Source organism: Tamandua tetradactyla, chromosome 14 (assembly GCF_023851605.1).
Source record: "Tamandua tetradactyla isolate mTamTet1 chromosome 14, mTamTet1.pri, whole genome shotgun sequence".
Taxonomy (NCBI): domain Eukaryota; kingdom Metazoa; phylum Chordata; class Mammalia; order Pilosa; family Myrmecophagidae; genus Tamandua; species Tamandua tetradactyla.
The window spans coordinates 24,411,516-24,483,604 of NC_135340.1; the positions used below are offsets into that span (position 1 = coordinate 24,411,516).

Sequence of the window (72,089 nt, forward strand, 5' to 3'; positions counted from 1 at the left end):
GAAATTAAAGTCTCACAAAACAGTACTTAAACTTACTCTGAGAAAGGTGCTATGATGTCTTCTTATTCTTATCTAGTCTACTCTAGTTTGTGTGGTTGTGATCTACTAAAATGAAGTCATGGTCCACTCCCTGCTGTAGGCAGTTGTGAGTGTGCTCCTGGAGCTCAGAGTAGAGATGGAGGCTGACACACAGACTTATGAATGATCGGCTACAGATGGAGGCAAAAGTCACAAGAGTGGCCAATTATGAGCACCCAGACGCTAGAAGCTGGTGACAACATGTCTTTGTCTTTCCCATATGATTCATTTTCAGGCCATGCCAAGTCAGTTTTAAGTGTCAGAGTTCTTTTTCTTTCTGGGCTCTTACTTTCTTTTCTCCTCTTCCCATATTTTCCTTGTTCTTTTTTTTTTTTTTTTTTTTTTTTTTTTTAAAGGAAAGACAGAGAGAAGGAAGGAAGGATAGAAGGAAGGAAGGAAGGAAGAAAGGGAAACATCTTTAAACATTTTCTTGTTTTATTGTATTCTGTTTCTCCGTTTTTGTTACATGGGCTGGGGCCGGGAATCGAACCGAGGTCCTCCGGCATAGCAGGCAAGCACTTTGCCCGCTGAGCCACCGCGGCCCGCCCTTTCCTTGTTCTTTTATTCTCTTCTACCTTCCTTCTCAGTGTCCTGGCTCCATTCTGGTAGAGCTCCAAGCCATCCAGGAAGGGCAGCCACAGATTCCTGAGGTGTGTCTTCCAGTCCTCTTAGAAATAGGCTTACGTTTTTTTCAAATCCTTAAAAATAGAGAAACTACAAAACAAACACATACATTTCTTGCTAATATTGACTACAACTCATGGTGACAGTGCATTCTCTTTACTCTAATCCTTCAGGGAATATCTGTTCCCTATTATTGATATTTTCTTCATGTGGAGAAGGTAGCATAACAATCTTACTCTTTTTCTGCTCCCTCACGCATTTCTGACTAGTGGGGAAAGAGGAACTTTGGATTGGTGAGTTTGGTCAGTTCCTTTCTCTTGCTCTTTTCTTGGATAACCCAGTCTTATCCCATACTACCTGCTGTAAATGAGGGGCCTGAATGTCTGGGAGGTAAATTTGATTCAGTGAAATATTAAGACCTGCTGTACTGGCTGCTAACATTGAGAGATTGACAAGGACTGGCATTTGGGGAGCACAATAATGCTCTGAGATGAAAACTTCTGTTAGGGATTAAAATCAGGAGACTAGGATTTTGTGATAGTTTAACAAGGAGGGGTTAAATTTGGCTGACAGGCTATGGTAGGCATGAGAAAAATGTTGCTATGGAGAGAAGGGAGCGTCTAAGTATGCCTTTTAGACATTTGGAGGCATTACAATCCTTAACTTCTTTTACTGTGTTTTTTTCTTGTTTGTTTGTTTGTTTTTTATTTTTGTTTTGCAAATGCTGGGGTCAGGACTTTCAACTACATCTACGTTCCTTCTTTCAGAGGAAAAGGCCTCATAGGCAGTATAGAGAGACTTTCCAGAACTCCATTCATTTTTTAAGGATGGTTGGGAGCAAAGGAAGGAAACTGGGAATAACTTTAAATTTATGTGGTTGTCCAAAGGTTCAGGAGATGCTCCCTGACACAGGGTCTCAGGTTGGCTTTGAGTTGTAAAATAAAAGTTCTCACCATAGTTTTAGAATTCAGGGGCTAAAATTATGGACTGGCCCTCAAAAACGTAAAAGAGTTGAATAAATATGAACCACAAAAAGAATTCGAGTCCTCATTAGGAAAAAAAGCCATCTTCTTAGGATGAAGCAAAGAAAGAATTCATTGAAATTATTGTGAACCTGAAGACTAAGAAGGTAATTTAAAAAGCTGGATTTGAAACACTGTCTCCAGGGATCATAACAGAGAGACTGCAGTGGTTTCCAAAATGTGCTTCAGTCTTATTTGTCAGAACAGGAACAGTAGAAGTAGATTAAACTAGAAGGAGAAAGAATTTTTCTGGGCAGAGATGAAGAAGAAAATGAGATATTGAGAACCACTATTGACTGGAGTTTAAGAGCTATGTCTAACTATCTTTTTTTTTTATGTCTATCTTCAAGGTGAGCACTGGCAAAAGGGGATATATTTAGGTACTTCCCAGTTGTTACTAAATCAGAAAAGGCCCCTGAGATACCCAACAGAAGAAGAGAGGGAAGATCTCAGAGAACAGACTGTAAAAGACTCTACCAAAGGGAGTCAGGCTAAAGGAAACTATGAGAATTCACTCAGCACCACAGATGCAGAGTTGTAGAAGAGCAGTTGGGTACTACCCCTTAAGGAATCAATAGGCCAGCTATACCAAAGGTTACAAAAGCCTGGAAGAAATGGAGGGGAAACCAGAAAAATCAACACTATTGTTGGAGATACAAAGTAAGAGTTGATGGTTTGGACAGTGGATAATTTTGACAGACCCCAGAACTTAATAATTTTACGTTTCTCATTATGGAAAACCCCTCAAGACAAGAATTTGAGGAAAATGTTAGACTAAAATATATCTGGACCAGAAGGTAAACAAAACAATAGAAGGAAGGAAACTTGGCTCTCAATTCCAGAAGACAGTTCGAGTCTGCATACATTCAAGAAGAAAGGGATCAAAGTAACTATACTAAACTATTGGAAATTCAAACGAGTCTTCCTGAAGGAAACTGGGAAAAACAGAGCAAGAAAAGACATAAGAGGCATATCCTACCAGCGCAGATAAAGGAGAAAGAAAAGGTGCTCTAACAGGGAACATTTCAAAAGCAAATGAAAGAGCATGCTGAGGAGCCAGTGATGTGGGTACTGGTCTGCCCTAGAACTTTAGAGATCCAAGCTTTCCAAGCCTCAATACTAGCTGCTGTTCAAGAATCTTCTGAGGTGTTTCTCCAATTGGAACTGGTGTGAGGATGTGGGTGGGAGATGGGGACCTTCCCCATGAAAAAGATTTCATTACTTAATTCAAAATTCTTCAACCTTGGCACCCTTAGCATTTTGGGCTGGATAATTCTTTGTTGATATGGAGCTGTTTTGTGCATTGAGAAAATTTAGCGGCATCCCTGACCTTTGCACACCAGATGCCAGTAGCAACTCCCCAGTTGTGACAACCAAAATATGTCTCCAGATATTATCAAATATCCCCTTGGGGCAATATTGCTTCCACTTGAGGACCACTAGCTGAATGAATTCTGTAACAGGCAGTGGAAGAAGCCAGTTTGACATGGAATGTAACTTTCTGTTCAAAACACGTTGTAGGTGTTTAATTTGCCCTCAATTTATCACTGGAGGACTGGAAACACAGTGTCTGAAGGAGAGAGGGAAATGAAGAGACTGTGAATATGCTGATTCAGAAAGAAAGGCATCTCAAATTAGATCTGAGGTCTAAGGTCTGCCACTCTTGCAAATTTCTAAAATTTGTAAGAAGGCAAGATTTTCATACAAATTTCTGTGAGAGGTGAAAACATGCTTAGGTGTCACCTTCATTCTTCTTATACCTCCCCTTCCCCTTACTAGATATGGTAAGTACTTAATTCCAAAAGTAATCTCTCTGGGGCAAATGTCCTCCCAAATTGGTTGAATTCGAAAAGTTGCAGACTGTATAATCTGCCATAGACAATGGCATACAAGCTAAGTGGAAACCAAGATTTTCATCTACCTGATTTCTTTCGGATACAATGGGGTCTTTGCCAGGTCCTTTGTCTGACATGTTTTGCATGGAACAATTGCTCGTGAGTGGGATTATTTCATATTCAAATGTCAATGAAGCTTGGGTGTAATGATCTTGAATGTCTCAGTACCCTTTGGACTCCTGAAAAGTGAGGCTTTTCAGAGATTTTGAAATCGATCGATTCACACACAGATCCATTAGAAGATAGAGGCTGCTGCAGCTGCAGAAAGAACCCCAGCTCCGCCCAGGCTTATAATAAAGGATCTCTCTAGTTGACTGAATAGAATAAAAATTTTGACCTTAATTTAACTTGAAAATATTTGTAATTTAGCTTACAATGGCAGAATGATTTTCATTTTGTGCTTCGACTTCATTGGATCTAATTTGGTGATATTTTAAAAATGAGACAAATTAGGGTTTTCAGTTTCTTAATTCCTTGGGAAGTTGATAATGGAGGAGAGTTTATATATAAATCTGAGGTCTCTAAATGCTGTCATTATTGGAGAATCTTTGATCTCATTGCAAAACCTCTGATAGCTATGTTAATTAACATGGTTGGAGAGACTTTGGAATTAGAAGCAGAATAGGGAGTGAAGGTTAGGCTTTGGATAACGGAGTGGTCTTGGAGGTTTCAACAATTGTATGGCTTTGACTTATTTCAGAGCATTCTGGAGGCAGAATGTATGGTCAGCAGACCTAAAAGAATCCAAATCGAAGTAGCAGATGCTCTTGAGGAGTGGCCTCTTGACTGGGAATTGGTCTGTCTTGATGGTGGGCTTTATGACTCCACCTCTAGTTGAGCCCAGGCTTAGCAATTAACCTGACAAATTAAGAGAATGAAAAACTGAGCAAGGCAGCTTGGGGAACGTTCCTTCCTCTTTCCTCACATTTTCCTTCAAATGTAAGGGACAGTCATTAGCGCAACACGCTCGGCTTCTCTTACCTCACTTCCTCCATGAGGAGGACTGGATTCTGATTGGTGGTTAGTGGCCGAAGGGGCAGGCCCAGCCCCACCCCTTCCTCCCACCCTCAGGGATCCGGGAGGCCACTGGAAGCGTGTGCTGGAGTTGGCTGGTCCAGCTGTGATTTTGGCAGAGGCTCGAGGGTGTGCGGTACCTGCTGTCTGACCAGAGGTTTGGTTCGATAGTGCTGATAGTTGATAATTTGGTGTTAGATAATGCTTTGTCCGACTCTTCTCTCTCTCTTAAGTTGTTCGGAATTCAGGAGGAGAGGAAGAAGGTACAATTTATCAGCCGCTTCTAACACCAGAAGACTCCCTAATCTGTAGGGAAGAAAGAAAGTATTGGGAATATAGAAAATTCCATCCTACTATTCAAATCTCAGCTTTCCGTGAACCTTTATTACTTGTTCACAGACCACAGGTGTTCTGCCGAGCTTCTGAGCCCGGGTGGTCTGTGCTGACCCACTACCATAGCTGGGGATATTACCTTCCCCTCACTGGAGGTGGAGATATTTCCTTTTCCCTTTGAGTCAACTGAGGAAAAGTTAGACTTTTTCCGAAAGTAACTTTTACTAAGGTGGGGGAAGGTGAGGAGGAAATCCTCAAAAAAAAAAAAAAAAAAACATATAAGTAGATTTATGATGTTAAAGAAAAAAATAATGTTTACCGAAACTTATTTGGCTGACTAGGGCCTTTTCTCATTTCATTCCTTTTATTGTAAGGAAAGATTCTGTAGAATATAATTCAAACTTCTAGTCCTTCTTGGTCTAGTGAGATATAAAATCCTTATAAAACTTGCTCATCTGTCTTTTATAAGTGACGTAAGTGCAGTTATGGAGATGTGTACAATGTTTTATTCAAGGGGTTGATTTTCGCAGTGCTGTCAGTGGAGGCATGATTCCCACCAGTGATAAAAATCTTTCCTTCATTCCAGGCTGCTCTTCCTCTTTAAGTAGGCAGTGTTCATTTTCCTGATTTTAGGCCTCTGAGTTCTGTGTCCTGGAATAGCAGGTCACTTCAGTTTCTAGCTCTCTTTCCTCTTAGACCAAAAACCAGGCCAAATCATACCCTTAGAATAATGAGAAAATACCAAGTTAAGTCCTCCCTGTCAGAGATTTTTTTCTGTTTAGAAGATAAAAGATGGAAGAAGTGCTTTGGTCCTTCTGTTCCCTCTGGAAACTGTTCTAATTTTCTAGAGAATTGGAAAAGCACCTTGCTGTAGAAGTTATTTCAGAGGTTTTCTGACTCACTATGCAGTGCCTCTTTCATCATACCATATTTCTCAGTGAAATGTGAGAACCCCCGACTTGTATATTTATACTGCTGAGTAGCCTGCAGAAAGGTATTCCGTGCAATTAGATCACATTAATATACTGGTGTCAGAATATCAGCCAACATTTACTTTAGACATGTTCCATGATAGTTGAATGGGTAAATTCTGTGAGTAGCATAGGTATGCAATGCATTGTTTTAGAAGGAGGCTCTACCTGGTGACATTGGGTGGTTACTAAACTTCTTTGAGCTTCAGTTTTCCTATATAGATAAAGATAGTAATATCTACTCTAATATGTAGTGTTAAAGTAACACTGTAGCAAAATGAAAAAACAGTAAAAAGTTTAAAGGAGGGCGGGCCGCGGTGGCTCAGCGGGCAAAGTGCTTGCCTGCTATGCCGGAGGACCTCGGTTCGATTCCCGGCCCCAGCCCATGTAACAAACAAACAAAATACAATAAAACAAGAAAATGTTTAAAGATGTTTCCCTTTCTTCCTCCCTTCCTTCCTTCCTTCTCTCTGTCTTTCCTTCCCTTCCTCCCTCTTTAAAAAAAAAAAAAAAAAAAAAAAAAAAAAAAAAAAAAGTTTAAAGGATTTGGGGAATATTAGGCATCTGAACTATAGTGTAACCACAGCTGTGGAGTGTAAAGCCTCTTGATAATGGGTATTTGGTGAATGTGGTTTCTGAATCCTTCACTTTGGTGAAAACAGTACTGGCACAAAGCAGACACTCTAAAAATACCTCTTGATATGATCATTACATTGCAAACAGCTATAGGATTAATTTTAGAATTAGCTTTTTAAAGGACTTAGTATACCTTCTAAATATGAAGGAGTCATCTTTGGATAAAACTTTTGCTGTTGATAGTGAGTTGATACCATCAAAACCATGTTTATTTTGGTTAATATTTAATTTGGTACAACTGGATACTGCTTTGACTCCCCTTTCTTGTAGGGAAAAGACCCACAGAGGCTCATAACAGGCCTTTTCCTAGACCAGTGTTTCCCAAAGATTGTTAAAATGCACATTCTGATGAAGTAGTTCTAGGGTGGGCCTAAGATTCCACATTTCTAACAAGCTGATGCTGATACTGACCTTGCTTGAGTAGCAAGACAAAACTTAACAGAGGAGATAGGGAATTAAGCTGTCTTTCTGAGAAAGACCTTAAAGGATGAGAGAGAAAGGGAGGGAAACACCTACACTTATAATTAAAACATGCACTGGAACTGATGAAAGTGCCATTGGGGGGAAATGATGCTTAGTTTTCTAAGGTCTAGAAGTCTAGCGTATATAGCTTGAGGAATGTTATGGCTGTCTTGAAAACTTCATGAAATGCATGAAAAAGCAGATATTCACTGATCAGATTTGAAGAATTCTTTGTAAGCCTTAGCAGCGAGGAAAAGTTAAAAAATATGATACTCATTCTTTTTCACTGAGAGGTCATTTAGTTGGTAAATAAGAAGTGTTGCCTTTCAGTATCACTGTCATTGTCTTCATCGCAAGAAATCTCTCTTTAAAGCACATCGTAAGTGATTCATCCTGTTCTGCATCCTGTCCAAAGACTATATAGTTTGTACCCTATAGGCCACATTGTGATACCAGTCTTGTCAGGTTCATTAAAATATTCGGTCCATTAGCCACAGCCAATACCCTGTATGATGCAATTAGTGCAAGAATCAAGAATCAGTTAAAAGGTGGACTTCAAGGAGGATGGCAGAGGAGGAGAGGCAGAGCTAACTTCACCATGGAATAACTAGAGAAAAGGCAGAAAACAACTGGGACAGTGTTCCAGGGTATGAGCTGCTAGAAAGGGACTTTTACATTAAATAGGGAGGACCTTGGTGAAAAAGTAGAGAAATTACAACTGTAAGAATGGGGTGAGTTTATTTAATCATGACCACCTCTGGGGACAGCTGCCACACACTGGCCAGAGCAGGTGAGAGAGGAGCTGTGCATTCCTACATTCCCATCTCCACAGCCAACTGAGGAGTCATCTCTCAGTCCTGCAGCCAGGAGCTCCCATGTGGGAACTTGGGAACCAACAGACTTATTTTAGCCACACACATCTTGCTGTGTTGTGCAGTGCCTACCCCCCAACTCTTAGGTAAGCTGCTGTGGGCACCTGGTTTGGGGGAAGACTGGGGTGTCCTCCTTTTGGGAGGAGAAGTGATGCAGAGCAGAGCCAATTCCACAATTAGCAGGCAAGAGAGTCACTCTATGTTCTGCTGACTGTATCATTTCTCCCTGGAGGCTTTGTGGTACTTACAGCATGCAGAGGCAGGGACAAGGGAAGGAGACATACAGAAGTTACCAAGAGCTCCTGCCCCACCCCAAAGCCCTCCCGGTTGCATGGTGGGCAGGGATCTTCTAAGCTCGCTGAGGGATGGGGAAGGTGAAACTCTCAGGCCCACAGCCCAAGGTTATTCTACTTGGAAACCTGGGAATCACCAGACCCTTGATACCCTCAAGTGACTTCTCAGTCAAGGTATAGCGCCCACCCCCACATCCCTGGAGCTGGTGGTCTCTACCACCTGTGGAGACCGGCTGCCCTGATTGAATTTGCACCTGGCCTTGACTTCCCCCAGCAGGCTTCCACAGTCAGAGAAAAGCAGGCTTGAGGGGAAGAGATGGCCCAAGAGTACCAAATGCTGGAAAGACAGGGAACGTGCACTCTGGCAAACTGCTGTGCTGCCACATCTTCTACAGATGTCCAAATAGACTTGTGTCTCTCATGGGAGGCCTTGGCCTTGGTCTAACTGGGAATTACTGGTAAACCAACTGCCAAAGGAGACTTTCAATGGAAACCCAGGCAGCTATAGAATCTTAGGCAAGTGAGGGAAATTAACTTGCAAAATAATTGTATCAAGATAATCAAATTCCAAGAAATCAGCAAAAAAATCACAAAGTGTATGAAGATGCAATAACATATGGTCAAGCTAAATGACCAAATTAAAATGCTGGAGGAGGGCGGGCAATGGTGGTGCAGTGGCAGATGCCTGCCATGCCACGGACCCGGGTTCAATTCCTGGTGGCTGCCCATGCAAAAGAAAAAAAAAAGCTAGAGGAGACACAGACTTTGGAACAGCTTATCAAAGAAGTACATACAAATCTCCAAAATAACTTCAGTGGGTTGGCTAAAGACATAAAGGATATCAAGAAGACACTAGAAGGCATAAAGAAGAATTTGAAAGAGTAAATAGAAAAATAGCAGATCTCATGGAAATGAAATCTATTGTAGATCAAATTAAAAATACCCTAGAGACACACAACAGCACATTTGAAGAAGCAGAAGAATGAATAAGTGAACTAGAGGACAGGGCAATTGAATGTGAATGCACCAAAGAACAAATGATGAAAAACATGGAAAATTTTGAATTGGATCTCAGAGAAGTGATGGACAACATGAAGCACACAAATTATAAGAATCAGTGGTGTCCCAGAAGGAGAATAGAGAAGTAAAGGGCTAGGAAGAATATTTAAAGAGATAATTAGGGAGAACTTCCCAGTCCTTATAAAAGACATAAGTATGCAAATCAAAGAAGCCCAACAAATGAACTCCATTAGAATAAGTCTAAATAAACCCACTCCAGGACACACACTAATCAGATTGTCAAATGCTGAAGAGAAGAAGAAAGTCCTGAGAGCAGCAAGAGAAAAGTGATTCACCACATACAAGGTAAGCCACATAAGACTAAGCCCTGACTACTCAACAGGCACCCTGGAGGCAAGAAGGCAGCGGTATGACATATTTAAGATTCTGAGAGAGAAAAAGTGTCAGCCAAGAAGTCTTTATCTAGCAAAGTTGTCCTTAAAATGTGAGAGAGAGTTTAATATTTTCACAGATAAATTTTGAGAAAATTTGTAAATTCTCTCAAAAAGAAATACTAAAGAGAGTTCTGTCAGCTGAAAAAAATGGCAGGAGAGAGAAGTCTGGAGAAGGGCACAGAACTGAAGAGTATTAGTAAGGATAGCTTAAAGCATAAAAATAGAGAGAGGGAGAAAATACACCTAAGAAGTAAACACCAGAGGATAAGATGGATGGTTCAGATACTGCCTTTACAGTAATAACTTTGATTGTGAACAGATTAAACTCCCCAATTAAAAGATACAGATTAGCAGAATGGATTAAAAAGTATGATCTGTCTTATGCTGTTTACAAGAGACTTGTCTTAGACCCAAGGATGCAAACAGCTTGAAAGTGAAAGGATGGAAAAAAGTATTCTGCACAAGCTGTATCCAAAAGAAAGCAACAATAGCTATACTATTATCAGACAAAATAGACTTTAAATGCAAAGGTGTCATAAGAGACAAGGAAGGACACTATATATTAATAACGGGCAGTTCACCAAGAAGAAATAAAAATCAGAAATGGTTCTTCACCCAATCAAGGAGCTCCAAAGTACATGAGGCAACCATTAGCAAAACTGAAGGGATCAACAGATGTTTCTACAATAACAGTGAGAGACTTCAATACACCACTCTCGTCTATAGATAGAACAACTAGACAGAGGATCAATAAGGAAATAGAGAGCCTAAACAATGTGATAAATGAATTAGACCTAACAGACATACATAGATTGTTGCATCCCAAAACTCCAAGATAAACATTCTACTCTAGTGCTCATGGAATGTTCTCCAGGATAGATCATATGCCGAGGTACAAAACAGGTCTCAACAAATTTAAAAATTGCAATTATTCAAAGAACTTTCTCTGACCAAAATGGAAAGAAATTGGAAATCAATAACCACCAAAGAAACAGAACTTTCACACATATATGGAGGTTAAACAACACCCTCTTAAACAACCAGTGGGTCAAAAAAAGAAATGACAAATCGGTAAATATATATCAAAACCTCTGGGATGCAGTGAAGGCAGTGCCGAGAGGGACATTTATAGCTCTAAACACATATATCAAAAAGGAAGAAGGAAAATCAGAAACTTACCTGAACAACTGAAGAAGCGAGAAAAGAACAGCAGACTAATCCTAAAGGAAATAGAAGAAAATAAATAACAGGGACTAAAGCATAAATAAATGAATTGGAGAGCAACAATGAAAAAAGACCTAGAGAGAATCAATAAAACAAAAACTTGGTTCTTTGAGAAGATCAACAAGATTTACAAACCCTTAGCTAAACTGGCAAATAAAATCAGAAATGAGAGGAGGGTCGTTACCATAGATCTGAAGAAATATAAAAAATTGTAAGAGGATATTAAGAACAACTGTATGCCAACAAACTAGACAACTTAGAGGAAATGGACAGTTTCCTAGAAACACATGAATAACTTATACTGACTCAAGAAGGAATAGAGGACTTCAACAAACCAATCACAAGTAAAGAGATTCAATCAGTCATCAAAAACCTTCCTGCAAAGAAAAGCCCAGGGCCAGATGGCTTTACAGGAATATTATACCAAACATTCCAAAAATAATTCCTTCTCAACATGAAGAAGTTAGAAATGGTCATTACCCAAATATATCTGAAGATTGGGAGAAGAATCAAATGAGAGAGAGGAGTTATAACAGAGAAGATAGGATTTAACAAATGATTTTGACTACTGAATCGTATATTGATATTTCCTTTTAATCTGTAGTGTATTAGAACAGCTAGAAGGAAATACCTGAAATTTTGGAACCGTAACCCATAACATATTTTGAAATTTGCTCTAGAAACTGCTTGTTAAACTGTGCTTTGAAATTGATCACTTTTCTGCATATGTTATATTTCACAATAATTTTTTTTAAAAGAATCAGTAAAAGTATTTATTTATCTCCTCTTTGATGATAGGTAGGAGGAAGCCAGTAGAATGGGAACATCCATTAGCTTGCAGCATTTTCTTTATTCCTTTCATGATTTTAGGATCATAATGATGAATCTGATGTAATGACTATCAGGAATAAAATAAATTAGTGTCATCAGTGTTGTGGGTCCCTTTTATTAAAAAAATTAAAATGATCACAATAGGGGGTATGAGGGTAGTTCAGTGGTAGAATTCTCACCCATCATGTGGGGAGACCCAGTTTGATTCCTGGCCCATGCACTTCCCAAACAAGCAAGCAAACAAATGAAAAAATTAAACAAAATTTCAACAAATGTTGCTGCAATAAAGGGATACTCACATGGAAAAAGAATTAAGTGTGACTTCACCATACAGCACACACACACAAAAATGTGGTTAAATTAGGTCAAATGAGATTGGGTGAATTGGAATGAATGTGATGTATTATGGTGTGTTTTAAAATGTACAGCTTTCACATATCCACAATAATTAGAATAAGGCTCAAAGCGGACATTGTAATGAATAAATAAGAATCCAGTTAATCATGTGTCAATACATGCTTCTAAAATGTTTGAGGGTTCTAGAAAGCTGTTCTTTATTATTGCTTTTTTTTTTTTTTTTTACCTTTAACATGTATATAAACATTTGGCCCAAACTGAAAAGAAAATCCTGTTCCTTCAATATATGTCATACAGTGAAGCTGAAAACAATTTTTACTGACCTTACAGTTTACTTTCTGTTTTGGCTAAGACTCTTTCAGGCCCTAGGTCTGTAAGTATATGCTTTGGTTATATTTTGACTAAATTAAGAGACGATTTTTAGGTGGCATATGAATACACATGATTCGCTTTCCTTCCATTTAACAAGGATAAATTTCACTTGCTTTCCTAGTTTTTCAGTGTGGTTTAGAAGCAGGCGGTTGTATCCTCCCAGATGCTTGCATTCTAAGGTTCTTGTCTATAGGTGGAGCCGCCTATCTGGTGTTTCATGAAAACTCTTTCACTGATGATTCTATTTTCACATTTTTTTTTAATAATCTCCCAATTAACTGCTTCAATATGTTTATGAAATTTCTAACCTGATAATACCAACAGGCGTAACATTTGGTGGAGATATTTTGATGTGAGCGGAGCTGGTAGTGGTAATACAGCAATAATTGCCGGCTCATTTACGGACTATTTAGGTCGTGCAGTGAGCCAGATGAGAACAGCTAATGAGCACAGCTTCTTGCTGTAATTAGTTGAACAGTGGTGGCTCACAGATGATTTACAGTTTGCAAAAAAATCTGTGTATTTACTGAAGTGCTTATGTATTCTGTAAAGTTGTGACAAAGTAACAACTTGGGATGTTGTGCTTTCTGCTCCCACATATTCTTCAGAGAGATTAAACAATAATGCTATCAGCACCCACAGCTTTGGTGGCGAGTAGAGTGGCGCAAGTGGTAGGCGGCTTCAGATTTCCTCTTTGCCTGTTTCTCACTCTGTATTGCTTTCATGTTCCCACACTGTTTCTCTCGCAAGCCTTTTTAATGGTATGGTAGGTACAAGGATGCATCTCCACAGCTTTTCTGTCATGTCTGCTGTAAAGTGGTATTGTTGAGAATCTCTTATGGCTCTCTTTTTGGTGGTCAGATTAAAAAACCCCAAGCAGCTGGAATAAGTAGTCTTTAATAGCTGTAGACTATTGAAACCAAGGGTTGAGTCTCCATTTCTGGAGAGGACTGAGGTCAGAAAGCTGTATCAGGGAAAACAGAAAGAGGACCTATCATTGAAGATTTGGAGGGGTCTCAATTTGGAAAATGTTCTGTTAAAAAATACTGGCCTGAGATACTGGTTCTGTAATTGTGTCAGAGGCATGCTTAACCTGAATGCTCTCAAGGAAAGAGTTGGGACACTTCTCTTGAAAATTTTGTGAAATATTTTTTTCTGCAGGTTAAAAATATTGATAGATTTTTTTCTTTACTTTTTTTCTTAGTTTCCCTTGCTGCAGTCAGGCTAATTTCTTTGCATCCTAACCTTAGTGCAGATAACTTGTCTATGTCTTCAGTCCAACTAAACTTAAATCACATTTATCAGAGGAAGTAATTAAAGGAGATAGAAATCTCTTAGGTTATCTTTGAGGTGAGTTCTTTTTTTTTTTTTTTTTTAATGAGGTGGTGTTTTCTGTTACTTGCAACCAAATATCCCGGCTCCTTTTGTTCTTCAGTCCAAAGCAGCTCTATAAAAATGACAGCCAGCACCATCTCATGGCAATGAGCAGAGTTGTATTTTGCCCTGGCTTAGATTAGTATCTAAGTGAAAGTGTGTAAGGTAAGCAGAGGGGTTGTTGACTTGTTTGAAATTGTTAAATGCCATTTAAAAAACAGAACTTGGAACCAGAATACATCTTAGTAATAATAAATGTTTAATGTCAACATTGAGAAAAATAGGAGTAAGAAACTTGGAATGATGACTGCCAGGCCTCTCCTTCCAGTAAATGGGGCTTTCTTACTAATAAACAAGCCAGTAGAGCTAGTTTCCTTCTTATTGCCCTGCTGTTCTTAGTCAGCTCTATTGTCTTTATGTCCTTTCTGCCTGGTTGCTTGCATTTATCTCTGTAAGTGAATCAACAATTAAAAAATCCATCCACACCCATATTCGGCCAGACATCAGAGACTATGGTTTTTAATAAATATTAACTGATAACCATTTCAGGGCAAGTTCAATCTGGAAACTTTATAGGACATAGATTGGTGTAGACATAGTCAGAAAGACAAAAGGATATTAACATTTTCTGTTGAGAAGATTTCAAGAGCTACTTTTATAGATGTATATTTGTTTCTGTGGTTTAATGGTACCTACTTATGTACAAAGGCAGCCTTCTAGCCTCAGTGATTCACTTAGCCAACCAAGAGGCTTATATCCTGCAGGAGGAAAAGGAAAGCATTAATGTATTGAGATAAAGTAGCTCAAGAGAGCTTCTTGGACCAGCTTCTTAGCAGAAAATGGTACTGAAAGTAGTACTCTTAAGTCCACATGTTGAAAATGATAGGCTCTGAACAGGGAAACACTCTTTTTCTTCATCTTTAACATGCAGATAATACTAGCTACTGTGAGAAATTTGGGATGATTGTGAACCTAGTATAGTGTTTGGTGTTTGATAGATATTCAATAAGATAACAGCCAGTATTATCTTTAATAATAATTATTATTATGGATATTACTTGCTAGAAGAACTAATCACTCTTAAAAGTTGCCAATATATGCTTTTATGACAATGATGTTCATTTAAGAGTTAAGTGTTCTTTGGAATAGTTTCCTAAACAAAATGCATATAGGGTACACCACTAAGAAGATGCATTAATTGGTGTACTCTAGGTAAGGAGAAATGTGATTCACACAAATGTGAGAGACTATCTACAGTTCATAACAATAATGGTGAAAATGTCTAAGGAAATTTTCTACTACCTAATCTCTCATCGTTTTTTTCCCTTCATGTTCATTAGTCTTTTCTGACATTTTACTTAGAAATAAGGACTTAAACTTAGCACTGTTCTCTTCTAAGATAAGTATGGAGTAGCTAAATTTCAACAATTTTTCATCTTGCTATGCTTGTCCGTTAGGCTTCTCTTACTACTTGCTGCAAACTGCCCTATTTATTTGCATTATTACCTGGAAAACACAGAATTAAGATTCTGTTGCTCTAAATAATGATTGTTGAACAGATCTGAGAAGAAAGAGAATTTTTTTCCTCTTATCCCATGATAATTACCAAACACAGGCTTGATGATGAGTCTTCAAGGCAGTTATTAACTGAAGTTAAACTTAAAATATGAGTGTCTTTGACCAAATATCGATGGACTTTCTGGACTATGGTATAAGGCAATGTTGTTTTCCTCCACATAGGTCTTCTGAGAGTCTGAGAGGCTACTGTGTAATCAGTCTTCTTAAGCATGGCTTTTTGAAGAAATGGGACAAAAAACATAATTATGGTGTCTGAAAAATAATTGAACTTAAAGGACATGGCCTGTGACAACTTCTTTAAAAATGAAAAAACAAAATCAAAATGATGAACTGGGATGTTTTTTATTATCTCAAGGAGATCATTTAAAAGTTCTTGCCAGTGACCAAAGAACAATTCATTTATATGAGGCAATAAATATTAAAATGGTGGTGGTAAAATGTATGAAAAATGCTTATCTGCAATTATCAAAGGAATTTTACATGAGGTATTTGGTACTCATAAAATTGGAGAAAACTAGAGAAGATGAATCTGAACTGATATGTGTTTAGAGACGGATGCTTTCATACTTAGTTTATATTGTTTTATTGAGTTATAATTTATGTATAATAAATTACACATTAAATTTAAGTATGCAATTTGAAGAGTTTTGACATCTCTATATACCTGTGAAACCATTACCATGTTAAAATAATGAACATATCTGTCACCCCCAGGAGTTTTCTTCTGCCCCTTTGAAATTGATCCCTTTCTCATCCCCTCTTCCCCCCAGGCAACCAGTGATGTGCTTTCTGTCCCTATAAACTAATTAATCTTTTCTGTTATTTTACATAAATGTAATTGTACAGTAAGTTGTCTGACTTCTATCATTATTTTGCATAATTATTTTAGGATTCACCTGTGTTGTGTATATAAATAGTTCATTCCTTCTTTATTGACGAATAGTATTCCATTGTATGGATTTAACACAATTTGCTAACCAGTAGAGACATTTTATGGTTTGTTTTTTTTTGCTTGGGGGAGGGGATGCTATATACAGCTGATCTGCACATTGTATACAAGTGTTTGTGTAGACATATGCTTTCAATTCTCTGTGATACATACATAGGAGTAGAATGGATAGATTATATTGTAGATCCATACTTAATTTAGACACTGCTAAATTATTTTCCAAAGTAAAATTGTCTTTAGCGTTATATACAAGTTCTAGTTGCTCCACATCCTTGCGAATGCTTAGTATGGTCACATATGTTTTTTTTTTTTGTTATTTTTCATTTTAGCTGTTATGGATGTAGTATTATCTCATTTTGATTTTTACATTTTATTTTATTTTGACTCATTAACAAGAAATTTTAATAAAGCATATTTATGAACACACACAGAATATACAAAGAAAATAATATATTTAGGTTAAATGATTACTCGCATGAATTTTGAAATCCCTATGGACAGTCAGCAAAATTTTAGACCCTTTTGATTGAATCACCTTTCTAGCTATAGAAGGTTATAGTCCAACATTTTTTTAAAAATTGCCACTTATGTGTGCTTACCATGTGAGATTTTGTGTTATGCTGTCACCATTCCTATAAGTCACCAGCCATTATCTCTGTTTTATAGCTGAAGAGACAGAGACACAAAGGTTCAGGAACTTGCCTAAGGCAGTATTTAATGAGGGGCAGAACTTATATGTGAACAAAGACTATCTGACTCCATTCTCTTAACCTCTACTCTGCATGGTTTCTCACATGGGATATTGAGTTTGGGGCACCACATATGTGTTAGTTAGGATTCTCTAGAGAAACAGGATCAACAGGGAACACTCTCAAATATAAAATTTATAAAAGTGTCTCACTTGACCATGGGAATACAGACTCCAAAATCCGCAGGGTAGGCTGTGGAGCTGACGATTCTAGTGGAGGGTCTGGGCAAACTCCACAGGAGAGGCTAGCCAGCCAAAGCAGGAAGAGAGTCTGTCTCTTCTAAATCCTCCTTAAAAGGCTTCCAGTGAATAGATTAAGCATCACTCATTGCAGAAGATGCACCCCTTGGCTGATTAAAAATGGAATCAGCTGTGGATACAGCTGACATGATCATGATTTAATTCTATGAAATGTCCTCATTGTACCAGACAGGCCAGCGCTTGCCCAACCAGACAAACAGGTACCACCACTTGGTCAAGTAGATGCATGAACCTGACCATGACAGTCCACCCCTTGTCAACTTGGCAGCTATACATATCACCTTAAACCATACCTAATTTCTAAATAAAAAACAATAAAACACAACATTTTTTTCATTTCACCTAACAATACTCAACTATCCTGCATATAACTGGAAACACATTAAATCTCTCCAGAATAGGGTGCAAGTCCTTGGGTAATATTAATTCTTAAACTTGATATCTTACAAGTTAAATGGTATAACAGGAACAAAACAGCATTACAGTCCTCGTTTCTGTAACTGATCACGTGGTCAAAGTTCATATTTATCACTACCTTCTTCCGCTACCCATTCCATGTTCCCTTTACCCTCAGCAAGCACTTCAGCTGGCCGTGGTTCTTTGCCTGGTGGGGTGAGTCAAACCTTCATTCCTGAAGTTTCATAACCATTGGTAGTCCTGCCTGGTTTGGGTTGTTGCAGTTTTCCATTAATTTAATCACAGGGCATGGTGGTACTAAAAGACACCCTAGGGGATCGCCTATATTCCAAGAAAACTATTCTTTACTTCCATGGTGTAGTTGCAGTCATAATTCCCCCAATAGTCAGGGTTAATCATCCCAAGCAATAATGTGATCCTCTTCTTGGCATGTTGATCCAGGGGCATGAGTAGCCCAAAGTGACCAGGTGGCAGTCTTAGATTCCAGTTCAGTGGAATAATTATTGTTTCTCCTGGTGGAAGCACTCCCCATTTTGGAACTAAAACCTGTAGACCAGCAGAGGTCAGGGTCACAAGGACAGGAAGCAGAAATTTTCCTAGTGGATCACTAGGGATAATAGTGAGTGGTACCACTCCCATTTCCACCCCTTGGTTCCTGGCTATGGGAGAAACAGTACCATACAGTGGATGCTGACTCAGAATATATATAGCTTTCTGGAGAACATTACCCCAGCCTGTCAAGGTATTGCCACTTAGTTGGCACCAAAATTGAGTTTTTAAAAGGCCATTCCACCATTCTATCAATCCAGCTACTTCTGGATGATGGGAAACATGGTAAGACCAGAGAATTCCATGAGCATGTGCCCATTCCTGCCCTTTATCTGCTTTGCCATATCCAGAGTATGTGTCTATTCCAGTTAGAACAAATCGCTGCCCCTTCCATGAAGAGCGTGGTCCAATGTAATCAACCTGCCACCATATAGCTGGCTGGTCACCCTGGGGATTGGTGCCATATTGGGGGCTGAATGTGGATCTCTGCTTCTGGCAGATTGGGCACTCAGCAGTGGCTGTAGCCAAGTCAACTTTGGTGAGTGGAAGTCCATGTTGCTGAGCCCATGCATAACCTCCATCCCTACCACCATGACCACTTTGTTCATGAGCCCATTGGGCAATGACAGGGAGTTGCTGGGGAAAGAGGCTGACTGGTATCCACAGAATGGGTCATCTTATCCACTTGATTATTAAAACCTGCCTCTGCTGAAGTCACCCTCTGATGCGCATTCACATGGGACACAAATATCTTCATGGCTTTAGCCCACTTAGAAAGGTCTATCCACATACTTCTTCCCCAGACCTCTTTGTCATCAGTTTTCCAATTATGGTCTTTCCAAGTCCCTGGCCATCCAGCCAAACCATTAGCAACAACTCATGAGTCAGTACACAACTGCACCTCTGGCTAGTTCTCCTTCCAAGCAAAATGAACAACCAGGTACACCACTCGAAGTTCTGCCCATTGGGAGGATTTCCCCTCACCACTGTCCTTCAAGGACACTCCAGAAAGGGGTTATAGTGCTGCAGCTGTCCACTTTCGGGTGGTACCTGCATACCATGCTGAACCACTGTAAACCAGGCCCAAGTTTTCTCTTCCTCAGTCAATCCACTGTAATGAACTCCCCAAGAAGCCATACTCTGGTCTGGGAAAGAGAAGGTAATGTGGCAGGAGTAGAGACCATGGGCATTTGGGCCACTTTTTCATGTAGCTTACTTATGCCTTTAGGACCTGCTCTGGCTCTACCTTGTATATACCATTTCCATTTTATGGCAGACTGCTGCAAACACCCAGCTTTATGGCTTGGTGGGTCAGACAACACCCAGCTCATGATAGGCAACTCAGGTTTCATGGTAACTTGGTGGCCCATGGTTAAGTGTTTAGTCTCTACTAAGGCCCAGTAGCTGGCCAAAAGCTGTTTCTCAAAAGGAGAGTCGTTATCTGCAGCAGATAATAAGGCTTTGCTCCAAGATCCTAAGGGTCTGCATTGTGATTCTCCTATAGGGGCCTGCCAGAGGCTCCAAACAGCATCTCTATTTGCCACTGACATTTCCAGACCATTTTTATCTGCTGGATCATATGGCCCAAGTGGCAGAGCAGCTTGTACAGCAGCCTGGACATGTCTCAGAGCTTCCTCTTGTTCAGTTCCCCACTCAAAATTAGCAGCTTTTCTGGTCACTCAATAAATGGGCCAGAGTAGCACACCCAAATGAGGAATATGTTGTCGCCCAAATCCAAAGAGACCAACTAGGTATTGTGCCTCCTTTTTGGTCATAGGATGGGCCAGATGCAGCAACTTATCCTTCACCTTAGAAGGGCTATCTCAACATGCCGCATGCCACTGGACACCTAGAAATTTCACTGAGGTGGAAGGCCCCTGTATGTTTGTTGGAATTTATCTCCCATCCTCTGACATGCAAATGCCTTACCAATAAGTCTAGAGTAGTTGCTACTTCTTGCTCACTAGGTCCAATTGACATGATATCATCAATATAATGGACCAGTGTAATGTCTTGTGGGAGGGAGAAATGATCAAGGTCCCTGAAGACAAGGTTATGACATAGGGCTGGAGAGTTGATATACCCCTGAGGTAGGACAGTGAAAGTATATTGCTGACCTTGCCAGCTGCAAGCAAACTGTTTCTGGTGGTCCTTACTAATAGCTATTGAAAAAATAGCATTTGCCAAATCAACAGCTGCATACCAGGTACCAGGGGATGTATTGATTTACTCAAGCAATGATACCACATCTGGAACAGCAGCTGCAATTGGAGTTACCACCTGGTTGAGCTTACAATAATCCACTGTCATTCTCCAAGACCCATCTGTTTTCTACACAGGCCAAATAGGAGAGTTGAATGGGAATGTAGTAGGAATCACCAACCCTGCATCCTTCAAGTCCTTAAGAGTGGCAGTAATCTCTGAAATCCCTCCAGGAACCTGATATTGCTTCTGATTTACTATTTTGCTAGGTAGGGGCAATTCTAGTGGATTCCACCTGGCCTTTCCCACCATAATAGCCCTCACTGTACAAGTGAGAGGGCCAATGTGGAGATTCTGCCAGTTGTTCAGTATGTCTATTCCAATTATGCATTCTGAAACTGGGGAGATAACTACAGAATGAGTCCAGGGGCCCACTGGATCTACTTGGGACCTGAGCTAAAACTCCATTAATCACCTGGCCTCTATAAGCCCCCACTCTGACTGGTGGACCAGAGTGACGTTTTGGGTTCCCTGGAATTAATGTCACTTCTGAACCAGTGTCTAATCCCAAAATACCTGATTATTTCCTTTTCCCCAATGCACAGTTACCCTGGTAAAAGGCCATCAGTCTCCTTGGGGAACGCTTGGAGGAAGATTAACAGTATGAATTTGTGGCAGTGTAACAGGGTTCTTCCCCAAAGGGACCTGGCCTCCCCTTCATTCAAGGTGCTCTGGGTCTGTAAACTGTCTCAAGTCTGGAAATTGATTAAGGGGCTGTGATTCTGTGTTTTTGTAATTCAGGTTAGACTTCTGTACACTTGACCTAGAGCTCTTTTGTTTATATAGCTTGAACAAGAATTTAGTAGACTGCCCTTATATTGTATTTCTAGGTACCCCATGATTTACTAGACAATGCCACATATCTCTACGAGTCACATAATTTTGACGCCTGCTTTGAGTTTGCTGTTTATTATAATAGCCATGTCTACCCTGTCTTTGGCGATTAAGTGCTGCCGCTTGGCTTCTGTCAACTCAGGGTCTGGTCATCTCCATTGTGTTTAAGGATTCCAGCTCAGTGACAGCAGTTCCTACAATAATATCTGACCTACAGAGAAATGCAACTACAGAGCTCTTCAGGGATGATGGCACTAGTCTCTCAACTTTATTTTTCACTGTTCTGGTAAAAGGTGCATCCTTCGGACATTCCTGGAATGTAAGAGCAGGCTTTACATAATAAGTCTCTGGATCCCCTCTTCTAAATTATACCAGGGCAGTTCTGGCATTTCAACCTCAGGTAATGTTGGCCACCTTTTGATCCATGTTTCAACCAATCATCCAAACAAACTGTTAATACCTTTTCTAACCCCTCGAGTTATACCATTGAATGCAGAACATCTGCTTAGTGGACCCATATCAATAATTCAGCCTGATCCAGCCTTTTATTTCTCCCATCATTATCCCACATCCTTAAAATCCATTGCCACATGTATTCCCCTGATTTCTGTCTATATAAATTGTAAAACTCATGAAATTCTTTTGGAGTATAAAGTACCTCCTCATGTGTGGTACTTTGTACCTCACTTTTAGGGGCCTGTGGGGACTTTAGTCTAGTTATAGGTCTTGGAGAAATGAGGGGTGGTGGGGGTGGGTCATGAAAATAATTACAGATATCTTCCAAGGCATTTGCTTCAGGGCATTTATTTGCAGTTACATCTGGCGAAACAGGATTAATCACTCTAGGGCTAATGTGTTCAGGAGGAGATTGGGTGGCCAACTCCTTGAGGCAGGCTGGCGATGGGGTGGCTATGTCCTCAGGGCAGAATATTACAGGGTTGTCTAGAAAAGACTCAGCATGACCTGTGGTTTCAACCTCACCCCCAATATCATTATCAATCCATATGTCATTGTCTCATTTTTCAGGATCCCACTCCTTTCCAATCAATTCCTTCACTTTAATAGCAGACACCATGCAACATTGAGATATCAGTTTACATTTTAAAGTTGCTACTCTAACAATAAGATTCTGAGTCTGATTTTCAGAGATCTCAAGTCTACAGACACAGGAAATAAGATTTTCCTTCAGGATACGCATTGATACTTCTGCATCTGTCAGATGGCGCTTAAGCTTCTCGTTTGAAGCCTTAAGCCCATCCCTTTCACTCCGTAATGTATCCAGTGTATCTAACAACAACCAGCCAACATCTCTTTACATCTTATTTCCACAAAACTCTGTAAAGGTGTCAAAAACATTATCCCCAAGAGCCGGGCTTCATACAAGCAAAGCATTAGGAGAATCGAATGGTGATATTTTGACTATGTCTTTTGCCAATTCACTCCATGGAATGGGAGTGTCATTCTGATTATGGGAATCAGAGTCCTTAGTGCCCTTGAGTCCGGTTGGAGTAGAAAACCATTCATAAAAACCCATTTTTTAAGATTCTGTTTCTTAAGAACCACTCCTGGTACCAAGATGTATTAGTTAGGGTTCTCTAGAGAGACAGAATCAACAGGGAACACTCTCAAATATAAAATTTATGAAAGTGTCTCACGTGACAGTGGGAACGCTGAGTCCAAAATCTGCAGGGCAGCCTGGGAAGCTGATGATTCTGATGGAGGGTCTGGGTGAACTCCAGAGGAGAGGCTCGCCAGCTGAAGCAGGAAGTAGAGCCTGTCTCTTTTGAATCCTCCTTAAAAGGCTTCCAGTGATTAGATTAAGCATCACTCATTTCAGAAGACACTCCTCTTGGCTGATTACAAATGGAATCAGCTGTGGATACAGCTGACGTGATCATGGCTTAATTCTATGAAATGTCCTCATTGCACCAGACAGGCCAGTACTTGCCCAACCAGACAAACAGGTACCGCCACTTGGACAAGTTGACACATGAACCTGACCATGACAGCATGTGAACAGTTATATTGACAAACTGCATGGCTTCAGAGGGCTACCTGGATAATGAGGTATCTGGAATTATTTTAAACTTTGTTTTTCTTAGCACAATTCTTTTGGGTATTCTAGGTCCTTTGCTTTTCTACGAGTATTTTAGAATCAGTTTGACAATTTCTATCAAAATGTCTGTAAGGATTTTATTGGTGTTGCCTTTATCTGTAGATCAATTGGGGAATAACTGATATCTTAACAATATTGAGACTTCTGAGCTAAGAACCCAACATATCTTGCCTTATATTTGGTTCTTCTTTAATTTCTGTCATCAGTCTTTTCACTTTTTAGTGTATAGTTCTTGTACATCTTATTTTCTTCATATTTTTGATGGTATTATAAATGGTATCTTTAACATCAATTTAATTTAAATTTGTAACTGTTTGTTGCTAGTATATGAAAATACAGTTAATTTTTGTTTTTTGATCTTGTATCTTGCAATCACTTACTAGTTGGCTCTTTTGTAAATTTCTTAGTATTTTCTACAGAGAGAATAATACCATGTAAAATAAATATGATTTCATATAAATATATACTTTTCTCCCTTCTCTCACTGCACTATCTGTGACCTTCATAACCATGTCAGTTATAAGGCATTCCTGCATCATTCTTGATCTTAGGGAGAAAGCATTTTTTTTACCATAAAATATGACATTTATCATATTTTTGTGTATATATGCTCTTTATCACATGGAGGAAGTTTCTGTCTATTCCTAGTTTACTGATAGTTTTTATGATGAGTGTATATTGCATTTTATTGAATGCCTTTTCTCTTCTTGAGATGATTATTTGACATTCCTTTTTTAGTCTGTTAAAATGATTAATTGCATTGACTGATTTTGAATGTTAAACCTATCTTGAATTTCTGAAATTATTATTTTTATATTGTTGCAATATGTTTTTATGTTGTTGTTAGTATTTTCAGGAGTTTTGCATTTATATTCATGAGGTATATGGTTTGAAATTTTCTTGTGATGTTTGTTTAGTTCTGGAGTCAGAGTAATGCTACCCTCATAGAATACTTCAGAAGTATTCTCTCTTCTTAAACTTTTTCTAGAAAATTTTATGTAGAATTGGTATTAGTTTTTACTTAAATAGTTAAAAGAATTCATCAGTGAAGCCATCTTGCTTTGGATTTTTCTCTGCGTGGAGGTTTTTAATTACAAATTAATTTTATAAATATGGAACTATTTATTTTATTTTTTTTATTGTGCTTTGGTAGTTTGCATCTCTTAAGAAATGTGTGCATTTCATATGAATTGTTGTATATCTTGGGATAAAGTTGTTCACAATATTTCCTCTTTTTCCTTTTAATGATTTTTGATCTGTAGTGATTTCTACCTCTTATTCCTGATATTGGTAATGTGTCATTATTTTTTATAGGTCTAGCTAAAGGATTGTTGATTTTACTGATCTTCTCAAAGAAACCACATTTGGTTTTATTGTTTTTCTTTGTTGTGTTTCTGTTTCCTATTTTTCCATTTTTACCTTTCTTTTTGCCCTTCTGTTTACTTTGGGTTTCATTTACTCATTCTTTTTCTTGTTTTTTAATGTGAAAGCTCAAGACATTTATTTGAGGCCCTTCATTTTATTATAATTTATGTGTTTAACACCATAGTTTCTCTCTAAGCATGACTTTTGTTGGATCACCCAAATTTTGATATGCCATGTTTTCATTTTCATTCTGTTAAAATACTTTTAATTTCCATTATAGCAGCATTTTTGACTTTTAGAAGTTGGTTGTTTAATTTCCAACTATTTGGGGATTTTACAGAAATCTTTTTAAAATTGATTTGTATGTTTATTTATTTGTGGTTATAAAACATTTTGTATATGGTTTGAATCTTTTAAATTTATTGAGACTTGTTTTCAAGCCTATATTAATAAATGCTACAGAAGAAGAATATATGTTCTTCTGTTCTAGCGTGGTGTTTTCTTCAGTGTTGTTGAGGTCAAGTTGTTTGGTAGTATTGTTCAAGTCTTCATTAAGGAGTTTTGTCTACCTTTTCTGTCAGTTTTTAAGAAAGGGAAATTGAAATCTTTGGCCTTAATCATGGATTTCTCTCTTTTTTCTTCAGGTTCTGTCATTTTTTTCATACATGAATGTTGAAGCCCTGCTGGTAAGTGCATAAATATTTAGGATTGTTATGACCTCTTGATGAATTGGCTCTTTTATCATTGCCAAATGACCCTCTTCATCTTGGTAATATGCTTTGCTCTGAAATCTACTTTGTCTTGTATTACTATAGCTATTTTACTTTTTTCTTTTGACGAGTGTTAGCACAGTATCTTTTTCCATATTTTTATTTTTAACCTTTCTGGGTCTTCATATTTATAGTGTAGTTAAATATGAAGCTTGGATATTTAACTGCACTATATCCAAGTGTATATATACTTGGATATATATACACTGCTTTTTTTTTTTATAAAAAATAAAAGCTTGGATCTTGCTTTTGTATCCAATCTGACAGTCTCTGTCTTTTAGTTGGAGCATTGGACCATTTACATGTATTGTTATTATTGATGCTACTAGCTTTAAGGCTTTCATCTTCTATGCTTTCTTTCTATCCTATCTGTTCTTTTTTGGCTTTTTGCTCTTTTTCTACCAACTCTTATGGATTACTTGAGTGCTCTTTTATTACACCATTTTGTTTCCTTTATTAACTTACTTGTTTTCTTCTTTTAGTGATTGTGCTGGTTTGAGATTGTTACATACTCCCAGAAAAGCCACATTCTTGTAATCTTGATCCAGTCCTGTGAGGGCAGCCATGTTCTTTAATCCTGATTCAGTGTTGTAGGGTGGGATCTTTTGATTAGGTTGTTTCCTTGGAGATGTGATACACCCAGTTGTGGGTATGACCATTGATTAGATTGAGGTGTGACTCCACCCGTTCAAAGTGGGTCTTGATTAGTTTACTGGAGTCCTTTAATAGGGGAACATTTTGGAGAAAGCACAGAGATTTGGAGATGTTTGGTGTGCCAACAGACATAGTCCAGTGCTAAGCAAAGACTCACAGAAATAGCCAGAACATGAAAAGAAGAAATCTCTGGCTCCCAGGAGATGCTAAGCTATGAGATGAAACCCAGAGTTTTGTCCCAGAGCAGCTAAGTTGGGGCCCACAGACGCTTAGAGAGGAAGCCACTGGAATCAGAAGGTAGAAGCAACAGAACTGGGAAAGAGGACCAGCAGATGCCAACTACTGCCTTCTCATATGACAGACATCAGCTTTTCTTCATTATCAATGTGTCTTTCTCTTGATGCCTTAAGTTGGACATTTTTTATGGCCTTAGAACTGTCAACTTGGTAACTTAATAAATCCCCTTTATAAAGCCATTACATTTCTGGCCTATTGCATTCTGGCAGCATTATCAAACTAAACAGAGATTCACTTGATATATATATATACATGCGCATACATGCGTACACACACCCATATATATATATGTATAAATTAAACACCTTTAACTTGACACCTGTTAAAAATGAAATATAATTCTGTAGTTATAAGATTGACAACAATTAATAAGGGGGAATTATAAAATTATGTAAGTAGGAAGAAATGAATAATCTCGTGCTTTTGGTAGGAATTTCAGTTGATACCATCCTTATACATACAATTTAGCAGTAATATAAAAACCCTTACATAATGAATCCATTTTACCTAGCAATTCTAATTCTAGGAACTTGGTCTAAGGAAATAATTGAACACATGCACAAAGATGTATGCATAATGATATTTGTCATAGTATGTTTGCAATAGCAAAATCATTGAAATAACTTGAATATCTAGCAACATGGCACTGGTTAAATGTAGTGTGCCACAGGCATTTTATGGAATAGAATAGAACCATTAAGCAAGGTAATATGTAATCTAATTATAAAGACAGTTGTGTGTGTTTATTCTCAAGGGGAAGAACGTGGAAATGTAATAATTATTTTCCCTAGGTGATGGGATTTTATCCATTTTACTTTAACATTTTCTTTCTTCTATATTTTATATAATGATCATTAATTACTTAAGTAAATTATTTTAATTAAATATAAAATTTAATAGTGACAGTATAAACTACTTCAAGCTTAATTATCCATTATTTAGTTATTTCAACAACATAAGCAAGATGATATTGTTGACTGACTGCTTCCTAAAAAATGTTAAAAAGATTTCTTAAAATGCAGGCACTTGATCTAGTTCCATACTGATTTAGGATATTTTGTGTTGTACCATAGTTTAAATCTTTTAATGGGATTGATAAACATTCTAAAATGACAAAGAAGTTTGCAAGGACAGCATAGCATCACATTATTCAAATGACTGTCAAATCCCATTCATCTGAGTCCTGCAAAATGAAATTATCTTCTTACAAAAAGTAGTGGGAGAAATTCAAGCCTTTAGTTTCATTTAGTTCAAACACATAACCTAGTGCTCTGCTGTTGCTTCATTTTGAAAGGGTATAATTTTCTGAGACATTCTCTGATTTTGCTCATGTTAGAAATATCTCCCAGAAGGCTTTTCCAATAAGTTTCACAGTTCTGCTTTGAGCCTTGGATAAAAGTACCATTGCCTGAAGGAGGTAACATTTAGAAAACAAAAATAAACTGAATTGCTTTGGAACTGGAAGTTTTAATTTAGTTTTACACTTTCTCGTTTGGTGTTTGGGGCACACAGTTTGTTCTCAAGAGGATTTAATATCTGATTTGCTTTCTTGCCTTTATTCTCATGAGAAACACCTGCAGCATTTCATGAAAATCATTGCCCTCATATATTCTCAAAGATTTTTTTTCTCCAAATTACTGGATTCATTTGTTAAGGATCAGTTAAAACAACCAACATGAGACTCTTTCTTACGTACTAATAATTTGTGGCTTTTCATTAGTGATTTTCCATTGTAGGTTTGTATTATTGTTAGGATATCTGAACTTTTCAGACAAAAATAAGAATTATTTTCTTTTTTTCTTTTTTTTGGTCAGGAAACAACTTGTCTTTAAGCAGAAATTTATAAAATATTACAGATAATATACTGTAGCTTATCAAATAATTTAAACAAGTATTACTTGGAGTAAATTATAAATGGCACCAAAAGAAGGTAACAAAATATAACAGAAACTTAAAAGATTGTTTGCCTTTAGAGGAATTTACTATGCCATGGTGTATACTGTAAAACATGAAGAATTGGCATTTGCCACTAGTATCCATCAACATTAGGGTTGTAATAACTTTTTTAGTGCATGCGGGGGCTGTGATGATTGATACTTGTAAATTAGGAAAGGATGAAACTATGAAGCTAGCACTTGGGTTCTCAAGTGGAATAATAGATATTCTAATCCTAATTTTAAATTTTATATGCATATGGAAAAACTCAGGAAGGAAATTAAGTAAACTGGCTCATTTTGTCATTTAAAGAATAGTTATCGCTTGCCTCCTGTATGCCAGGCCCTCACCAAGCACATCTTGTGATGAACAAGACAGATATGGCTCTTATTTTCAGGGAACTGAATTTACCAGACTGTAAATAAGCTCAGAGAATTACTATTTTTTTTTGCATTTTCAAAACTTCCTCTGTATTTTCAAAAAATCCCTAAAATGATATTTCAGAGAAAAAGTGAAGACGTAGTATACTTATGGATGTGGCACCAGGATAAATGAAATCTATCCATTGAAGTTCCTCTGTTGACTGAATTCTACAGTCTTGCTCCTAATCTTTTTGTTGGTTGGTTCTGGTCTGTCCTCATGAATTTTGATTTTTTGCTTTCCCAGCAGCTGACCGTGGTTAGGCTCTTCCTGCCTCACGATCTTGTATGTCCTGATGTTTTTGCAGTTTTTCAGCCCTTGGTTCAATGAATTTTTTTTAACTTTTTAAATTGTATAATGTAATATATATATATATATATACACAAAGCAAAGAAAGCAAAAAGCAATAGTCTTCAAAGCACTCTTCAACAGGTAGTTACAGGACAGAGTCCAGAGTTTGTCATGAGCTACCATACCATCATCTCAGATTTTTTCTTCTAGCTGCTCCAGAACATTGGAGGCTAGAAGGAATAAATATTTTTTTATCATCACAAATCAACATTTTTAACTTTTTTGTGAAAAATGACAAATATACAAAGAAAAAAAAAATAATAAATTTCAAAGCACTGCGCACCAATTAGTTGTAGAACAAATTTCAGAATTTGGATGGGTTACAATTCCACAATTTTAGGTTTTTACTTCTAGCTGCTCCAAGATACCAGAGACTAAAAGAAATATCAATGTAATGGTTTAGCCGTCACTCATTTGTTAAACTCTACCTTTTCTGTATAATTCCACCATTACCTTCTATCTTTTTCCCATTCTTTTGGGATATTTGGGCTATGTCCATTCTAACTTTTTTATGTTGGAAGGGTCTGTTGCTCGTATGAGGTAGGCAGATGGAACCGTCTGATGCTCTGGAGAGGCTGGGCCCTCTAGGTTTCAGGACTTATCTGGTCCAGGCACCCATCTGGAGGTTGTAGGTTTCTGGAAAATTTATAGTCCTACTGGGGAGATAAGACATGTAAATTTAAATAATGGCAAAAAAAGTGAAAGCTTCTACTAGAAAAGCCAGAAGGTATCCTACTAATTAGCTTCCTAAACAAAATATCACACAAATTTAACTGCCTTGCATATTCCTTTTCTTTAGAAAATAATGTGAGGAATGAAACCTACAGTAATACAAACAATATTATTTTACTTGTAGTAGTCATTGCTGTTTGCATCCCTCAGTGAAAGTTAGAATCAAAGGTCTCTTTAAAAATCTCTACCTCCTGAAGTTCATCTTTTTTCTGTTTATGTATAATCTGCATTTTAAATTTACCCATGCCAAGCCCAAAACTTCCTTGTATAAGTAATTCCTCCTGTTTCTGGAAACTTTCTCTTATGTTTTGGGGTCCATGAGAACAGTTGGGCACGCTAAAGGCATATATGTTAATACTTCTCGGGGCAACTTTTTGGGAGCCAAAGATAATAGGAATAGACATTAGGTATGCTTCTGGATGTTAGGTTTAATTAAAGAGCAAAACCTTATCTGATTCAGGGGCTTAGGTGAACCCGAACCAGACCAGATCAGGGCTGGAAGGATTGGCGGAGCCATCACTGCTCCCAATACTGGAGTGTAAAGCCAGCGGTACTGGCCACAAAGTTGTCTTGCTGCTGAGCTACACTTCTTGGTGCCCTTAAATTTTCTCAAACATCTGTTTTGTATCAGTCACAAAATTTAGGACAGGATTAAGCTAAACTGCTGTTGCTATATAGAGTAGAGGGGATACACAAAAGGGCACAGGATTAAGTGGCTCAGCTCACATGAAATCAAACTCTTCTCTTAATTACTACCCAGCACATCCTCCCAGGAAAAGTAGTTAGCTGTAAATAATATTTATATAACATTTTAGTAGAAAAGAGAAATAACATTTATTAAGTACCTAAAGTGTGTGAATATTCTGTTAGGTATTTAATCTGTTACCTCCCTTACTTCTCATCACATCTGTCTTTGTTACTGAAAATCTCTGTTACTTAATACCTCCTCCAGGAGATACTATTTTTATCTTTGCACTGCAGAGAGGGAGTATGAGGCTTTGAGATCCTGAGGGCTTGTCCAAAGCCATTTAATTATGACGTACCATGATAAAAAGGAGTGTTTTTGTTTGCTTGCTTTGGTTTTTATTTGCATTTTTGCTTTCCATTGTGGCTAACCCAGCTCTAGCACAGTACATCAGGGGGCACGATGGTATCAGTGCCAGTATGTTTTCATCCTAATTTTAGCTAATTTCCTTTTCTTTGTTTCTTAGAAAATGTGGCAGAGTTAATGGTCATCAATACCCATGCATTCCCTACATTTTCCAACCTCCCTTTCTGTGAAGTTGGGCCCATGTGGCTAGTGGCAGCCAATGAATACTGAGTAGATGGATTTTTTTTTATTAAAAAAAATTTAACAGCAAATGAACAAAAACATTCTTCACATATGATCATTCCATTCTACTTATATAATCAGTAATTCACAATATCATCACGTAGTTGCACATTCATCATCATGATCATTTCTTAGAACATTTGAGATGGCATATTTTTATTGCTGGTGAGGTAAAAGCTGTTGGCCCCCTCCATCTCTCACTGTCTTTCCTGTGGTGACCTGGGAGACCAGGCGATCCAGATGGCATAGCTATGAGTTGGAGGCTGCTCAGATGCTAAGTCTCTACGTAGAGTGGCTGCACAGAAGAGCCACACAGCCCACAGATCAAGTGTAAATATAAGCTTTGACTCTGTTACCTCACAGCCTTTGGGGTTGTTTGTTACCACAGCTATTCTAACTAGCATAGACAATATCTTTTGTTGATTTTCTTCAAACCTCTCTTCCTTCTTAGGTGCTTTCCTCCTCCTGTATATATTGATACATAGAAAAAGAATGGTACACTTTTTTTTTTCTTCAAATTTTGTCTCCAATTATGATCAAGAATGTCGGTTAAATCGTGTTCACAGTACAATGATAATTTCATTAGTATTAGGTTTAATGACATTTTGAGGAGCATAGCATTTACTATTGGATATGTTCTACCAATTACTATAAGCACTGTATTTTGGGTATGTTTGATGTAAGTTGATAAAAAGCGTGCTATTTGGGTTAAAAGCATTTTCCCTCTCATAACTGCTACTCAGGCCAGGCTTTAGCAAAAGATCCTCATTATGGGCTCCTGATCTTGGATTTTTAGCATTTAGAAATGTTAATTTGAATGTAATTATTGGATAGACTAAATCTGTCCAAAAAAGGTGCCATTTTGGTTTCTATTGATGCAGAGTTTACATAAAAAATTAAATAATGCACTGCAAACCTACAAGGAAGATTTTCTTTTACATTTTGCCAGCAAAGCAGTACTACAGCCAGCAGCTCTGAGGCAAAAAGTAAGATATTCATTGAGGCTGCCTTCAGTCGCTTGGGCACACAGACCATCTGGCAATGAGAGGAGATGGGGGCTCAACGTGCCCTTTGTTAATAAAGTGATTGCCACAGAGAGGAATAATTCCTCCTTTAATTGTGTACCTATTTGAGAAGAGAGAGCAAATAAAGGGTCTCCCTTCTCACATGAAAATGATGAATGACCTTGAAGACTCAGCACTAGTCATCCTTGGGAAGCTGGATTCTCATCAACTCTGCTCATTATGAGTCCAGTCTGAGCGTACACAAAGCACCTATTGACTTCAGTGGGAGTTCTAAGCAAGCAGTGGTGGCACAATCAGTCCTGAGGGAGGTGATGTTTTTAGATCATGCTTCCTATCTCACTGTAAGGCTAGAAAATGAAGGCAGAAAATATTGACACCTCAATTATGAGTCTTAAAATAAGACAAATCATTCAATGTTAGTTTCACATCAGTATCCATAATTAAATGTAACCGCTATTTTCAAATGGAAGCTTGTGGTGCCTGGTGTCACTCATTCACTGATACTGTGGAGGGGGGAGAGAAATGTAAAAGGATCTTCCCAGAAATAAACATTTAGTTTACAGTTCATCTGAGAGTTGTGTAAATAAAAGAGAAAGGCTGTAGTTCACAGAGCCTAGGGTTTGGCAATATTATTCATAGTTATGATTTGGTCAATTACTGATCCAAGCTCTTAATTGTGCTCAGTTCAAAATCTCTTACAGCAATTGTTTGATAAATCCTTTTTATTATTTTGAGCATTATGGTGATATTGACAATGACAGAAACATGGAAGGGAGTAAGACAGAAAGGAGCACCCTAGACTGGGCACCCTCTCACAAATTTCATGGAATGTGGCTATCGTAACCTGATGGATTTACTCGTATTTTACTAGGATTATTTCTTTAAGTCATGATTGTAATCTCACTACCGTCTATCTGTATTATCAAGTAGAGTTACTATTTGTACCAAAACCTAATCATTTCAAAGCCATTTTATCCATTCCACCCAGGAGGCAAGTGGGAGACAACTGGAGTGGCATTTGTCAATAAGCAATATCTAAAAATTACTAGGTTAATGATCAATTTTAGAACCAAAATATGCTTTAAGTCCTTTACTGTGGTGTCAGAAAGCAAGTTATCTAAAATCATCTTGGGCAGAATCCAAAACCCCAAATTTAAAACAATATATTGATCATTAGTAACTATATATTATAGCACCTAGCGCAGTGCATAAGTGATTTTTTTATTAAGAGAATCTTAGTAACACGAATTTCAGTAATCTTATTACCATTCAAGGTGCATTGTGCATGATCAACAACTATGTTTTAAGTAATTTCTTTTCATGTATCAGTTAAGTACTGTAAAGATCTGTTCTCTAGCAGGTTTCTCTTTTCTTCTTTCTAACTCAAATCATCTTCCCTTGCCTATCCCCAGTGACAGAATTGTAACATGAGTTGTGTGTACCTTCTAGCACACCACAGGTTTTTCATAACAGTTAAACAACTCTAATTACTATGCATAATTGAAGAGTAATTTTCCACAGTACAGGTGCAGTTACCTGAAATCTGTTCTCCTACAAAGTACTTAAACAATTCTTTTCCCCATGTTAATTTTCTAAGGAAACTATATCTTTTAACAACCTCTTTTTTCCTACTTAGAAGAAGAATCAGGCTTTGCTTTATTTGAAACAAGAAATATCCTCATATTGGTTCAATACCATAAGCACAGTTTGTGCTGTGAAAATGGCTTCTATTGAGAATGGTATGGTCTTTTTCCACTTATTAGAATTGGCTAATATTTAATTCAGCAGTAATTATTTACTTTTATTACGCTGGACAGAGACCATTAATGCTCCTTCCTAAGGATCTAAGTACTTCAAATTTATATCATGATGAAATTTGCCCTGTAAAAACAAGGGCCTTTCAGTTTTTATTCTCTTTTTATACATCAGAGGGAATAAAAAGATATGGAAGGTGCACTCCAAAAGAAAGGTTTTCTTGACTTTTTTGAGCCTGATGTATACAAAATAGTATTTTCTTTGACATGAGTAAAAAGTAACTTGGTTTCTCTAACTTTTAACAACTAGTAATATAGCTTTTGTTTCATTAATCTGTTAATGGGATATTAATGAATAGAAAGATGAATAAAATGGAACTATTGTCTATGCAGCCTTGAGATAGCCAGAAGTAGCTGCCTTGTTAACTTTGAAATGACTCCCAAAGCTCTAAGCAAGTGATGCCTTCATTATAATGTAGCTCTTCTCTTAATGGCTAGGAATGAGAAAATTAAATCCTATTGTGATTGATAACTTCAACCTAATTTAGTATCCTAAAGTTGTTATTGTTTTTTGTTTGTTTGTTTTGTTTTGTTTTTTTGGTTCATGGTCCTGAAATTGAACCTGGGTCTTCCGCATGGAAAGCAAACATTTTAGCACTGAACCACCTGTGCACCCTGCTATTGTTCTTTAAAGAGGTTTCTATGATAGTCTGAAAGTCTTGTGATTCTTGAAAGCAAAATGGCCGTAACCAGAGAGAAGCTGACATTTTATGCAGCAACGTGCCGCATAGCACTTCCTCAACAGCAAGAAATTCAGTGCCATTAGTGAGGGTTCTTGAATACACACACACATACTTATGCACACTCACACAGTAATAACAATCTTGCAGGACTTCTCAGGACAAATTCTGTGCCTCGGTTTGTTGATTAATTTGTATAATTTTTTTGCAAGTGTTACACAGTAGGCTTCTTGGGTATACACTAATACTGTAGACTTAAAGTCACATATGCACAACAAAACAAATCATAAATAATGAGATACTAAAAACCAACTGTCACTGAGGTAGCAATTATTGGTGTCTCTTTTTCGCTTCAGTGACTTTTTCCTTTTACCCTGAGACATGCAAACAGAACAAACAATTAGCGAAATAATTGATGATCAGTACCTTCAAAGCTTGTGGTGACCTGGTTTATGCTTTATAAGCTTAATAATGAGAACACCTTTTATTACTGATTAGTGTGCTGCCTGGTGCTCTCTGATGGTGCTCGGGAGGTACATCTGTATCAGACAAAAGGTTTTTATCTGCCCTTTACAGTTAGTTGGTCCCTAATGAACTGAGCTTTTGTCCCTTGCTGTTTTTAGATTCCAATTAAGCTTGTTTATAGAATAGACAAATAATTAAAGATGTACTGTTTTCCACGACTTAATATTGTCTTCCATAAGGGTTGTGTTGCAGTTGGTGGCAATTAACTTACATAGTAATGTTTTTAATCATTTATGTATTAAAACACATGCAAAATGTGCCCATGTTTTCTTAGTCTTCTTTGTGCTTGTCAACCCATTCTCTTAACTTGCCTTGGGTATGCTAATTATCCTCTGTTAAGCTAGGGTAATTCATCTTTTCCAAGAAAAAAAATCAGTTTTCATCTTTGTGCTTTGAGAAAGTCAAAGAATGGCATTTTATTCTAGAGTTTTTAGAACCAGTTATGACAAACTGATTTTATGTTGTGCACAGCAAGAAGCATTAAACAGATAAATAACATGTCGGTTAGAAATTTTATGTCAAAGTGTACTTTATTATTTCTTTTATTTTTTTTTATCAACTAGCATTCTACATTAGACCCTTATGCAAAATATCTATTTAAATATTTCTCTGCCACAAAAACATGGAAACGAATTAGGGAAACCACTTGGTATCCCTGTCATGCGCCAAAATTAAAATTTTCCATAATCCTCAGATACTGTAGAACTGTTATTTCCCTTGTAATCACTGTACAGAAATACTCAAAATGTTAACCTCTGGGTCTCATTTTCTCAGTTTTTAAACTTAAGGTTTTAAATTTGAGCTTGCTTTGCAATGAGATGAACAAAATTTGAACTAGAGTGGTGACTTGTTAAGTTTTTTGGAAATGTGTGACATTAGCTAGCATTCCTTTATCCCAAACACTGTTCCTTGCACATGGTAAACCCTCAGTAAATATCTTTTAATGGATTCATTTTTCCATTTCTAGCCATTGGATTCATTGCATTTGGAGTTAAAAGTTAGTGAAAAAGCCATGCCATGGAATTTCAAAGGGAGATATCCTGGGAGGCATTAAAAGAGTTGATGAACTTTTCATTTACTTGAAACATCAAGAGTGTGTCTTGCACAGACACTGCAATGGGATGAAGGGCTAGTACAGTTAGACACCTTCTGCAACTTATGATGTATTACAAACTATTAGAATAAGAAATAAAAACAGGAAATGTTCTGTATTTTGTAGGCATGGTGGAAGAATAGAAATATAATTCTAGTCATATTACAATTACTTTTTTCCTCATAGTTCTGTAACAATGTAACGATCTCTTTCCTTTTAGTTCTGTAACAGTTTAACAGTTTCGAGCATTTATATAGGTTCATTTTGGATGGCTAGCAGTTCTTTAGATGTTAAACTTGCTGCCCAACTATATATAAATGGATTGGACAAGCCATAATTTTTGCAGATGTGTATTTCCAGCTGTGTTTTATAATCTTTGAGGTTAATGCCAAGAAGGTATTTTTTCCCCTTAGGTAACTGTGGTCAGAAAAAGTGTTGATTAATCAAATTCTTCACAGTTGAGAACTTCATAGTAGTAGTATGCCATATATATATATATGTATTTGTAGTTCGTGTCACTGTGGTAGAAATATGTAATCAAACTGTTGAATTAATGAAATCTCTCTGTTTCTTTAGTAGAACATGCTGCTGGATGTCCATTGCACCTGGAGCGCCAAAGACTAGTAGGCTCCTCATTAAGATCCCACACACTTCTGATACCACAATGTGGGTCACATTCTTATCAAGGGTTATTTGTGTTTGTTCCCATGCATGAAGTTACTTTAATTAATTACATTTTACATTCATGAAATATAAGTACAAAACAGAAAGTTATGTTACTGTGACAACTAAATTGGATGCTTTGGGAAGATGTGATAAAGTTATTTAAAAAGAAAGTGTTGTGAAATAAGTTTGGGTGAGACAATAAAATACATAAAAATCTATAGGATACCACATTCAGATTGCTGTACAAGTCTTTAAGAGTTAAACCCAAACTAGCTCTCATAGATAATGCATTATGGATATGGTTTATCCAAGATTAGATAAAGAGGAATGCCAGTTAGCAGACCCACATTCAGGGAAAAGGTCTTGGTTCCTCTTCAAAATCCTGGTGAATTAATGCATAATCACATATTTTAAGTTAAGAGGAAATGCTTAAGACATATATTCTTTTAACTAGATCCAACTTTAACTACCTTTTGGGATTAATTAGACTACTATTCTCATTTACCTCTGATAAAAAAGCATCCACTGTACCAGATAAGTGGAATTTCCTTATAATCAAGTACTTTGGGTAATTCATTAACTAAACACCTTTGGATGAGAGCCCAGACTCACATTTATTATCCTGCATTTTGTTCCATGGTAATGTTAGAGTGAAATATATTCTAGAGCATGGAAAAATACTGATTTAGAGCACAGTAAGTAACTAAATTATGGGTTGACCGAATGACTTACTCTAGATAAGGTCCTTTTTATATTGGGATATGTAGGTTTATACTGGCTTATCTCAGAAAATGAATCCTGTGTATTTATTTCTGGAAATATAATTTCTTTAAACACTCGCTGTTCTGAGTTGCTAAAGAGTAGGCTATCTGGATTTTGGCAGCAAGTTTCAGTATTTCTCCCATTTATATGCATATCTAGTACAATGTGAGAAGTGGGCCCTGAGTATCCAACACATTAGCATGTGTGAAAATAACTCAATTAGCACAGGTGGAATGTGAGAATGTCCATTAATTCCATGGGAAACAATGCTTTTAGTGCTAGGACCAATGCAGGGTCTTTCAGATGGTGTCAAGCCAACTGCGTTTGCAAAGACACAATGCAGCATCTGGAGGGCTGGCAAAATCCAACAACTTTGGAGACAGCAAGTCAGATTTGATCAGAGAGACCAACACTTGACCACATGAGTGTCTCAGCTTCCTGGGATGTGTTCCAAAATCCATCCATCTCATCCAGTGTGACAGTCAAAAAAGTCACACTTCACATCTCTGCATCAAGCCACGTCTCTGACTGTCACACAACTTGGCCTGCCTGACAGACTAAATTGATGGCATCCTCCAATGGCTTCCTCACCTTTTTTTAAATACATAACCTTTTCTTCTCCTTAAGTAAAATAACATGCATAATAGGCACACTGAGCTACAAAAGCAATTTTCCGTGGGCAGAGGAAGAGTTCAGCGATTTTCATCATTTCACTGATTTTAGAAAATGCTTCCCTTCTGTTGTCCCTCAGGAGAAATCAGGGGACTGTGCAATATAACCAACTGAGCCTTGGTTGTGATGTGTTATAAGCAAGGGCTCTTAATCAGACTTTCTGAGTGTGAATGGCATCATCCAGTACCTTAGGCAAAGCACCCAAATTCCCTAGACTTAGTTTTATATCCTTTTTTTTTTTTTTTAGTTTGAGGTAATAATGATGGCTAGCTCATAAAGGTATAATGATGCTTTGATGAATGTAGAGTTGTAAACATATTGCCTGGCATATAATGCAAGCTTAATATATGTTAAGCATATATTATTTTTATGCCTTAGCTGTAAGTTAAGGCCATGTCACAGTCATGAAGATGGAGAAATCCAAAGACAGAGTGTGGGGCCTATGGGAAAGGAGGTGGTTTTCCTGCTCTAATATGGCCTTATGGGAGAGGATTAAAAAAAGAAGCTCTCAGAATGGTATTACCAAATTTGCCAGATTAGGAGAGTGTTTTAAAGTGTGCACTTGCCTGGAGATCCCCCTGTACTGTGGTGTACCCATCAAGAATTGGTGCAGGTGATAATTAGGTGAGGATTTGGGAATTCAGCCATCATTTTATCTGTTGTGACTAATAGTAATGATGATAAAACTGACAATACAGGTATAGTAGTCACATGCCTAGTATTTATTATAGCTCCAGGCACTATGTTAAGCACTTTTCATATATTAATTCATTTATTCCTCTCAACTACCCTCTGAAGTCTTATTATAATTTTACAGAGGAGGAAACTGAGGCTCACTGGTCAAGTAAGTGGAAGAGCTGGAATTTGCCCAGGCAGTCTAACTCGAGAGACTGGGTCAGGGCTATGATAGTAGGAATAGATATGCATCTTCATTATCATCTGTCTCATTAATTGGTGCTATGACTTTCAACTCTTCTATCACTTTTATTCCTCAAACAGATGAGAATTCCGTGGACTATTAAAAATCATAAATAGTAAATTCATTAGCAGTAAGTATACTAGCATAATTCACTAATCTTAGAAGTACACTTACAGCTTACTTTATTGCCATTCTATGAATTCTCCTGGGAAAAAATAGTTACTAATGCAGAATGATTTTGTGTTTAGTGAGTGGTTCTGTTAAATCACCAAATCATTGCCTTTGTGTAGTCTGAGTTCAATCAGGAAAACAGAAGCTACCTAGATATTTTGATTAGAAATTCCTCTGTGTGGAATTAGAGGCTTATATAACTTTGAGAAATTCTGAGAAGTTGAAGTCAGGAGGCCTTTCAGAAAATACTTCAGGAAACCCACACAGGACTGCATGGAAGTTGTAGGCAATTCTCTCAGCTATGTGTAGCATATAGTGAATAATTCTTAGTAGAAATCCTCAAAATTCAACTGCAAGCCATGCCTCATAATGATCTACGCTTCCTGCCTACAGTTGCCAATGGGAATGATCTTTCAGTCTGTTGAAGTGCTTCTCGTAGGCCGTACCTAAGCGCCAGTGGATTATGGGAAGTGTAGTTCCAAACGTCTTTCCTGTGCTACAGAAAAGAATGGAGAAGGGGTGACAATGCTGCTGAACCCAGAACAGACCCTGAACTTAGAACAGACCCTGCACCAGACCAAGATATGGCCTCAAAAAGTCAGTTCAGTCATCCCCATTCTTCTCAACAAGATTTTGTCAACCATACTAAAACAGTTATTTTCAAAATGGATCCAAGAGAGTCCATTACTGTCCTGTGCTCGTGAAATGGTGTAATACAGACTGTTCATTTATTAATCCAACAGATATTTACTGCCACTTTCTTTATTCAAAACACTTTCTTAGGATATCCCTCATTACTAAGACACAAGAACTTGCACAGGTGTTTAATTAAGACTTTTTGAATTAGTAATTTAATTGAATATCATAATATGTTAAGGTATTTTCTTGTCTCTAGCAGATATTGTGGTCATTATGTATAACATGAGTAGAACAGATAAATGCTAGAGAAATTCAGAAGAGAAATCAACCATTTTTAACTTTTGTGGCCAGAAAAGAGCTTGTTAAAGACATGAAAGTTAAGCAAGGCCTTAAAGAAAACATGACCAGGTGCCCGCTCCCCCCCACCCTCACCCCCCGTGCCAAGTGGATTTAATTAATCAGAAACTAAACCAAAGCCTCTATAAAGTAGGTATTCTTACTATTCCCATGTCTGTTCATAGTAACCATGGCTCAGAGAGGTTATGTACCTTGCTTAGCATCATATAAGCAGAAATTGTCCGAGTTGGGCTTCAAATCCAGGGTAGTGTGATTCAAAAGCCCATGTTCTTACAACCTCCCCACAATTACTACCATCTTTATTTGAGCTCTAAATATAAACTAAAGTAAACAGAGCTCCCAAATGTAAGCTTTTACAGAACAAGGTCTTATATCTCTCTCAGTAAAGCCTCTAGGTGACCAAAGTTTATGTAAAAAGTTAGGCATAAATACACACATTGAAATAAGTATATCTAAAATAAGCCTGTCTATCAGCTGAAGACCCATCAGTACGATTGTGATTTCAGATCCTATAAATCCTTTTATAATCATCTTTTAACTCTTATTTGAGCTAAAGTCTCTTGGCTATGTCATAGTCACTGGTCCAATTTAGGGAAAGAACATTCACTCATTCATTTATAAGGCAATCTGGATTCATGAATGAGTATGGGATTGAGCTGTACTGCCTTGGTTTGAATCCTGTCTCTGTCACTCACTAAGTGTATAAGCCTCAACTTTCTCATCTGAAAAAGAATAATAATAATATTTACTGTATTTATTATCTATAGAGCACCTTATGGCTTGGTAGCTGGCTTATCTCAGGCTAGTAAACAAGAGAGGATGCATAAGATGGAAGCCATGGTCTCTCTGTAACCTGATCTCAAAAATGACATCCCATCATTAGCCATATTGTGTTTATTAGAAGAAAGTCACTTTTCTAGTTTACGTTCAAAAAGAGGTGATTACACACAAGTGTGATCACTAAGAGGTGGGGATCATTGCAGGCCATCTGAGAGGATGCCTCCCACACCTATCTCATAGGTTTATTTTCTAGACATGAGTTAATATACGTAAAAGACCTTAGAAAAATGTCTGGGACATGAGAAACGAAATATAAGTGTCAGCTGTAACTACTTATATTCAAATCACTGGGATGCTTAATAGATTAAAGCTTTGTTTCTAACTTCAAGAAAATGACAGCCTAAAAGGAGCTGGTACACAAATAATGATAGTATATGGCAGAAAGTGAAAAATAACATCACGGAGGCAAAAATAAAGATCTGGGTATTGAGAGGAGGGAAAGATTACAGAGAATATTGAGAAATCAGAAAAGGTTTAACTAACAAGTCCCTAGAATATGGTTTACTTTTTGACAGGCTTAGAGGGAGTGAAGTTGTTGAAGGTGGCAAAGCAGTGCCCTCTCTAGGACAGGACATTATCCAGGACGCCAGAAAACTGTGGGAAATCCAGATTAACTGGAGTGTCCACAATGTAGCATCAAATTTAGGATCAGCACCTGCTTGTTAAGAATACTGAAGGAAAGTCTGATGTATTGGGATATAATTCAGTCAATAGAAGAATCACTGAAGCTTAGGAGCAGGGCACCACAGATGAAGCTGAACTACAGACAGTTTATTTTGGCAGCTGGACACATGAATGGGTTGGGGCAAGGAAATTCTGAAGAAGAGCCCTACTAAGTCATTATTATAATGTTAAGGTGATGAAGGAGAAGAATCTATCTGAATTAGAGCTGTGTCCGTAGAATGGGTAAGGAAGGGTTGAATTTGAGAGGAACAGCCTCAGTTAATAGCTTTGATATCACTAATTAAAATTTAGAATTAGTATTAAACTGCTTTTGAAGAGATTCCTAGGGACAAATCTGACTAATATTTTTTAGCTATTTCACCTTGGGCACACTGTTGTAACTTCTCTCAACCTTAGTTTCTTTGTGCCAAGAGAATTAAATGAGCAAATGTATGTAAATATATGTAAAGTACCCAGAATAGTGACTAGCATAGTAAATACTAGTTTCCTCACTTTAGAAGGATTATTATTTACAAACAGAACTGTAAATAGACTTCTAAGCCATTACTTTATAATTTGTCCCATCTGTAATAGGTTTAAACTTGAACTGTATTATATTTATATATAAAATAGCAATGGTAACAGCCCAGCACTATGCTGAGCACTAAACACAGAACAACTAATTTAGTCCTATCATCAACCATACGAAATATTTGTTTTCATCATCTGCAATTTTTAGTTCAGAAAACCGAGGCATAGGGAAATTAATTTTCTTAAAAGCCCAACAGCTGGTAAGTGGCAGAGCCCATGTCTGAACAGGTTTATGCATGTTGCAAAGCCTGTTCTTAATTATTGAGCTGCCTTTCTAAAATATAAATAAGTGCACATAAATATGTCTCTTTCCATATGTATCTCACCTGGTATACCATTTTGTGTAATGAGATTTGTAAATCAACACCTGCTTGTTGATGAAGACTCACGCCCAGTTAAAATGATATGGCTGCCATTTTCCTGGTCTCAGACTCTTTTGGCACTTCACATCCAGAGTCATGAATGTGGTTTTTACTCCTTGCTATTTTGGCACTTTTCAAGTGCTTTAGAAATGTTCCCTTCCTGACTTCGAGAGGGTGATTTACCAAAATGTCAGTCAGAATTAATTTGAATAATATTCATTGCAGTTCCCAAAGGCCTAGAGTTACTGGCATGTTGTTTTTGGATGTCATATTTTGATGGGAGATAACGTTTTAACTGGAGTGGCAAGGGCATGATTTTGGATGAGTCAAGCAGTAAGTCACCGGGGACTATATTCACAACCGAGTTATTGCTCTGCCCCCACGGGAGTTGTCTGATCACAGTGATTCCAAGTCGTTTAGAATTCTAGCACCTTCCCTTTTACTTCATCTTGCAAAAGCCTTTCTCCTTAAGTTACTGTATGCCATGGCTTTCCTCAAAAGATTTTAAATTGAGTTTACTTTGATGACTTTTTCAAAAACTATGCTAAAACCGATGAGATAATTGGGGCCATTCCAGGAGGCTGTAATGTCAGAGTTTGGAATTGCTGACTCGGTAATTCTACATCTCAGCTCTGTCTATTCAAAGAAACTTGGAGAACCTGAGATTGTTGTTGTTGTTGTAATTATTATTATTAGGTAGAAAAGTAGGCTATAATGCATGCTGGTTCAGTGGGAGCAGAATTCCAGACTTATTTAATGTTAGAGTTACAAAGGATTTTGGAAATCATTGAATTTATAACTTATTTTTTAGGGACAAGAAAATTAAGATTCCTGGTAGTGAGGTAATTCATGTAAGGTCACACAAGTGCATAGTGATGTAACTAGAACTGAAACTTAGGGCTCCTGGTACTTAATCCAAGTTCCTACTGAATTAATTTAGCAGTTGCTTAGCTCTTCAGAGGTGCCTTATCTAGGTGTTCGGTAAGAAGATGAGGTAGCTAAGCAATAATCCTTGAGAATACATTAGTATCTGTAATTGAAGATAGTATCTACCCCTTCACTTATCATCTTCTGAATTATTAATTCATCGGCAACTGACTCTAGCCCATATTTGTTTCTATACTGCTTTTTAGAAATATACTAATTAAAGAGATTATTTCATCAAATCAAGTGATTTTCCTAATATATTTTTAAAATGGAAACAAGATTTGCTAATACCAGTACCATATATGTTTTTTAAGTACCTATCTTCACCTGATACAGTTTAGGCATTGTGTAAACTAAAATAAACAGTTATACTCCAATTTTTCTACTTTCTGTTATATGGATGTTTAAGGGAGTGGAGTAAATGTAATGATATCTGTGGTAGTTAGATTCAGGTGTCAACTTGGCTAAGTGAAGGTGCCTAGTTCTATTGCTGTGGACATGAGCCAATGGCATGTGAACCTCATCTGTTCCTGATTACATCTGCAGTCGGCTAGGAGGTATGCCTGCTGCAATGAATGATGTTTGATTTAATTGGCTGGTGCTTAAATGGGAGAACTCAATGTTGCGCAGCCTAAGCAACTCAGCATATCTCATCTTGGCATCCAGGCCTCTGGAGATGCAGAAAGGAATTATCCCGGGGAAAGATGTTGGAACCCAGAGGCCTGGAGAGAAGGCCAGCAGATATCGCCCTGTGCCTTCCCACATAAGAAAGAACCTCAGTTGAAAGCTGCCTTTCCTCTGAAGAACTATATGTTAACTAAATAAATCCCCTTTTATTGAAAGCCAATCCGTCTCTGGTGTGTTGCATTCTGACAGCCAGCAAACTAGAACAACATCCGATAAGTTAACTAAATAAACACCATGCTAAGCACGTGTAACAAAGATTGCATTGAGAAGACGTTAATAAAGGAAGGGCCAGGTCAGTTGTTTAGATCAGTGGTTCCAGACTTTTGGGATTTCAAAGACTAGAAATTTCTCCCTCAAATTTTGAAAACCAAATGAATGAGGCCCTACATTTATCCAAATTTTGAGAATAGCCAAATTTTATTTTGACAAATAATGAAAAAAGAAAGTTTCACCTACCATTACTTTTATTTTGTAAGAAACAAATTATTTTCATATTTTTAAAAAGTAAAACAACATTATTTCAGAATAAGGATAGGCCTTCTCAAGAAAGGTAGTTTCAGCTGGTACCCTTATACCAGTAGGTTGTGTGTGTGTGTGTGTGTGTGTGTGTGTGTGTGTGTACTTCACGTTCCTCACTTTGCTTCAGATGGTATAAACTCTGCAATGACATTGGTGCATGGACTGGAACTTAGGAGCTGTTAGGTAGAATCAGTAGATGTTTGGTTTTTGTCCTGAAGCATGGGAGGAATTCAAGGAAAAGGTGAAATTGTAGGGATATTTAAGAAAATAAGACACCAGAAGTAAAAGATAGGGACATTTTCCAGTATAGCCAGGAAGGAGTCTCAGACATAAAAATGTAATAATTCAATGAAAAAGCATTTGAAACTACATCTGAGAAAAACCTGCACAAAGAATGAGATGGAAAAGGAGAGCCTAAGGAGAATACTAATATAATTTGAATTTGTGGGTGTTTTTACTTTTTTTTCTAACTCTTAATCATGGTCAGAGTAATGATGGAAAATATCGATTTACGAAGAAAAGAGAAAAACACTGATAGAATGACTTCTGAATAGGTATCTAGAATTTTTTCCTTTTCAGAAAGCTCTACTTGAAATAATGCATACTTGTCAAGCTTTTAGGTAAATATGGTAACTCTCTTTTGTGGAAGTTTGCCCTTTAAAAATATATCTTAACTGCTAAAGAAATGTTATTTAAAAATCCATGATACAGAGAAAAAACTAGCCATTACAAACTAACCCTGGAATACCTTGCCTGTGAACAGCAAGGCCATGCTATCCAGGAGCAGGGATCCCTTTAAGACAGCAAAAAAGAAAAACTTCCAAATTACTTTCCTTCCAAGATATGGCTTATAGGTCCTGGAGGAGTTTTTGTTCTCTTCAGGTAGCTGGGAGCTGCTTTAATTTGAATAGGGCCTTGGAGAAAATCTCAATTGGAGATTGAGTTCCTTCTTACTGAGTGGCCATCACGTCTATAGTGTTACCATGAAACACTTGTGTTAATTGTAATTGGAGTCCCAAATCAGAATTTTGGAATGCATTTTCCCTTCAAACAAATATTCTTAATGGTAGTTACAGAAAGAATCATCTAACTCCTTATTTAATCTCAGCATATAAAGCATATAAAGAATCATCTAGCTCCTTATCTAACCTCAGCACTAGCCCTAATTATTTATTATCTATCAAGTGCCAATCATAATATTATCAAAGGTAGACCTTCCTTAATTGTATCTGAACTCTGTGCTTGTGTCTTGAGATTATTTGTTCTAACTGGCTATGGCTTGTTTTTTATATTTTCCATTAAGAGCCCTCTATGTGGCCTCATTTGTACTCTCATCATAAATGAGTATGACAAATTAGTCATATTTTTCTGTTTATAAAATAAGTACTACTAAAAACAAATATTCTGTAGACCTTGACTGGATTGTAGGAGGCTCCATATTTGACAGAACTTCACTTTTTCTTGAGTTGTGTCTTACAATATTACCTATAAACAATTAAAAAACTTTTTCTTTTTTTCAAGTAATGAAACTTGAAATTTACATTAGACCTCAAAACAGTTTAAAGAAAGTGATTACACTTGCACCTTTGCAACCTTGATAACGGAGATGCCCTAATTAATAAATGCAAAAAAAAGTTGCCTGGCCCAGTTATTCCCTTCTTCTAATTGTGAGGGCTTTGGTGGCATGATTGATACATGTCATAAAGAGATCATTGAGTGGGAGAGTTGAGTAGCAATTGGAACAACTCAACTTAAACAAATGTATGTACTCTTCTGCTATAGTAAGTAACTTTTAATAACTTCCCCTTTTCTCATAACTTGTGTTCTATTTTCAACAGTATTTTGTTAATCTTAAAAATAGTTGATATATTGTAAGGTAATAGGTAAGGGAGGCAGTGAGATGAGATGGGTAAAGGACTGAGAATAGGTTACATGGGAGGTATCGAATGTGGCCAAAAAATCACATTTCTTTGTATAACGTGGAGGTTGACTCCCCACCCTATGGGTCATCCCACCTGATATGAATCCGAACCAGGAAATTGTGTGACTTTATTGAATCACTCAGCTCCTCTGAGCTTCAGATCCCTGTTCTGTAAAATGTAGATAATAACAGTACTTTTGTGAGAGGGTTGTTACATGCATTAAGTGAATTAATATATGTAAAATCTTAGAATGGGGTCTGGTACAACAAGTGCTTCTCTAAAGTGAATAGCATACCTCTCAAAGATGAATGCACAGACATCTATTTATATTTACTTTTTATCCTTGCCTTTAAAATTTCCCATTTTTAAATGTTTTCTAATATACATAATATATTTAGAATATTTAGCATATGCGTATTTTCATGAATAATTACATGAACCTGTTTTGGAGGTACACAAAATTTTTTACCGATGGGATATAATATCATAAAGATTAGGAAACTATCGATATGGTGGTCTCCAAATTTTGTTTTAAAATTATGTATAGCAAATTATATTTTGTACTGAGGCTATGGTCAAACTTAGAATAGGAATATTCTGTTTTTAAAACTGAATTAATTAATAACAACATTACAGTTACTCAAAGTTTCTTTCTACTTTTAGATTATTTCTTCAGAATGTCACCAGCAGGGCATAAATTTTTCTGAAAATTCAAATAACTTATATTGATGCATTTCTTGAGGACAAGGAACCATTCTGGGTTTCATGTGTAGATTTAGAAAGACCTCGTTTGGGTATTTTAAACTACTTTTAACTTCTTTATATTTCCCTTTTATTTAGTTTTTCTTCTGTGGATTGTTATACTAATTCCCCTAATTATCTCCTACAATCTAAGGACAGGAATATGAATCGTTACCAGGTGAATATTTCCCTTTTTAAGTTGGATATTTTAAAAATCATCTTTCAAGTGTCCCTTTATTGCCCAAACTATTTTGTTACAACTAAACAAAAAAAGCACCTGTGGCATCAAATTCAGACAGAAAATTAGCAGGAAGCTTTTTGTAAACATTACTACAACTGTAGAACAAATATATGAAATAATTATTACTTTCAAAAAATTCTTGAGAGGTTTGTTTCCTCAAGATGTCATTATATAAATGATCTTTGGAGGGCCTCAGAGCTCCTGATAAAACTACCAAATTGCTTATTAGAAGGCAAGCAACAGCTCTGCTGAGATAAGTGTAATAGGCTTAGAAAAGCACATCGATGGTGTGGTCCACCTACACAAATTCAGCTCCTACAGGAACACAGAAAACACTTTGGAATTCATTAGCATGCAGTATTTACTCAGAAGCTGCAAAAACATTGTGTTTGCATAATTTTGTCAATCGTCAATAGCTGTGCTTGCCAACATTCATATCTTTATTGAGATGCAAAATTAAGAACAGGAAGAAAGTTTGTATCAATATTAATATTGAACTCACTTGGAAAGATGACATTTATTAATAGTGCATCTGGCTCAACATTCATAGTGGAATTTAAAGGCTAAACATAGTCCTGATGCAGGAAATATTTTTTAGTAAATCTTGTTCACCAGCCACCTTATAGTTTTGAAATATGTAAACCTTTTTTTCTCTTCACAAGTGGCTACTTCTGAAAAATTCTATTGAAATTTGAGATGGGCTGGATGTAGTCAGAACAAGAGCAGTAATAAAACAAAGATTACAATGCATTAAGCATTTTGTGGAGAATTGTGTTGGTGCAAAGCATATTAGTTTCAAAAATTCTGTTTTGGGAACAGCTGGTGTGGGCTGAACATGAAAACAACTGTTGTAAAACAAATGTTAAGGAATTGCTGTAAACAAGACTCCATTTATTTACGGTATGTTTCAATTCTCTTTCTCTTGTTCTCTCCTTTTTTCCATCAATCCTCTTATTATTTCCAGCCTGGTTAATACAGCCAAGGTGGTAAGAGATTCCAGGTATATTTGTGTGACGGACTGTGTGCATGTATATGATGGGGATATTATCGCTGTCTATACACACATGTTATAAAAAACACATCAGTAATTTATACAGTTTTTACAAGTCATTATGTCTGATTTCTCCACTTGAACTTCATACTCAAAAACTATAAAAATGGAATAGTGATGCTATTCTTCATGACCAACCATCCTTTATTTTCTGAACTTCAACTTTCAATACATTATGTGTACATAGCCACAAATAACTTTTTATTGTTCAAAACTAACCACATTTCACATATAAGCTAACCAGTTCAGAACTTTAGACTTTTATGCACATAAATATGAGAGGATGCGGAGAACAATTAAAGTGGGTGTGCCAGTTTGAAACTATTGTGTACCCCAGAAAAGCCATGCTCTTTAATCCTCATTCAGTATTGCTGGGTGGGGTCTTTTTATTGTTTCCATGGATATGTGACCTACCCAATTGTGGGTGGTACCTTTTGATTAGATCGTTTCCATGGAGATGTGTTTCCACCCATTCAAAGACTCCAGTCTTAAGAGGGAACCATTTTGGAAAGTGCCTACAGAACCCACACAGCCAGAGATCTTTGGAGATGCAGAAGGGAAAAGTTCCTGGGGAAGCCTTATGAAACTAGGAGAGAAAGCTTGCAGATGTCTCCATGTGCCTTCCCAGCTGAGAGAGAAACCCTGAACTTCATTGGCCCTTTCTTTGGAGTTAAGGTATCTTTTTCTGGATGCCTTAGTTTGGACATTTCCATGTCCTTAGAACTGTAAACATGAAACTTAATAATTCCCTTTTTTTTTTTTTTCATGGACAGGCACCAAGAATCGAACCCAGGTCTCCTGCATGGAATAATTCCCTTTTTAGAAGTTGTTCTGTTTCTGGTATATTGCATTTCACAGCTTTAACAAACTAAAACAGATTTTGGTACCAGATAAGTGGGGTGCTGTGGTTTGCAAATACCAAACATGTTGAAATAACTTTATAAATGGATAAGGGGAAAATTCTGGAAGAATTGTGATATATTTGATAGAGAAGGCTTAGAATGCTTTGAAGAGACATTGGAAATGTGGGCTCTGGAGATACCTCAGATGAGGCTTTAGACAGAGATAAGGCATTGTATCACTGCAAACTGGAAGGAAGGTGATCCTTGTTTTAAAGTGGCAGAAAATTTAGCAAAATTGACTACTGATTTTGGATGGAAACAAATTTTAAAAGCCAAGAATTGGATATTTAACAGAAGAGATTCCCAAATTAAATGTGGAAAGTGCAGCTTATTTCCTCCTGTAGTTTATAGTGAAATGTGACAGGCAGGAGATAAGCTAAGAAGTGAACTCTTGGATACAAAGAACCCAGATATTGATAGTCTGGAAAATTCTGAGCTTCCAGAATGGGAGACCTCAGAGAATACTGTCCCAGATGAGGATTTAACCAAATAAGGAACCTGTCAGCCATTTCAGTAAAAGCCAGGATTGGAGAAGGAGTTATCCAAGAAGGATTTGTGGAAAGTCCTACTGTCTGATGACTATGATCCTTGCCTACTACATAGAAAACCAACTAGAGCATTGTGGGATCTGTGTAAACAAAACCACTGCCAGTCTGAACTAAAAGGGACATACAGAAGAAAAAATAATTTCAGAGACAGAACCATGGAAACTAAGGTCTGAAGCCAGGAAACCTCAGGCCAGGGGAGTGGACCCAACTAAGCACTTGGAGAGGATGAGTTTGCCCCGAAGGCAAAGGGTGGGGCTTCCACTTCAATATTCTGGAAGAGTTGTGCCACCTCAGGCCTTGGAGAGGATGGAGCATATTTTTTGGGGATTGGGGAAAGTCTTGCTCCCACTGCATTGTTCTAGGGGTGTTGAGAGTGTGCCCCAGAAATGGCAGAGAACCCAGATGCTGCCACGATGCTTGGAGAGGGTGGAGCCAAGATAAAGGTGGTCTCCCTAGTGTCCTCCAAGATTGCATTTGGAGAGAGCCACGCCACTGCATTAGGCCTTGGAGAGGGTGAGACTGCTGTTTTTTAAAGCCCCAAGGATAAATGACTCTCAGACTTTGAAATCTAATGGTATTTGCTGTATAGGTTTTTGTAACTGTTTGGGTCCAGTGACCCCCATAGAAACATGTATCCTATGACTGTGTATTGTCAGCAGATAACTTGTTCTGAGTTTTTACAGGTCCAGAGCCCGAGGAGAATTTTGCCTTAGGACAGACCATGCCTGTAGCTTACTTTGAGAAGATTTTGTATTGTTTCTGACTTTGTATTGTATTTGTATTTTTACTGAAATGGTTTAAGGCTTTGTGATATTGTGATGAAATATATTTTGTAGAGGGAAAGAACAAGTCTTTTGGGGGTCTAAAGGGTGGAATGTGCTAGTGTGAAACTATTGCGTTTCCCAGAAAGCCATGCTTTTTAATCTTCATTCAGTATTGTCAGGTGGGATCTTTTTTATTGTTTCCATGGAGATGTGACCAACCCAATTGTGGGTGGTACCTTTGATTAGGTTGTTTCCATGGAGATGCATCTCCATTTATTCAAGGTGGGGTTGCTTACAGGAGTCTTTTCAGAGGGAGCCGTTTTGGAAAGTGCCGACAGAGCCCACATAGCCAGAGATCTTTGGAGATGCAAAAGGAAAACACCCCCAGGGAAGCCTTATGAAATTAGGAGAGAAAGCTAGCAGATGTCTCCATGTGCCTTCCCAGCTGAGAGAGTAACCCTAAACTTCATGGGCCTCTTTCTTTGGAGTTAAGGTATCTTTTTCTGGATGCCTTAATTTGGACATTTCTATGGCCTTAGAACTGTAAACTTGGAACTTTTTCCTTTAGAAAGGAAAAAAATCCCTTTTTAAAAGCTATTCTGTTTGTGGTATATTGCATTCTAGCAGCTTTAACCAACTAAAACTGGAGGATGCACCTCAGGCTCCATTTCTCTCTTTAGAGCTGTTTTACATGAATTTCTAGCAACACCAACATAACACCTTCTTGTCTATTTTCAGAGTCTGCTCCAACCCACTCCTGCTCAGCTGTCCAGTAAAAAGGAGCTTATATATTAGTGTCATATTTTTACATTTTGCTCTTGCATATTTCCCCAGACTATTATAATTATATAGTGAGCATGTACCATTTGAGAAATAGTATACAATTGACTATTTTTCTTTTTGTCAACAGGATCTTATAACTTAATAGGGCAGAAGAAAAGTTCCCCCCAAAATCATGAATAAAGCATCTGGTTTATAAAAGAAGAAGAAAAAGTGAACCAAAATTTATTGGGCTAGACTACTTGTATAATAATCTCATTCAGTCCTCCAACCACCTTCATTTGCTGACAAGGAAACTGAGGTTCTGAGCAAATCAAGAGTTAACCAAAGGTCTGAAGGTCATGTTGTGGGGATATGGAAAGTCTGTGCCATTTCAGAAGCTGCATTCCTTTCACCAGAGTGAACAGTTTTCTGAGAGTGAATGGGAAACATAGAGTATATTTGAAATTCAGAACTGTAGGAGTAGAGAAAGGTGTCAAAGGAATGGAGTTTGGAGATCAGAAAGGATTTTACAAAGGTAGAGAAAAAACTGTTTATAAAATAAGTGCTTGCAAATTATAGCAGTTTTTAATTGCTTACCTTGCCCTCTCAGTTTGCTTTTCAATCAAATGAGTCCAGAAACTTGTAACAAGATTAGAAAGGAATTTTTATTCAAAGTTAAATCTTTGAAAATAACTAGTGCCATTCTTTATTCTGAATATAGGACTATGACTAGAAGCCCTCGGAATTCACAGTTAGTAGCAAGCTACCTATATTATGATGTGATATATTGTAGATTTATTTATTACTGCCTAACTGATCCTTGCTCTGTGGCAAGAGCATGTGGTGGTGAACTGATGCACTTCCTTTCAGAAACTTGACTAGAGTGTTTCGCCACCAGAGCCCCCATGGCTCTATAATCAACTGAAGACCTTAGACAGCCTCTTGGGCACAGCTTTAAAGACTTCCAACAGTCAACATGGAAAATAATACCCAGAAGCATATGGAAACATTTTTTAAAAGGATAGAGGGGTGCATGCAGAAGACTTTTCAGTAGCATTCATAGCCTTTTTGACCAATCTGTACGCACTTGTAAATTTAACAGGAATCCATATAAATAAATCTGAATTGAAATTAAAGAAAAAAACAAAAACTAAGCAAAAAAGAAAAAACACAACAGTGCAGAACTACAGTTCTCCAAAATAATGACACCTTTCCAATACTCCACTGGATGTAAGTTTGGGGAAGTAAGCTTTATTTTAAAGTCTGTACAAAAAGAAAGAAGTCTAGGAACTCAAGTAAATGGTTTTAATGATCTCCAATGTATCAAAATTTTACATAGAATGCATATGTTTGTGTTTGTTTTCAATTATAAATATTAAAATATGTATTTTTAAAAACAAAATTTTGAACATTTCCTGAAGCACTACCATAGAATTATAGGGGTCTAAGAGGCAAAATTTGAGGAGGACTGATTTAAAGCATTATTTTCCTTCTTGGAAAAGTCTTTAAAACCATTAAATGTAGAATAATGGTAAATACTTCATTTTACTCTAAGCAAACAGGTCATTTGTGCCTCTTCAACTGCTCTTTCCAAATCTTCAAAGGCTCTCCTGCTGCTTTTGTTGACATATGTAATAGCCCATTGGGAAAGAAACTTTGTGATGAGAAATATCAAATATTTCCTTCTAAAATCTGGAAGTGGGGAAATATACAAAAGGGGACTAAATGTGAGTAAAGAAGGTGCTCTTGAATGACTTAAAATACAAAGTTGCATTAATTTTTTGTTTTTAATTTTTCATTTCTGAACTCTACCTCTCCAAAACTCTTTTGGTTATTGTTTTGGTTTACTAATGTGGCCAGAATGCAATATACCAGAAAAGGTTTGGCTTTTATAAAAAGGATTTATTAAGTTATATGCTTACAGTTCTAAGGCCATATAAATGTCCAAAATTAAGGCATCTACAAAGGGGTAAATTCACTCAAGAAAGGCCGATCACACCCAGGGTTTCTCTGTCACATGGAAAGGCACATGGTGACGTCTGCTGGCTCTTTGCTCCTGGGTTTTGTTGCTTTCAGCTCGATTCCATTGGCCCCCTCTCTGAACTTCTGTCTCCACTTATCTCCAAATGTCTGTCCTTGGTTTCATCTCTCTGCTCTCTGTGACGTCTCTGAGTTCTCTCATAAAGGGCTCTAGGAAACGATTAAGACCTATCTTAAATGGGTAGGGTCACATCTCCACGAAAAGAATGTAATCAGAAGGTCCCACCCAACCATAGGCCTGCCCCCACAAGATTGGATTAAAAGAACATGGCTTTTCTGGGGTATATAACAACTACAAACCAGCACACTTATAATGGAAAGGAATGTATTAGAATAAATTATAGTAGCTCCCATTGTATCAATGATAATCAAAAGTTACTGCATTCAATGAGGTCATAATTCATTCCCACATCTACAGTTTCTGTGAATTTCATTTTAAGATTTTGCTGCATTATAAAACAAATAATCATTTTAATAGAATAGTTTGAACAGAAAATTAACTAGAAGAATATGTCCGTTTTCAGATTAGATATTCTATTGTACATTCTGTCATACATATTTAACAATATGTCCTTAATACAAGGATACAAAAATATTTAGTTTTCTTCACTTAAAATTTTTTTTTCCCCCCTGCAAGGACAGGCACCTGGAATTGAACCTGGGTCTCTGGCATGGCAGGCAAGAACTCTGCCTGCTGAGCCACCATGGCCTGCCTGCCTTTAACTTTTAAAAGTAAGAAGCAAACCACAGAAAACCTGACCATAAAGGAAATGCAATAAAATGTTGCTCATTTATTAATTGAGTTTAGGCTCAGCTCCATTTACATCTCTGCACTGGAGTGCACCTTTGCATCTTTATAGCAATCTGTATATTGAAGATTTACGTTCAGATCAATGATCCAAAGCTATTTTCATGTATTTAATCAACCAAGACATATTCAAGTGGTTCACTTAAGATACTCTTGATAAAAAATTCTAATTCTATTGTAAAGTATCAGGTAGAAAGAGAAATTCCTCCACAGTGCTCTTGCTAGAAATAAGCCCTAGTAATTATATTTTTCCAGATTTTCAGTGTACAATATCCACATATATGTGCATAAATATTTGTATAAAATTATACTTTTATTATGCACACTATTCTGTATCCTGCTATTTTTACCTGATGGTAGAGCAGGGATTGGCAACCTTTCTCTAAAGGGCAAGATGTCATATATTTTAGGCTTTGTAACCATACTTTGTCTGTCACAGCGACTAATTCTATTTTGTAGTCGGAAAGAAACTATAGCCAATAAGTAGACAAATATATGTGACTGTGTTCCAACTAAACTTTATTTACAGAAATTGACAGTGGGTTGGATTTACCTGAGGCCCATAGCTTGCTAATTCCTACAATAAAGGATGATCCTTTATCCTTATCTGTGTGCATAACTCAATCATATGTAGATATATAATCAAATCCTTTTGAGGGATATTTAGGTTACTTCTAATTTTCACTCTTACAAGTGACACTGCAAAAATACACTTGTATATACATCCTTTTAACTTGTTAATTATTTCTTTATAATTAATTTTCATAATTTGTATTGTTAAACCAAACAGTATGCATATTTAAATATTCAAACCATTATGAAATTGCCTCTAGAAGAGCCAGACCAATTTATCCTCATGTAGACTGAGTATAAGAGTGCTTGTTTTCCCATAGCCTACCCAGTGTTGGGTATTGTTTATCTTTTAATTCTTTCTCAATTTACTGGGTAAAAAATTGATCCTTTGTAGTTTAATTTTGTACTCTTTGATTTTTAGCAATCTGGGACATCTTTCTACCTATTTATTGATCATTTATTTATTTTTCTATGAGTTGTCTGTTTATGTAATTTATCATTTGCTATATTGAATTGTTAATTTGTTTCTTATGGTTTAATAAGAACTCTTCATATTAAAGATACTAAAATTTTCATCCTCATGTGAGTTGCGAAAACAATTCATCAATTTGTTGTTTGTTATTAGATTTATATATTTTTACATGTTGAAGCTTTTATCTTTTTTAAGTATATTTATATAGATCTTATCTTTCATTGCTTCTGCAGTTGAAGTCATGCTCATAAAGATATTCACCATCTTAAGACGTAAAAGTATCTCCCATATACACTTGTGGTAGTTATAACATTTTCCTTTTTACATATGAATCTGTAAAACTTTTAAGAATTGTGTTTTTAGATTTTAATTTTATTAGCATAAACTTGCATGCATTATTTCTTATCATTTTTACTTTCTTCCATAGTGTGAACACATCCCCTTTCTTAAAGCTATGCATTTGATTTTTTTCTCTTTTTTTCTTTATTGATTTCCTCAAAGTTTGCACATTATTTTTCTTTTCAAGAACCAGGTTTTGGCTTTTTTATTTAATTCTACTGTTCCTGCTTTATGAATTCATCTCTCTATTTTCTGTTTACATTATTGTGCTTTTATAGCTTCTTGAATTGTATGCTTTATTCTTTTGTACTTAATAGTTCTTTCCTTATAATAAAAATATTTGTGGGTGGTACGACGGTGGCTCAGTGGCAGAATTCTTGCCTGACATGCTGGAGACCCGGGTTCGATTCCCAGTGTCTACCCATGTAAAAAAAATATATATATATATATTTGTGCCTGTAGGTTACATCTCATTGCTTTTCATGTGTGCTGCTCTCATAAGATTTGATTCCCAAGTAGCCTGTAATAATTAAGCTCCCATGTACCAGTCTCACATATGACTTAGTACAGGTCTCAACATTAAGATAGCAAGGATCTGTATCTTGTTTTTGGAAAGTTGGGTGGTTGTAACACAGAGAAATACTTTTGTCAGAACACATCAGCCTGTGCATTTAGGGCTGTGTATAAAATATACTTCAATAATATGGCTACCATGAAACAAAAATAAAATGAATGAAAGCATGGAGAGGGATATTCTGGCACAAGTCTCTTGGATTCCCTTGTTCCGTGGGGATGCACTGGAGGAAGAGGGGCAGCTTCTAGCCTAGGCAGCTCCACTGCCTTCCTCATCTGTTCTGTAAGCCCCTTCTTTGTAAGCAAGGCCCAGGGAGTATATATCAACCTAACAGGATACATTTGAACAGGTGCAAGATACCAAATGCCATTGAAGAGAATGCAATTCTAACACAACTAGCTTAAAACATTGGGAAACTATTTCTCTAGGGTTCATGAATATGTCTTTCCTTCTACATGAACTCCTATTAAGATCCTCCCCATGATTCATGGATTAATAAAATCCTTATTCATGGATCACTTCAATTCTGACAGTTAAGGTCTGAAAAGCCTGATTATCACTGGTGCCATATAGGAATTTTAGCATGATTATTCCTAGGAGATTTGGATGTGAGGTTTCTATAACCTTTGCTAGTTTTGAATTCTGGAAAATTAGTTTTAATTACAGCACATTAACATTCCAATTGCAATACAGAAGCCTAGTCTTGAACAGTAACTTATCTTTTGAAAATCTGTGACAAAGGAAAAACACAAGTAAGTTTTATTGTTAAGTTCTTTCAGTAGGAAACCACATGGAAGAGATGTTTCTGAGATATCTCTCAGAGTGCCACAGAGACATGCTGACTGGCATAGGCATAGCTAAGAACGCTGATCTCAGGTATCACTTATGTTCTTACTTGTCTGTGAGGCATAGAGATATTTATAATCTTAACATCTGCAAATGTTAACAGGTGCAGCACAATCTCCAGGCTTACTGCCAGAGTTTGAATTCTGGCTCTGTTGGACAAGTCATTTAGTCTCTTTAAGCTTTTTTGTAAAAAGGGACTAATAATCTCACTTACCTAACAGGGTTGTTGTGAAAATCAAATGAGTTGATTCTTAGAATAGTTATTAGTATATAACTAGTGCTTAATATGTGTTTTAAAATAAATTCATTTTAATATTACATTCAAGCCTAGTAATATAATCAATTGTATCATTGCCTTGATGGGCTTATTTTCCTTGTATACCTACCACATGAACCGTATCATAGGTATGTTAAAATTTTCCCTTATTTTTATGACAAGCTTCCCTTTTTAATTATGCATTATACTTATGGACAACATTTAAAATTCCAACTTGTATGATTCATAGCTCTGTTTTAGTTGAATCCATTAGTTCTGATTGTTCTGCATGGCTCTTGCCCCTAACATCAGTTGTTGTTGTCGTTTCTCCCATCACATGCCCTTTCTTCTTTTGGTTGCAGTACTACCTGCCCACCCCAACTGTGCCTTTCCTGTGGAGCTACCAGTTGGAATATATCCCTTTTCCAAAGCCTGGGCCTATCATATCAATGATATCGTCACATTGACTGGTCTAGTGATGGAGAGCCAAATAAGGCCAATGGGACGTCTTCCCTTGGATTTTTCCAAGCTGGTAGGAAGATTCTTTGGCCTCCTGGATCATGAAATTACCAGCCATGTTCCCTGCTATAAGGATAAAACCCATATATAGCAAGAGAGAATGAGACCAAGACATTCTTATAAGCAGAGACTATCCAAGCACATTTTCATGCTATTCCAAATCCCTCATTCCAGTTATTACTATGACCAGTTTCACCTGTGAGTTTTCTGTTTGTGTAAGCCTCTAAATTTCATGTTTCTCCCCTCTTTTAAATTTTTGTTTTGCTTAAGTCTTTCAAATTGAGTATTTCTCACAACAGTGTCCTAAATTATACAATACCCCTCTTTCAAGCAGCTAATTTTCTTTATATGTTTGGAGGTTTTTAAATGTGTTTTCATATTTATAAGTGATTGTTCAGAAGACATTCTCACTAGTTTCATGAACACGTGAACATGTCTGTCTTAATAATCACCGCATCCTCAGTGTTTAACACAGTGAGTGTCTTAGTAGACCCTTATTACATGTTTGAATAAATATTTGTAGAATCCACACCATATAGGGGTAGATTAGGGTTAATTGTACCAAAGGGCCTCTTTCAAGTGGGACAAAGTAGTAAGATGCTTGGTCTTCTCCCAGTGAACCAGAACAAGCTGCTTGGCAGGAAACCCCTTAAAGCATAGTCTCAGGGTTTGCTGATGGTTTCCCATGGGTACAGCAGATGGGACCAAGGTTGCAACTCTTGCTGAGCATGCTAGGTAGAAGGAGATAGTAGTGCTTTATGGGTAGGAGTGACTCCTTATCCATTTAGATCGGACTTATTTATAAAATCCTTCTCTAATCTGTGGTGAAAGATCCATGTATATAGAACTTCCTATCAATTATCTCATTGGGAAATTTGGAGAAAGATAAATTAAACTTAGACTTTGGTTACCATATTGGTTCCAAAAGCCAACAAATTTAGACAGATAGCAAATGTTAACATCAAAAACAAAATATTTTTACTTATCAAAATTTAAATACATAAGGATAGCCCATTCTTCAACAATTTCACTTATTTCTATTGTATATGTTTACATCTGTTTTATTTTTAATCAACAATTTATGAGAATGTGAATTCTTGTAAATTAAGAAGTGTTAAAGCTTTAAAAAAGGAGCTATTTTGAGTAAATTCCATATCTAATATTTTATATGAATGTATGTATATTCATATATATATATGTATGTACATGTATATATATTCATTCTAAGACTCACCCTTTTTTTCCTTTTTTTGATAGAGGAATAAATGAACAAAAAACAAAGAATAAAATAAAAGAAAATTGAATATGCTCTCAAATTCCTGGTATTTGGATCATATTTTTAAAAACAAGTTTCCTTATAATTTTATTAGATATTACATCACCAAATCAGCTTCATTTCAAAGACTGTTTTCTAATCTCAGATACTGAAGACATTTTTTTCCCATGGAAAACAACCAATATAAGAGACACACCCCTTTCCATGATTCTACAGAAGTTGAATTTGTTACTAACTGCAATCTCCAGGTACTCTGCAGCTAAGTAGGCCAAGAATGTGGGCACAAACAGTTGATTGAGTGGCTTGACTCTGAGAAACTAGGTCTCCAGTTAGACCCTAATGAGAAGAGAATTCTTAAGGGAAATAAATGAAACACTAAAGATATTTGATTGGAGTTAAAGACAATTAGGAATAGACACAAGGGTTTTTGTTAGAATGATAATGGACACTATTGGACAAGTTAAGATTGTACTAATTGTTTGAGACTGGCTAGAAATTCTTATTCCTGATAGTTAACAAAATGCAAATTATAGTCACTGTGTGTATTATCTAGGGTTCTTTAGAGAAACCTAGCATCAGCAGGAAATTTCTGTAACTATAAAATTTATAAAAGTATCTCACATAAGCAAGGGGATGTAAGAATCCAAGATCTGTAGGGCAGGCCACAAGCTGGCAGCTCCAGTGAAGGTCCTCAATGAAATCTCAGCAGAGGCTGGCTGGCTGAAGCAGAAAGAGTGATTGTCTCTTCTGAATCCTCCTTAAAAGCCTTCCCATGATTAGATTAAGCATCACTCATTGCAAAGACACTTCCCTTAGCTGATTGCAAAAAAAAAGTCAGCTATGGATGCAGCCAATGTGATCATGATTTAAGTCCATGAAATGTGCTCATAGCAACAGACAGACCAGCACTTCCCAAACAGACAACCAGGCACCACCACCTGACCAAGTTGAAACATGAACCTGACCGTGACACTGTGATATTTAGGTCAACTTGTCCTGGTCATGATGCCCAGTTGTCTGGTCAGGCAAACACTGGCCTGACTGTTGCTGCAAGGATATTTTGTGGCTAGTCGATAAACCAGAAGGCTGGTTTATTAAATTATCAGTAAGTTGATTACAGCTATGGCTAACTACATCTGTATCAACTGAGGATGCGCTCTCACACATGAGATATTCCAATCCATTGGGTTTGTTTCGAGCAGTTGAAGGCTGTCAAGGGAGAAGAGAATTTTCACTTCTTCAGCCAGTGAGCCTCTTCTGTGGAGTTTAAGACCCTTCACCGGAGCAGCCAGCTTCACAGCCTGTCATGTGGATTTTGGGCTCCTGCATTCCAGCAGTTGAATGAGATACCTTTATAAATCTCATATTTACAGGTATCCCCTCTTGGTTGTTTCTTTAGAGAACTCTGACTAATATAGTTACCTTCTCTGGCAGTTATAGATAGTAGGACTGGTTCTCTAAGTTCTATTTTTTTCTTTCAGTCTCAAAATTCTATTCAGTATGCTTGCCTTCTGTTCTGACTTCTCTGTTTTCATTTCTGCTGGTCAATTGTAGCTTCTGTTTAAGCAGTTTGGGGACTTTATTAAAGCTATCCTCTAATTTATACTTGAAAGGGAAGTAAAAATATACTGAAGAATAAATTGAAACTATAAAAAGAATTAACTTCCACGGTGTTAAGCTAGGTCTTTTTAAATCACATTGATAGACTTAATAAGTTAGGTTTTTCAAAAACATTTAGAGAGGTCATTATTCCAGGGTTTTTTGAAAGATAGACATGTACTGTGTTTGATTAAACACAAACTCCTGAGCTCTCAGCTGGGCTTGTAGCATAAAAGGGAGTTGAACAATAGCTTATGAATTCATTAGAAATGACAGCAATGTTTCTATCCAACATCTCATCTGTTGTATTGATGTGTTAGCATCAGTAGAATGAAAACTTTCACCACTTTGTGTACAAAACTTAGGAAAGCAACATACAGCAGCAATTTATAACATGTACACACTCATCATCTGGTTTGTAAACCATTAGTTTTAGGCCTGAATACACTGTTTGACAGATGCTTCCAGCTGCTTTGGTTTTAAACCACAGTTCTCACTTGCCAAAATTCTCTTCATTATTATGAACATAAAACGTGGTGATAGCAGCTGGTTCAGGTAAGCTAGCAATTATCATCCACACCTAACAGCAAATCTTGTATTACTAGGAATCTTCTCTGGAAGTTAGAAATGCTTGAATTGGCATTTTGAAGGCCGTTTCTGGTTTCAATTTCAAAATGTCACTCAAATATCATTCTTTCCTTCCAAACAAACCAATCACAGAAATAGCCAAATTCAAGCAGCTTATAAGTTATTTATTTTGCTACTATAGTTAACAGAATCCAAAATATAGACTGTCCAGAAAAATCTAACTATAATGGTATGTATGGGGTGAATGGCAAAGCCTGGAAAACTATGGGCCTAAAGCCTGTAGAAAGAGGGACATATTACCATGTGGAAGGTATATATCCACCCTGAAGTCTAGTGTGCTAGGCAGTCTAGGGAAGACACAGCAAAAGGCTGTCTTCTCTTGTGCTGCCTTTCCTGAGATCAGACTGCCTTAGAAAACTTGGCTCAGGAAGATGGAGAAGCATAGATTTTGTTTTTTCTTTAACAGGGCATTAGAATTGGCCTTGTAGAAAGAGAGCTGATCATGGTCCACTCAAATCAAAAATTAGAACAAAGAGATCCAAAAAATATTCTAAAGAAGATAGGTAGACAATTAGAATTGAAGAATCTGTAACTGGAAATTAAATAATGATGAATAGTGAGACATAATAGTAGCAGGCTTCTTGATTGGATGAGACTCATATTTTCCTCGTTTTTAGTGTCTTTCCTGACAACCTTTTTCTCTTTTTACACTGCTGTGGAACAAAATAGAAGTTAGACTTAAGTTTCATAGAGTAGATAGCTGATTTCATCTGTAGACGTTTTGGTAGTGTTTTAATAACATGTAGATGTTTCGTAGTGTTTCTTATACATCACAGAGACAAATCCATGCTGGAACACTCTGCCCTCTCCTGTCCCCAACGTGCACAAGCTTACATCCTCATGAGTTCTACATTTTCCCCATTTGATTGAAACGTTTTTATTTGTTTCTACGTATATTTGGATGTAAGATTTAAGAGGATGGCAATGGGTAAATGAATCACAAAAAGCAAGGGCAACCTTCAGTCTTTAATATTTGAAAAACCACGCATCAAGTTGAAGTTCTTTTTTACTGTATCTCCCTATATCATAAATGCTAATTTTTCTCACAGGTATGTGTGTTTTAGACTTTCCCAGTGTTACTAATCCGCCTCTCCTAGTTCAAATGCTGACTCAAATTGTACATGTTCTTTTTCTACTCTTTTATTTTTCTTTACCATTCATGAGCAGGTTTTTTTTTTCAGTTTTGTTCATGTATAGAGCTCAGCAAACAGTAGAATACAGCGCTCTATTATTGCTAAAACAAAAGTAACCTGGTCTCAACCCTTTGAAGGAATTAGAAAACCAAATGCTATGCAGGAAAAAGTATTCAGATGAAAACAATTTTGTGACAGTTTTTATTTTCTTCAAAAATTTCTCTTGAAGTAACAGTGACTTACAGAATTTATATCCATGATTCAATCCCTTTGTGATGTGCAGGCAATGAGTCTATAAATTCTGTGTCTCCTTGTATTTATTTGTATTTATTGATGGGAAATGGTCAAAAGCATCACCATGAGCAGCTGGTTACAGTCTAATTTTTCATAAGCACCTTTTCTCTTGCCAGGGCCTTTCATTATGAAGACAGTTTCTCATCAAGGACAGAGCATTCATATTTTTCAGTAATGGGCCATTCAATCAGATGTTATATACACTCAATTTATTGGGATTTTTTTTAATTATAAAAATGCAAATCATAGCCATTATGTATTAAAATATCTAGTTTGAAAGTTCACAAAAGTAATTTTAAAATTTCAGTCAATTTATTCATATAAAAAGCTTATCCTTAAAGACCTATTGCTAGTATTGATCTTTTTTTAGCAAATCGATGAAAATACTTCTGAGTAGATTTAATTAGTTTTAAAACCTGTGGGATATTTTTTAGTCCAAACACATATCAATTCTGATTCCAAATTTGCATGACTAGTGGTAGCTCTCACTTTTTAGTTCATGATTTCATGAAAGAACATATTTTCACAGAATGAAATTAAATAAAAGCTTAATTTTTACTATATAATTATAGGGCAATTTTGATATTCATTTCTGTCATGGTCAGGTTCATGTGTCAACCTGGCCTGGTTGTGGTGTCTGGTTGTCTGGTCGGCCAAGCACTGGCCTGTCTGTTGCTAGGAGGACATTTCATGTACTTAAATTATGGTTATGTCAGCTGCATCCACAGGTGATTATGACTAAGAGAGTGTCTTCTGCAATGAGTGATGCTTAATCTAATCACTGGAAGGCTTTTAAGGAGAGTTCAGAAGAGCTAGTTCTTCCTTCCTGCTTCAGCCAGTGAGTCTCTCCTGTGGAGTTCATCCAGACCCTTCATCAGAGTCGCCAGCTGCACAGCCTGCCCTACGGATTTTGGACTCTTCCATTCCCACGGTTGTCTAGCCAGCCTCACCTGAGAGTTCGCTGAGGACCTTCATCAGAGTTACCAGCCTGTAGCCTGCCCCACAGACCTTGGACCCTTACTTTCCCATGGTTGCCCAGCCAGCCTCTCTTGAGAGTTCACTGCACCTTCATCAAAGTTCCTAGTTCGCAGTCTGCCCTACAGGCCTTGGACTCTACATTCCCACAGTTACATGTGAAACTTTTATAAATTTTATATCTAATGATATCTCCTGTTGATTCTGTTTCTCTAGAGAATCCTAGCTAATACAATTTCCAAATTTCAAGAATTGTATATTTTCTATAATTCTCCCTCAGCTCAATAAGTTCCACATTAGAGATAGCAGCTGCTTTATATTTCAAGCTCATTGGGATGTTTTTCCTCCACATACCTCCACTGCGAAAACTTAAATCAGTATAAATATTTATCAATCTGTAAATTGGTTCTGAAAATATGATTTCCATTGACCTCATGGAAGTTAAACTATAGGAATGAATTTTTTTTCCTGGTATATGGGGGAAGAATTCTTGCAGAGGATGAGATTCGAAAGTCAGTGTATGTTCTCCTCTGTAGAGATTCATGGGCCAAGGAAAAGTGGGAAAGATGTAACATGGAATTGATATCTAGGTCAGAGCTATAATGGCTGGTTCAAAATAGTTCCCTTATTCAAGTGAATGAAAGAAGCCATGGGAGAGGAGGGGGTCTGTAAAAGGGAGGAAGATCCCATTTGACAAGGGGCCAGTTCCTGCAGCAGAGTTATAGAACATTCCTGCAAACATTTGGGTTTACCAGTTAAATTCATTAAGGGATGGAGATTCCACTTGTCCTTTTATCAAATACTTAGACAGTTTGAGTTTCTTCTAAATGCTCCATAAATTGTCAGAAGTTACCCACATAAGCATCAAGAAATGTCATTCATAATCTACTCTTCTGGTCATGTTAGTTAAGCAACCTGACATTGAAATTCACACTATACACTAACAACAGGGGCTGGGGACACTAACTTCCATATTTTTAACATGGGCAGGCTCTGGGAATTGAACCCACTGAGTCACAGTTGCCTGCCCTCCAACTTCCATTTTAAATTGAAAAGTTAAAACTTTTCATCCCTTTGGTTGTAGCTACCTTATCTAAGTGAACTAGTGTTTTCAGATTCAATTCTTTAATTTCTTTACTATCAGGTAGTTAGCATTTTCTGGTGAGTGTGTGTTTGGAGGGCCTGGTGGATATTTTTGGTTTACTTAATTAGATTTTATTTCAATTTAGTTTTGCTGTCCTAAAATTCTTTGGTCTCAAATCTTTATTTAGCACTTCGACTAAATATGGGTCTTCTTTAGAATTCAATAGAAGAGTAGTTAGTACATGTAAAGCTACATAAAATGTTTTTTACTAGTGCTGCTAGAATGTAAAGCCCTGAAAGACAAAATTTCAAGTAGTATCTTGCTATTCTAGTTTGCTAGCTGCCAGAATGCAATAGGAAACTCAATGGCTTTTAAAAAGGGGAATTTAATAAGTTGCTAGTTTATAGTTCTAAGGCCAAGAAAATGTCCCAATTAAAACAAGTCTATAGAAATGTCCAATCTAAGGCATCCAGAAAAAGATACCCTGAGATTCAAGAAGGCCGATGAAGTTCAGGGTTTCTCTCTTAAGTGGAAAGGCATGTGGCGAACACGGCATCATCTGCTAGCTTCTTCTCCAGCTCCCCAGGAGGCATTTTTCTTCTTCATTTCTAAAAGTCGCTGGCTGGTGGACTCTCTGCTTTGTGACTCTGTGGCATTCTCTGTTGTGCCTTTCTGCTGATTCTGTCGTTCTGCTCTCTCAGAATCTCCTTCATTCTCCAAAGCGGTTCCTTTTATAGGATCCCAGTAAACTAATCAAGACCCACATGAATGGGCGGAGACATGTCTCCACCTAATCCACTTTAACAACCACTCTTGATTGAGTCACTTCTCCAGGAAGATGATCTAATTACAGTTTCAAACATACAGTGCTGAATAGGGGTTAGAAGAAACGGCTGCCTTTACAAAATGGGACAAGGATTAAAACATGACTTTTCTAGGGCACCTTTCAAACTGGCACATTTGCCTTTGAGAATTATAAAAGAATATGAAATTTTAGCATACTCATGTTTAAATGAATGTAAGTTGTCTGTAAGAAAAAATTTTTAAAAATGATTTTCCTATTTAATCTTGTCAATAATGTTTAAGGAGCTTTTCTGTTCTGTAGCTTCAGCCTCTGTTAATAATGTTTTATTCTTTGCTTTATCACTTGGACCTTGTCTGTTTTTCTTGTTCTCTCATTCTTGGTCTCTATCATTCCAGTGTCTTTAATACACAGATTGGGTGATTAGAATTTATCTTCCATAGAATTCGTCTTTTCTAAAGTTTTTTCATCTTTTTATCCTTCACATCTGGATAAATTCTGAAACATTTTTTCTATATCATTAAAGTAAATTTTCTGCAGTATACAATCTGCTATTCATTGACCCTCCTCCATTTTTGAGCTGTTTTAATTTTTACCTTCATGAAATTTAACTTTTCCCAATTTTTAAAAAAAATTTTACTCCTAGGTTTTTGAAGCCCCTAGACATTTTATAAAATGATTTTTTTTTTTGCAGTAATTTGATTTTAAAGAAGGCATATCCTCTGCTTCCTCTGGATGTTCTTCTTTTGCTTGTCAGTACTTTTTCCCTGTCTTTCAGAGGAAGCCTCACTCTGCTAACTCTCTGTTTATTGGGGAATCTGCTCTCGATGGAAACTTACCCACATTTATATCTGTTTGCTGTGGCTGCCTTCCCCACACTCTGCCCTCATTCCTCTTAGTTAAAGGATGTTAGTAGAGTCCCCAGTACTTACTCCCCAGTACCTCATGGTATGGAAAATCACAAATTAGCTCTCCATATCACTTTTAATACAATAGAAATTCCTTGAAGTATCTGGCATGAGTGGCGTTTTTTATCATTTCCGGCACTAATATTGTTCATTATATTAGTTTAATACTCTGTAGTCATTTCCATGGGAGTTGGGAGTGGAGGCCAGTTCTGTGTCGATACTCCTGGTCTTTTCTTTTTCCTCTTAAAAATACTATTAAAAAAATGAAACAAAACAAAATAAAAAAATACCATTGTCAGTTTACATGAAGTACTATTTCTAGTTATGGGCACCATTGAGAGACTGGTTTCTCAAATCTTTTCCTTCTTGCTGCCTTTTCCCCCATCTCTGCTTCTGGTTTTGCACTCCAATGTCTTCTTAGCCATTCAGTACATTCCCCTTCCTTCATGTATAATCTAAATTCTTTCCTAACAGCAGTAGCACATTTCTTTTCTCTTCAGTCCTTATCTCCCCTTTAGATGTGCAGGGTTAATATTGTATTGTTACGTTATTGTGGAGAATGATTTAATCATCGGGATGGCTGACTGCTTGTGTTCAGAAGACAGATCCCTCACAGGTAGGTGGGATCCTTCACACTCAGTGAGAGTGCAGGGGAACTCCTGACACTATACAGGATACTTCTTCGCATCGATATATCCTGATTTTAATCTGTTCTATTTGATTAACTGAACTATGATCTCAGGAAATTTGTTCTACTTATTCTCATATTTCTGAAGTGATTTAGAGCCTGAGAATTTGGGGACATAGAAACCTCTTTTGCCTAGAAATGTAGTTGGAGCCATTTTGTTGTAAAACCACTTTTTTACTCTCTTTTCCTTTGATGCTGTTTTATATCACATAGGTTTGATGATTTGGGAGTTGCTTGAAGTAGTTTTTAAAAATCCTTTTCCTGCAAACAATAATCCAGAAGCAATCAGACTTCACTTTCTTCTGTGATTGCCCAATTGCTTTTCTGATGTCTTCATCTTAGTTAGCTTCCTGAGAACTTCCTTGTCCTCTTAGATTGGTTAAAAATTAGCCACAAAGACTGAGGAATTCAGGCGTTTAAATATGCTTTTGTTGTGGACATTATCTTTCTCTTAAAGCAATGACAGAGCTAAATAAAATCTCTTGCAGTGGAAGGATGCTTGACAAATAGAGGCAAATAGCCTAATAAGGAACAAGTGGGTGAGAGTCTAAATGCAGTGGGTTTGAAGGAAGGACACCTGTGCCAGGTCATGGCCCAGCCTACTGCACCAAGAAAGGCTGATGATGCAAGAAGCAGGTAACTGGCACAGCAAGAATTTCTTCACATCCTAACAGGGTGGGGCCTGTGTACCAATGCCCTTATCTTCTTCCAGCCTAAGGTATTAAGGGGAGTAAGCCTGAGATTCCATCCCTATTACTAGAAGAACTCCTTGCTTCATGTGGAATGTCAGGACAAGAAAGGCTGCAGTGAGTTGCACCACTCCTGTACCCCCATCTCGTTTGTAATTTGTGCCATGTTTGTTTCCTGGTTTTATAGTAAAGCAAAGTGAAAACAACCATAGAAAAATCTGATTCTATATTCTCAAATAATCTTTAAACCTGCATGGGCATGCATGGTCTGGTCTAGCCTGATACCATACAGAAGAGGTCAGTTTTTAATGAGATCTTCTCATCCTGATCATCCCACCAGTGATTTCATGAAAAAGGTTTAAAGGCAAAATTAACCATTTTACCAAAGCATCAGATTCATCATTCAAAATAAACACTATTCATGATCTGAGATTGACAAGCTTACATTTGCAGAGCTCTGAAAGCTGTCATTTTGGAGTAGAAACTATCTCATTAATCAGAATGTTAAATAATCTGCAGTACTTATATAATGTGTTATTATTTATCCATCTCAAGCAGTTCTATTTCTAAAGGGAAGAAAAAATTATTTCAACCAAGTAAGCATAATATTAATGACAGCAGTATTATAAATAAATTTAAAATGATTCCAGAAAACATGTGACAACAAGAAAATAAGAACCAAAGTCCTTTTTATTTTTTTCCCTTAAATGTAAAAGCATGCTGCTATACTTTTATCTACAGACTTTGTTTGAAAACTTCTCAAGACACAAGCCAGACCCTTGTCAACAAAGGATGGGTACTTGGTTTGATGCAATTAAAAAAGATTTTTATAACATCTACAATGGAAATCTCCAGGAAACCAAGAAAACTGGCAGTGCATCAAACAACTCAATTGATGGGAAAGAAACAAGCAGGGTGTATATGAAATGCTGAAAAGGGTACCATTCTTTTCTGTGAGATCAACATGGTAGAGATCGTAGGGTCCCATGAACATGAATTTCAGGCTCACTTTCAGACTAGGGACTAGGAATTATTCCAAAATGATATAAATGTCTCTTTGCAGCTCTTGTTTTATAATTTAAGTTGGATTCTGTGTCCCTCAGCAGCTGTGTTGTCATTCTTCAAATAGGATAAACAGGTAAGGACATGGCAGGAGACAGTGGTTCTCTGTGTGACACTACTCATGCCCCTTGGACAAGGAAAATGATATTTCAAGTTTGAAGTTTGCTAGCTTGACACAAGTAAGTAGAGTATACTATGAGAATGATTTTTTTCACCTAATTCCACTGATTTATAAGGTCTGGTCTGCTGATTTGCACTGTGAAAACTAATAGTGACTTATGATAAGACCTGCCACCAGAATGTCTTTGGCCAACACATGGATTTTGTAATCTCAATAATTTTCTATTATGCTTTATTCACTGGATACTGTTCTAAAAAAGAGAAGTTCCATAACCACCGAATATAAAGTTCATAAACAAGAATATGAGCTCATTTGAGTTGATTTTAGGATGCCTCTTTGGACTTCTAGTTATGCCTTATAGAAGTTAATGTCCTAAAAAATATATTATAGAAATCCAACTGAATCCCAATCTAAATCCAAGCAGTGATTTTTTTTTCAATATTGACAAGATGATTTTAAAATTCACATGGGGAAAAACAGAATCCCAGGGCTTGGCCAAGATGGCAGTTTAGCAAGGTGTGGGATTTAGTTTGTCCTCCAGAACAGCTAGTAAATACCCAGGAACAGTACAGAACAACTGCTGGGACCATGTCAGTGACCGGACACACAGTGTACCCCAGTCTGGACCAGCAGGACCAGCCGTGAGCCCACCCAGAACCGTGAGTACCCCAAGCCACAGCAGCCGGTGCCCCTCCCCCAGAGGTTGCTTCCCAGAGGGGAAAGGAAAGAGAGTTTACCAGCAGCAGGGGCTGAGTGCAACAAAACACCAATTGTAGAATTAATTAACAAATTCTGACTACTAAAAATAGGCCCCCAGCTCAGCTGAACCTTGAGTAAAAGTGGAGGTTGCTGGTTTTTGCCCCAGTGCAGAGGGGGCAGGGCTGACAGAAAAAGAAAAAAAAAAACAGAGGTTTTTTTGGATTTGAAAAAAGTCTGGGCCCTAAAGGAAAGGAGGCGACACATAGGACCTGGAGATACACAGAGCAACTTACCAACTTAAGCTCTTGATTGGCAAACCCAAGGAATGGGGGTACTGCTCTGAAAAGGATTTTTCTCTTTCGTTTTGGTGGCTGTGTTTCTATGACTTAACTGCCCTTTGCATACAGCTGAAGGACTTCTCGGGCTCCACTGCCCTAGGCATAGGCAGAATTAAGCTTGTTTGAGTGTTTGAAGCCTGTGCCTTCCCCAGGAGAGGAGTCAGGCCCGGCTCAGTTGGAATCCCTCCCTCAAGAAGTTCAGACCCCAGGGTCTGAAAAAGTTAAGTGATTAAAACTAGACTACAACCTCTCCTCTGTCTCCACCACGACCCCAGCAGGGAGAGTCTGCTAAAGTTAAAGGTACTGCATCACCTTATGCTGGTGGGACCTGCAGGCAGACAGGTGCTACATACTGGGCAAGATAGGAAAAACGGAGAGCCCAGAGTCTTCATAGGAAAACCTTTCAATCTGCTGGGTCTCACCCTCAGGGAAAAAAAAACTGATGCAAGTGACTCTTTCCTCCTGAGAGGAGGCCAATTTGGTCTGGAAAATCTGACTTGGGTCTATAATACCTAAGTAGACCCTCCTAAGGGGGGGAGAAAAGGCACCCTACAGAAAGGGCAAGAAACCAGAAAACAAGAACTGAAAAACAAAACCTAAGCTAGAGGTCCAAGAATTAGCTGAACTGAATGTCAAAGAACAGATAGACAACAAAGTCATCCAGCAAGAGAATCCTAGGTAAAAAAAAAGTGAAAACAATCTCCAGAATTAACTAATTAAGGTAATTAAATGCCTAGACACCAGCAAAAATTAATAAATCATACTAGGAAAATTGAAGATAAAGTCCAGTCAAAAGAACAAACCAACAATTCAAATGAGATACAGGACTTGAAACAATTAATTCAGAATGTTTGAACAGACATGGAAAACCTCATCAAAAATCAAATCAGTGAATTGAGGGAGGATATAAAGAAGGCAAGGAATGAACAAAAAGAAGAAATCAAAAGTCTGAAAAAACAAATCACAGAACTTATGGGAGTGAAAGACACAGTAGAAGAGATGAAAAAAGCAATGGAAACCTACAATGCCAGATTTCAAGAGGCAGAAGATAGGATTAGTGAGCTGGAGGATGGGACATCTGAAATCTGACAAGCAAAAGAAAATATAGGAAAAAGAATGG

At 37.1% G+C, this 72,089-nt stretch overlaps 1 long non-coding RNA gene across 2 annotated transcripts; it reads left to right on the forward strand.

The window, feature by feature from the left end:
- The first annotated feature begins 4,669 nt into the window (after positions 1-4,669).
- Positions 4,670-45,227, forward strand: LOC143654846 (uncharacterized). Of its 2 annotated transcripts, none has more exons than XR_013161998.1 (3): positions 4,670-4,790; positions 37,097-37,186; positions 44,756-45,227. It is a non-coding gene; the product is annotated as an uncharacterized LOC143654846 (long non-coding RNA). The 2 variants fall into 2 exon arrangements; XR_013161997.1 differs by lacking the exon at positions 44,756-45,227 and adding an exon at positions 40,104-40,447.
- The last annotated feature ends 26,862 nt before the right edge of the window (positions 45,228-72,089 follow it).